Source organism: Danio aesculapii, chromosome 10 (assembly GCF_903798145.1).
Source record: "Danio aesculapii chromosome 10, fDanAes4.1, whole genome shotgun sequence".
Classification (NCBI taxonomy): domain Eukaryota; kingdom Metazoa; phylum Chordata; class Actinopteri; order Cypriniformes; family Danionidae; genus Danio; species Danio aesculapii.
Genome location: NC_079444.1, coordinates 25665980 through 25738068, shown reverse-complemented (window position 1 = coordinate 25738068; position 72089 = coordinate 25665980). Strand labels below are relative to the sequence as shown.

The 72089-nt window shown below is 35.4% G+C and overlaps 3 protein-coding genes across 4 annotated transcripts; 2 read left to right on the top strand and 1 right to left on the bottom strand.

Annotated features, from left to right (window-relative positions):
* Positions 1-10242: 10242 nt before the first annotated feature.
* ugt5d1 (UDP glucuronosyltransferase 5 family, polypeptide D1) lies at positions 10243-12687 on the bottom strand. Its single transcript, XM_056467611.1, has 2 exons — positions 12605-12687; positions 10243-12095 (listed from the first exon to the last, which is right to left on the bottom strand). Exon 2 carries the CDS (start codon positions 12088-12090, stop codon positions 10492-10494), a length of 1599 nt encoding a protein of 532 aa, XP_056323586.1. The 5' UTR covers positions 12091-12095; positions 12605-12687; the 3' UTR covers positions 10243-10491.
* A 13513-nt stretch (positions 12688-26200) lies between these two features.
* Positions 26201-42468, top strand: scaf4a (SR-related CTD-associated factor 4a). Of its 2 annotated transcripts, none has more exons than XM_056467582.1 (20): positions 26201-26346; positions 30201-30284; positions 30445-30489; positions 30568-30729; positions 30822-30951; positions 32298-32440; positions 32566-32733; positions 33628-33716; positions 33808-33901; positions 34017-34163; positions 34250-34326; positions 35431-35621; positions 37257-37357; positions 37450-37563; positions 38700-38856; positions 39324-39424; positions 39514-39667; positions 39746-39826; positions 39945-40031; positions 40941-42468. In XM_056467582.1, the coding sequence occupies exons 1-20, from the start codon at positions 26317-26319 to the stop codon at positions 41864-41866; spliced, it is 3081 nt and encodes a 1026-aa protein (XP_056323557.1). In that variant the 5' UTR covers positions 26201-26316; the 3' UTR covers positions 41867-42468. The 2 variants fall into 2 exon arrangements, with proteins under 2 accessions (XP_056323557.1, XP_056323556.1); XM_056467581.1 differs by having other exon boundaries at positions 32557-32733; positions 40941-42467.
* Positions 42469-44366: 1898 nt separating this feature from the next.
* sod1 (superoxide dismutase 1, soluble) lies at positions 44367-49816 on the top strand. The gene is made up of 5 exons (XM_056467584.1): positions 44367-44515; positions 46514-46607; positions 48522-48591; positions 49307-49424; positions 49506-49816. The coding sequence occupies exons 1-5, from the start codon at positions 44444-44446 to the stop codon at positions 49611-49613; spliced, it is 462 nt and encodes a 153-aa protein (XP_056323559.1). The 5' UTR covers positions 44367-44443; the 3' UTR covers positions 49614-49816.
* The last annotated feature ends 22273 nt before the right edge of the window (positions 49817-72089 follow it).

Genomic DNA, 72089 nt, shown 5'->3' with positions numbered 1-72089 from the left:
TTAGGGAAGGGCGTGGGTGGGTCAGTCAGTTCTTTTTAAAATACTATCGGTTGGGTTTTGAGAAGGAGAGGGTGGATCAGTAGATTGGTCAGTAAGTCAGTCATTCAGTCAGTAGACAGTCAGTAGACAGTCAGTCGACAGCGGCCTCTGGTAGATTTATGTGAGAAGAGCAGGCTTGAATGGCACTCGCGAGAGAAATTTGAGATCTAACAAAGTGTACACAGCGGCATCTGGTGGATTTGCAAAAACAAAAACTGCAAAAAAAAATGTAGCTCCTAGGATGTATTTTGCTTTCTCCAGAAATGTATATAGGTACGTAATTAGAATGAGCCTGGGTTGAAAACATGCTGGGTTGTCATAACCCAAAATGGGACAAATATGGACATATGTGTTTTTCCATATTTGACCCAACAGCTTTATTTTTTATGACACCTTTAAAAGTAGCATGTTTATAAACAAATAAAAAGTTAGAGCATACAAAAGAGACAAGCACAAAAACTAGTCAAAAACTAAAGCAGAAACAATAAAGACAAAGAAATATCATAAATCACATAAAAGCTACCCTAATAAAGGATGTTTTAAGGGGAAACTTGAAAAAGTTCATTATTATCATGCCCTGTGTTTATTAAAATATATAGAAAGATTAAATGATTGTACTAAATTATATTTTAATTTATTAAAAACTGAAAACCTTTTAAATACTAGTTGTGGTTGTTTTTTTGGTACCCATGTAATCATGCTGCAAGTATTTGAATGATCATTATCTTAAATTTTAGTATATATCAAGTCCCTATCTAGTGTCCAAATCCATGTTTGTGATATCCTGATTCACACCACAAGAGAAACAGTGAACTAAATAAGACATTATAATATCATCAGGAGCCCCCATGCACCTTGATGAGATTAAAACCTGGATTTATACAACCTTTACACAAAGAGGAAGCAAGACTCAATGTTCTTTCCAGCTAAATGTTCTGTATTGTGAGCTCTGGTAAGATGCATTATATCTGATCTCTAAAGATTCCCTTTGAGCACACAATAGGCTCGTGAGCACCTTCTTCCATTCAGTAATCCTCCGTTTTGAGTCATCTGTGTGTGTGTTCTCCGTCTGCCAAACCGGTAATGGCTCGATTTAAAGTTAGAATATGTATTTTGACAATTACATGCATTTTCTTATGCAGCTGTTGGAGTGAACAAAGCTGTGAGTAAGACTTACAGTAAGCTAATCTTCCTGTCACAGTTTGTTCCTATAGACCTCATTAAATAAATAGGATAAGGTAATGGTATGAATGTGAAATGCACTGAAACTGCATCCAATGACAAAAGTGTCTCTGGCCTGCAGAAATTTGGTCATGCTTGTTGGGGAAGAAAATTGAGGGATTCTGCACTACACCACGAATGGAAAAAGCCTAGAGGAGCTCGAGATTGAGGGAGAGAAGGAAACACAAGGTTTCATACAGATCAGAGATTCTTAGAAGCTTTGTTTTTCGGTGTCTGTGTAAGACGCTCATTGTCAGGAGGGATGAATGCGTTCGTTTAGCTGTCACATCCGTGAAAAATATACTTCCTGACTTGAACACTTTCTCATTCATTTATGATGTTAAAAATATCAATGGCAGAGTGGATGGAAAGCAGTTTTGGCAAGTGAAATTATTCAAATTCAGCTTGATGTATACATGTCTGTACCCTGGTCAAATTCCCTCCATTGGCCTATACCGATCATGGCCTCCCAATCATCCCCATCCACGGAATTGGCTGTATCACTGTCTCCACCAATAGCTAGTGTGTCCGCCATTGTCCTGTGGCTGCCGTCGCATCATCCAAGTGGATGCTGCACACTGGTGGTGGTGTGGAGAGACCCCCCTCATGATTGTTTTGCACTTTGGGTGAATGGCCATACACAATAAATGCACTATATAAATACACATTACATTGCATTACATATCCATCTAATTCAATTAATATGTTTTTATTAATTGATGTTAATATGGACAGATATAAAAAAATAAAGCATTTGTCATGGCAATTTAAAAGTCTGAATAAACCACTGAATAAGAGACAAATATGTCCAATTATATTTAAAGATGTCTCTTGCAAGAGATGGACAGACGGTCATACACAGGTCACTACAGTTTGACAAGGAATAGAGGGCTTTCTCCTACTTATATCTGCTTTCTCTAATCTTCAAGGTTACATGACAGGACTGCCATACTTTCCCACGCAAGACAAGGAAATTAACAAAATGTTCAAATACATCGCATCTCTCATGGTAAGTCCCCAAACTTTGGTAAGTCCCCTGTTTGCTTAAAATATAGGCTTTGCATGAAATCTTGTGATACAGACATCTTATTCTGTGGGCCTCAGACCTCATCTTAAGATGAAAAACCAACATAGGTTCATTATGAAAACGTAGTACTATATACATTTCTGGAGATCATGAATTATGTAGTCAGAAGTATGTATGGCTGCATTTCATCTTCAAAACAAAACTATTGGGCGGTATGACGCCGTTCCTTTTCATGCTAGCAGCTGACTACTTGTATGGACACCTTTCCCGCTGTGACCTGTTTGGTGGACTTGGGATGCAGAAAGGAGCTGACTGTGACAACAGGGTTCCAGTCTGCCGAAGAATGGATCCAGAAAGCAGGTGAGACAAAAACAAAAGCCAAAAAATAAAATAAGTTAATAACATGGTGAGAAAATCAAAAAAATCTGGTAAAAATCAGGAGGCTTTTGTTTTTATGGATTTCTTTTCAAAACACTGTCGGTTGGGCTTATGGAAGTGGGTAGGCGGGTCAGTTGGTGCTTTTGAAAACACTATCAGTTGGGTTTAGGGAAGGCAGTGGGTGGGGGGATCAATTGGTCAGTTGGTTAGTCAATCAGTCGACAGCGGCCTCTGGTGGATTTATGTGAAAACAGCAGGCACGAATGGAACTCATGAGAGAAATTTGACATCTCAAAAGCGTACACAGCGGCCTCTGGTTGATCCGCGAAAACAAAAGCTGCAAAAAAGTAGCTCTTGGAATGTATCTCCAGAAAAGTATAGGGGTACGTTTTCAGAATGAGCCTGGATTGGAAAAAACACAATATTCCATAAGCATTTAAAGGGATAGTTCAACCAAAATGGAAAATTATGTCAGCATTTACTCACACTTTATGAGATTCTTTCTCTTTGTTAAATGCAAACATTTTGGAAACCTGAAGCCACTGACTTTTCTTAGTCTATAGTTTTTCTTTTCTACTGTGGTAGACAATGGTTACAGGTTTTCAGTTTTCTTCAAAACATCTTCTTTTGTGTTCAACAGCAGAAAGAAAGTCATATAGTTTTGGAGCCACTTGACGGTGAGTAAAAAATGAGTACATTTTCAATTTTGGGTGAAATATCTTTATTATGTTTTACTATTAATGTCTGTGAAAATGAATTTTCCTCCACAAAATAATAAGAAAACTACATTATTAAAATAAAGAAATATTAAATATTAACATTTCCTTTTTATTGTCACATGAAAATGTGTGGCTTTTAGAGGTATACAACGTACAGAAAAAAATTTAACACAAAAAACACCTAATTTGTAACTTATTCAAAAAAAAGAGAGAAAAAGCAAAGAAACATTTACATTATCTTTCCCAGATTTCAACAAGTGTGTTTAAATTAAACTAGAAATGCTGAAAATCTAAATAATTCATTAATTCATTTTCTTTTCGCTTAGTCCCTTTATACATCAGGGGTTACCACAGCAGAATGAACTGTTAACTTATCCAGCATATGTTTTACACAGCGGATGCCCTTCCAGCTGCAACCCAGTACTGGGAAACATCCATATACTCTCATTCCCACACATACAATACGACCACTTTAGTTTATTGAATTTTCCTATACAGCATGTCTTTGGACTGTGGGGGAAACCGGAGCACCTGAAGAAAACCCACGCCAACACTGGGAGAACATGCAAACTCCACACAGAAATGCCAACTGACCCAGCCGGGACACAAACCAGTGACCTTCTTGCTGTGAGGTGACCAAAAATATATAAATACATATTTTTACGATCCCATCAAGACTTAATTAAAATGTACAAGCTGAGGGAAATATAAAGAAGGGGTTAAGAAAACAGATCCCGGTCTGTAAAAGGCATGAAAGCATGAGCTAATCAGCGAGCGTCTGGCCAGCAGTGATGTGGGCTGTGTGGATGGAGGAGGCTTCAGTCCAAGACTGGGCCTTCACAGTATTAAACAACATCTGTCACTCAAATTACTTCCATTGCAGAAATATCCATTGTTAGAGGCCCTCGGAGATCTGTTTTTCCTGCTCTACTTTCACTGAACCGCACAATTAATATACATCTGTGTGCTCACACCTGCTATGATAAAACCAAAATACAGTCTGTTAACACTGTACTATAGGACAGGTCTAATATGCTGTAATGATAATGATCTCAAATTTATTTGTATTTAGCACTAGACCAGTATCCAACTTACTGCTGTGTGAATGCAGACATTGTTTCACACTGAACATTCATTCCCTTTCTTTATCATGTGTGATTATATGCCTCAGGTATGCCATTTTATTTCAGCATGTCATGCTCCAGATGCTCCCCTCAAACCATTTAGAAAATATGCAACATAATCATGCGGGAGATCTGTATGTTTTTCAACCTGAAACTATTTTACCAGGTGCAGCGAAAATGTACTCTGCATATCGCTCACAGAGATATAATATATTGGCACACATGTAGGACATAAGTTAAACATTTTTTGTTTTGTTTTGTTAGGTTTGGGTTTATGAATGTATTATTCATTCATTCATTCGTTCATTTTTTTCAGCTTAGTCCCTTATTTATCAGGGGTTTCCACAGCAGAATGAACCGCCAACTGTTCCAGCATATGTTTTACGCAGCAGATGCCCTTCCAGCCGCAACCAAATAGTATAATACACCCATACACTCACGCATTTAGACACACACTCATTCACTTATATTGCATGTCTTTGGACTGTAGGGAAACCAGAGCGCACAAAAATCCCAACTGGCCCAGGGGGGACTCAAACTAATGACCTTCTTGCTATGAGGCCACCATGCCACCCGTGAATATATTAAATGACTAAAATATTATAGCAAATATCTTTTTAGTGAATTACTAACAGTAGTGTGACAAGTGTAGTTCAATTCCTTCACAAATGATTCTAATGATTCATATGTTTTGTGAATCTATACTCGGAAATAATAGTAATAATAACTCAAAAGTGCACTAAAAGGCAATTAAAGTTGACTTTACTTAAAAAAGTGAGCAAACTCATTGCTTTTAAAGCAATTATTTGACTTTACTTACAAAAAAAGTGAGTAAACCCATTGCCTTTTAATTATCAAGTAAATGAGCGACGTGCATAGTTAGAAAATTTAATTCAACTTAACAGTTACAAGTTACAACAAGTTTAGCTATTTTGAAAGGTGGGACACAGAGTTGCTCCACTATGGAGCTAATAATATGCCAAAACAATCTAAATTTGAATTTTGTTATTTTGAATTACTGACAATTGCAATTTAATAAATCTGAATTTTTATATGCCATTAAAAATGTTTTGAATTTTTTAAGTTGAATTTGAATTTCTTAAATTGAATGTGAATTTTTTCACTTGAATATTGAACATCTGAAATTTAAGACAACTTTTTAAAGTCCGATTTACTTCTTGCATTGAATTTCACGATTTGAATTTCTAGTTTTGAATTTTAGAATATTGAATTTAATGTTCTGAATTTCTTCATCTTGAAAACTTGAAACTGTATTTTGTACAAACTGGATATCTGTGGTCTATGAATTCAGAACAAAAGAAATTGAAAAAGTGACTTAAAAAATTCAGTTGTCTTAAATTTCAGATGTTTAATATTCAAATTAAGAAATTCAGATTAAGAAATTTAAATAAAAAACTATTTGAATGGCATATAAAAATTCACAATATTATATTACAACTGTTAACAACTAAAATTAACAAAATTATCATTAGCTTCATACTTGTTTCCTTTTTAAAAAAAACAGCCAATAGCATTTCATTTGATGCGTCAAGCGCATCAAATAAAAGCCAATGAGAAGGTCATGAAGGTAACGGGGCATGTCAGATAGTAGAGAGCATTTTATTGGTCAAGATTTGATGAGAAACTGAAGTACTGAAATTGTTGATCCATTTAGGTGGAAGTGACAAACTGCAATCTTTGGATGTTCATATCAGTTTTACTTTTTCTAAACACAAATTATGTGTTTTCAAAATTAACTGTTTTGAAGCTCACTAGCTAATACATATGCTTGAAACTAACATCTAAAACATCACTAACATCTTTTAATTTCATAGGACCTTTTAGAAAATTAACTAATTGCTTTTTTTACAATGTGTTGAGTTTGGTTTATACATTAAAACACTTTCACAGTGAGTTCAGTGAACTAACTGTGGTTGCAACAGAAGCTAAATATGAGAAATAGTAATCTTTTAGCGGCCAAAAAAAGTAGTTCACCATGTTTTTTTATTATATTGGTGTGAATGAAGTTATAAATCACCAAACATTTACATTTAAGAATTTAGCAGATACCTTTATCCAAATAAATGTACTCAAATGAGGACAATAGAAGCAACTCATTCTGTGCTGTAACAAGTTGCAGTTAATCTAGCACAGTAAATGGAGCAGTTTCTTTAAATGTAGAACTAAAACACTTGAAACTGACAAATGAAGAAATAACAGCCATTTAATAGCTGACAGGTATAATTTTAAGGCCTGTAAACCATTTAAAAGCACAGTTTCCTAATGGAAAATGATGCAATGATAGTCTCTAGAGGCTAATACAGTATCCAGACATGCCAGAATCGCTTTATTTTGTTTTTAAGAAAAACAGAAACCCCATATATATGACATCAATTCATAATTAATCTCAGCTAATTCTTATTTGTCTTCTTCTGCAGGATATTTCATAGAGACGTGTCAAATTTGTATGCATCAGTTCCAGTGTATAGGCAACATGCAGGTCTTCCTGCCGTTTGCACTCTCTCAAATCCAGTCACATCTTTCATCCATATCACAATACAGCTGTAAGCTTTTTGATTAAAGACAAATGTACATATTTATTTGTACTCGTCTTTTATAACAAATGATTTCCTCTCATCAGACGCGGAGCTCTGTGTGCAGTGAAACCTGAGTTCAAACAGTGCTGCGAACAAAGAAGATTGCTGCAAGACTCATTTAAATTCTTCCTGCTGCCTGGCCATTTTCTCACAACACAATTCTGAAGACGCTCCACAGCACACTTGTGAAGGTAAATAGACTGTTGCTATGAATTTCTCTCGGTGAGCTCATTAAAACTCCCTTTGTTGCCTTGTTCTTTTAAACCGTTGTTTGTTTGCATTACCTGAAACCAATTAGTGGATTTCTTTAGTATTTAAAAGTCTGAGTTTTGTCAAAATGAGCTTTGCATCACAGCAAACATGTTTCTGTTTGTGTCAATTTGTTACTCCTAAAAAAGGTTACACATGCTAAAATGCTGATGTGTGAGTAATCTTCACTCTAAATAACATTATAGTGCAATTACACTGAGGTCAAATCAAGCCACTACATCCTCAAATTCAATAGATAATCATTTATATCACATAGAGTGTTCTCTAAATAAGTATTGGTAAGTTTGTTTAAAGTGCCTGTGGCTTAGGCTGTACGGCAATGCACTTTTACAGCTGCACTTCTGTAATAGATTGTGGTTTGAGGATTTAGTAGCCTCTGCCCCAGATACAGTTATTCATGGTCAGTAAAACAGCTGCTCTTGTGTGCAAAAACCCAAATAGTTTGAATCAGTGATTGTGTTCACGGTCTGTCGGCATCTCGATTCAATGGTATGGATTTAAAACCCCTGTGAATTTTCACTAAACCACATCACAAAACCACCAAGTGATTTGTATACATTTTAAACAATGGTATGTGGATCACCGAATATATGAATATACATTTGCTCTGCTTTCCCCTCAGATCCAGTGACTTTTAACCTACATTTAATGCAGAGCATCTTTGGACTTGCTAGTGTTTTAAACGCTTTTTTAGATTTTTTTCTTCTTATGGCATGTCACATGTACAAAGGCTAACAGACGACATCTGGATGTAATCAGAGCCACATTTGCGGTTTGCTGTAAACGTGGGTAAAAGGGGTAATCTTCACACCGTTATGCCTATTAGCGACTGTCTCAGCATAAAGTGAGCATGTCAGCACATGTGGCATATTCACTGACCCTCTGCGATGACCTCTATGAGCTTGAGTTGCTGTACAGCATCTGAGAGAATGCTAACAATAACACCACACTCATCCTTCTGTCAAGATGACTTTAAAAAAAAGCACTCGAAACTGAGATTGTAGATGTTCTCAAACATGAACCATTAGCCCAAGGCTGTGCTTTTCAAGTATGCTGACTTTTTTAGGAATTCATTCATTTGACTGGTTTTATGTAATATGATGTACCTTATAATGAAGCATCTATTTACTGTTTGAGAATTAGGCTTCTTACAGAACTGGTTAACTTTTTGCTTGTTTCTTTTAAGTGAATCATAAGCTCAAAATTCAGACGCTCTTATGATTTAGGGTTAGTCTGATTCCTGAACAAATGACTTCTATCAGGAAGTTCGTTTTTGTAAATCAAAAATGCACATTGTGACCAGTTTTGATCAATTAAAGAACATTAACACACCATCACACACATGCATCCACGGCGCAATAAGGCACAAGACGTGTTTGGCACGATTTGTTGCTATTTTCAGACTATCGCAACCCTAATTTTCATGTTTTGAGCCACATTGTTTAAATAGCAAATCCATTTCCACCACTTTATGGACTTAAGGGTGTGCTGGTTTAAAAATGAGGTGTGTTAAGGTGCATTGTTGGCATGTTTCTGTTTTGAGGAACTGAAATAGACTGCACCATTGACCAACTAAAAGCTTGTCTAAATTAGTGCAGAGTGTGTTAGTTGTGCGCCTAAATGGGTCCAAATGCTTACACATTGCTTAATACACACAGGATGTACAGCAAAACATAAATATCTTTACATATGAAAAAATAAAGGATTAAAATGTTACAAAAAGGATTATTTTCTATAAATATATAAAAACACTACCTCCATGCCTTCTTTAACCTGTGGTGCTTTTTTCAGTTTATTCATAACAATTTGCATTCGTATAATGGTATTTTTATTAGCAATATCATTTATTATATGCATATTTATATTTGTTTAAAAAAATAAATAAATAACTTTTCTAATGCTTTGCTTCTTAGACTTTACACACCTGAAACTTGTCTATAGCACTTGTTCACTGCTGCTCTTATAGTTGTGTAAATTGCTTTCTTGTCCTCAGTTGTAAAAACAAGTTTAGCTTTCTCAACCTGTTGGGTTTTGGAGACGTATGCTTCACTTATATGAGGCATAGGAGGAATTAAGTGTTTAGGCATAACTCAGTTTTTTGACGACACTTCATTATTATTGTTCATTTATTCATTTGCTGGAAATTAGAACTGAATTTAGAAATAGGTTTGAAGAAATTCTTTGTGCTTAACGAACAAAATAAATATAAGCAGGCTAATAGAAGTCTTCAGTGGAGTGTGTACAACACCATTTCCTTATCTACGTAAGTAAATGAGTAAAGAGTAAAAGTAAAGTAAAGAGAAAGTAAACAGGCTGAATGGAGGAGCCTTGTTCTTTATTCTGACTCCATATGGTTTGTTTAACTGTGTAAGCGTTCAGTTTTTACACTTACAAAGCTCATTCATGTAAATAGCAAATGTGCCATGGCGCGACGCAACTGACTCCTAAAGAGAATGTCAGATGAGACTCTCATTTGTTTAATGCACATTATGCTCAAAACACACCCATAACTCATTAAAAGAATAAGCACAACCCTGTTGGACCATGCTAAGTCTGATTTTGTTTAAATGAAAGAAACTTATGAGCCAGTTCTTTTTACTGAATCAATTATAAGCAGTTTAGTCTCTGAGTCAATATTTAATGATATTTATAAGTTCTTTAATGTGACAAACATGCACGTTAATTTTTGAGCTGTTATTTTACTCAATTACTTTCATGCAGTTTATTTGTGAATTAATGGCTCTCATGAGAATTATTTTTAATTTAATTTAATTTGATTTTATCTGGTCAAACTGACCATACACATACATTTGTAACTAGGATTCCTGAACAAAGACTCTTAATTTTACTGTAAACAAAGACCAGTGTTCATATAACGTTTTGTATTGTATCACATTGAGTTATTTCATACATTTTTACATGAAACATGTTTCCACATTTTTATTTTGTGCTTTTAAAGCCATATATTGTATATCATGTCACATATTAAAAGACTGTAAACATCATTAAAAGTTCAATCAAACACACTTTTACAATACTAAGCATACTAACCATAATAATATCAGCAAATCTGATTTCCCATTGCTTTGTCTCTGCATGACAGCATTCACATAGTGTCATTCACTTTTACTTTTTCTCTTACAGCACATTTTATAGCACACATATCTGATTACTGCAATGGTAGAAAGCATACACACAGCAGCGACAGTGAATAGAACCAAAAACACATCCACAGAATGGTACGAGTACCATGGCATCTTGTAAAACTCTGATCTCAGGTGTGTTGCACCTTTATGTCTGATTACATGCTCAATCCAGAAAATGGCCGTGTCAAGTGGCCTCATGGGCTGATCCCTGTGCAGAGTGGACAGTGTCTGCATGTTCCTCTTGTAGGAGCCGTCATTGAGCAACTCCCGAAGGGCTTGTTCGAAAGCTTGGGCATTGAGTTCTGACAGCTTAAGTATCTTACCCGCTCCTTTCCCCTGAACACGTATTAAGTTGTCAAACTGGTCGAAGAACAAAGGGACACCCAGAACTGGTACCCCATGGAAAATGGCCTCCTGCACTCCATTGGTTCCTCCATGAGCCACAAACGCTTTGATCTTTGAATGTCCCAGGAGGTCATTCTGCGGCATCCAGTCCACAATAAGAGTGTTGTTCCCAACATTGGACGGTCGATCTCCAAGATGCCTCCAGATGACTTTCTGAGGTAATCTAGCAAATGCAGCTGCGATAGCATTCGCCATGTCGTCTGGAAGACTTTTGACAAGTGTTCCCAGGGACATAATAATAAAGCCGTGCTCTCCTGAACTCTGCGCAAATGCTTCCAGATCTGCCGGTAGAGGCTTAGAAGGTTTGCATTGAAATCCACCCATGTAAACAATATTTGGCATGGTTGGCCTGGGGAACTCAAAGACAAAATCAACCCTCATGAGCCAGATATCAGCAGCTTGAATGAGGCCAACAATATCTGTTTTGTAATCTAAAAACTTGTCTATAAGCATGTCGTAATGTGGACCCACCACAAATCTGTTCTGGAGGAAAGTAAAGGTTTTGAATAAAACATTTTTAACTCTTTGAGCAAATGACATTTTATCTGTATGACCAGAACCTGGTAAAGGAACATAAGACATTGGAGATGGTGCGATAGCAAAATGTCCTTCACCACTGGTGATCCATCGTACATTGAGAGCAAGAGGCAGCTTTAAATAATGTGCTAAAAACACTCCTCCTGCTATGGCGGGATCGGTGAGCACTAAATCATACTGTTCATCTTTAAGCTTTTTTACAAGCATCTTATCTTCTAAAATAGTGTACACCATTTTGCAAGCAATTTCATGTGCTGTTGACAGCATTGAGAACAGATCATACTGGAGTTTCAAGAACGCTAGTCCAGAACCTTCGCCTCGCTCTATCTCCATCACTTTCGATAAATAATCTTCAAAAAAGTTTTCAAAATCATTAACATTGTCCTGGATTGTGATGGAAGTGTATAGAGGAGACTTTTCTGTGATATACCAGCTGGATTTAGGCCGGATTACCGTGATGCTGTGACCCCTGGAGTGCATCTCTTCTATCAGGACTTTCATATTGACCCAATGGCTTCCATCCACAGGATACAGGAGAATTTTTCCTCCACTGCAGCTTAGGGTGAAAGCTGATAAGGCCAAAAATAATCCAGTGATAACATTTGACCGGTTGAAAAGTGCCTTCATTGTACCTGGCAAAAAAGGGAAATTAAATAAATATTAATATGGAGTTTTTAAGGTGTTTTCAGACTTGTTGTTTTGGTTCTTTTGTTTCTTTTGACTGAAGAGAAACCAAACCAAAAGAAACCACAGAACCAGAACCAAAGAGAAAAATATACAGTTGGTTTAGCGTTCACACAGTCAATTTTAGGACCAAGTCAAACAAAAGAGTTTTGCTATAATTTTTGCAACAAAACCTACCAAATACCCTCCAGAAATGTGTGTGTTGGGCATTTGTTACTGTTTTCAGCTGTGAAATGTGTACATATACAGGTATATGTTTGTTTGGAAGCATTGTTTCAGCAATCTCTGTCTTGTTTGGAGCATACCAACATTCAAATGCCAGCATTTAAACTGTCAATCAAATCACTGACAGACCAATAGAGTTTGTATGTAACTTCAACTAAACCTGCCGAGTGTGAACACATATTTAATTACTCCTCCTTTGCCCGACAAAATTGCTAAATGATGAGACTCTTACCTTAATTGTTCATGCATGAATAAAAAAACAGCACTTGCTCATTCATTCCAGAGCTCCATTCATCTGAAAAATTAAGTTCAGATTCTGCCCTTTGCTAAGAATTTACAAAGTCCACTTAAATTATTAACATTCACATCAATAATTAACAAATGCATGTGTGTGATCCTTACCCTGTTTATTGCTTAACTGGTGAACAATTCCAGTGTCAGTGTTGAACTGATTCCCCACTGAGATTATTCCATATTTCCCTGTCCTGTCAAGCGTTGTCATTCTTTTCTGGACCACCGGTCATTTTTGTGGACTTGAATGAGTTAGTGACATTGTAAAGATATGTTGGACATTTCACATATTTGGAAATATTAACTTCTCTTCATGTGAATAAAGGGTCCGTTTGGCTCCTTTTACACTAACTTAAAGACGCCCTTCTATTTTTGACATTTTTGATGTTCATCTTTTCTCTGTGTTTACTAAGAAAAACACTTGGATGGAACATTTATTTTTTGTATTATTTGTAATTTCACTTAGTGTCTGTCATGTTCATGGTCAACTCTGTTACTTTGTTATAGATTCTCTTATAAAATGCATAACAATCTAGCACTGACCGAAAAAGCGCGTGACTTGCTCCAATGTTGTCAGTTCCCTTGGTGAGAAACCCTGGAAGGCACAGACACATTTTTCTCTCCTAAATTTGTTTAGGATACACTAATAGTAAATTAATTATTGGTTTTGTTATTGTGATGTTTCATAGATTTATTTTAATTAATTTTCTTAAAAACAATATTATTATGAAAATACATATCATTAGGTTTAAAGTTAGCATCTTGAGCTAATGCACAAAATGGTGGAAAATGTCAACTCTGTTAATGGTTTAAAAGTTAACAATAATTGGTAACACTTTTGTTTAGGTCACAATTCACGGTATTAACAAACCATTATCTAACACTATTAGCTTAATAAACCACTAATTAGCTGTTAGTTTCAAGGGCATGTTCACACTAGGTGCAGTTGCCTTTAACCGTGCCGAATCGAGCTTTCTGTTATTTGTAGTCGTTTGGGATGCAGTGACACACAGTCAGATATTTTGCCGAACAGATCCACAACTTTTAACCCTCATAAATTATCATTAAAGTCCATGTGCTGCACTTATTAAAAGGTTTGTTGAAGGTGTCGCTGATGTGCAGCGTGATGTTTGCATCTTTGATAAACGATGACAGTACGTGTTCATTGAAAAAAGTGACACTGCTTCTTCGGTTTCAGGCTCAGGCGCACTTTGTACTCACACTACAAGCGTACCGCGCCAAAGCTCAACCGAACTGCGCTCTGGCACATCACTTCCAACCAAAACTGGGCCCTAATTCGGAGCACTCACACTTGTCAAACGAACCAGGAAACGTGCCTGGGCATGGTTCGGATAATAAGTGAGTGCACTCTAAGTTTTAGGTAGGATTAGGGATGCAAAATAAAAATATAAAATAAAAATAAATACTTTATAACTACTAATGAACAGTTAATATCTTAATAATAGGCAGGTAATAAGCTAGTAGTTAATATCATGGTTTTGTGACTAAGTGTTACCCAGTAATTTAAACAACATTTACTAACAGAATCAAGTGTTTCCTATCACATTATGCAATTTTGTATTTTTTCACATTAATAATGGATTCAGTTCATAACTTATATATTTGTTGTTTATTTCAATTTAAGGAAAATTTATAGAAAATGCTTGAAATTCTCCCGCAATTCTGGTAAAAGTGGATGCTTGGATGTTTTATTGGAAGACAACACACAATAAATAATAATTGTAATAATAATACATTTTTAATTCCACCTGATACGTTTCACAGCTGCTGGTTGTTTTCACTCGGTGTCACACACCATTGGAATTTTATGGCCTCTGATTGTCAGTGTATATCAGCACATTCCCAAATGCTCAACTATAGACTAACGTCAATCATTTCTAATGGAATTGCATGCTTTCATCCAGACACATATACATTTACACATGATCGCTCACATATTAACCGTACACTGCATGCTTGCTTTAGACAAAGCTGTACAAGTGGAGACAAAAACTGATTCTCCACTGATGGATAGAAATATCTGGCCCTCGGGACACACTGTTAATCAAAGTTGAAGAATGAAAGGATGAAGAGAGGGGTGACACAATGAATAATAGTATAAAATAACTATAGTTTTCAGAGATGTGAGCTTGCAGTTGCACGAGTGCAGACATGTTACGATGTGCCGTGATGAACGTTCAAGTATAACTCATGTCATTATAGGATCATCATCCATACACTGTCTCTGTCATCAAAAGTGTCAAAACGATATACATGTCAGGCTGGGGCATGTTGTCATATTTTGAACATTGTTTTAATTTCTGTGGTTTATTAACTATCATATCTAATAGCTAAACACAATAAATCACAATAAATTAATTCAACTTAAAAAAAGAATAATTAAATTTAAAAGCAGCAACTTTTATATCAAATGAACTTTTCTTTCATCTCAATTTGTCAATCTAAATAAAGATATTAAGTTAAATGAATAAAAAAAATATCAAAACCTGATTTAACTTATTAAAATAAGGTAAAGTAACAAAACTTTTGTTATGGCTTTTTTCTTTTTTTTTTTTTTTTTTACAATTTGTCATATATATTTTTTTTACAGCCAGCATACTATTCCAAAAAGAGATCTTTAGCTCTGCCCACTTTCATGAAACACATCAAATCATGTGAGTGAGTATTGTACTGTATAATATATTAATGAGTATAGTATGAGGCGCTGTGTAGGATTTAAATAAATTTGCTTATCAACACATACATAAAACACATGCATATACACCTATAAATTACTCTCATTTACACCTATACTATTAGATGTTCAAAACAATATATATGAAACTTGCGTATATACATATAAACTTGATGCATGCATACACCCACATACACACACATACATACAAACTCTATCCATCCCACAAACAAATAAATTCCAGCAAAGTTTGATTTGAATCCTACACAGCCCCTTATAGTATTGTATTTAATATCTTTAATATTTATGTGTGTATTTTGTGATGTTAAATATTGTTTTGTGCGCTTTAAAAAATATGAGAACTTTTATTATGTAAAATTTTTATATTAGTTAAAATATGTAATCGTATTTGAACTTATTTTTTATGTCATATGAGCTTCTTTAAAGTCTGTTCTAATTGATATAATTAAGTTAAAGGGTCTTTTAAAATTAATTGGGTTTTACTATAGTTTTTGTACAGTGTGGATACAACCAACACTCATAAAATAATTTTTGCTGCTTGTTCAAACTTATTTAAAATGAGCTCAAATCAACACAATTCTGTGTTTTTTGGAGGGACACTTTAATTATTTTATATACAATTCACTTGAAGTTGTATAAAACAATATATAAACAATAAAGTTAGCTTCGTTGATTTGTGTTGGGACAACATGAAGGAATTGTTTGGAACCTGACATTTTCTACAATGAACAGCTTTATAATCCTCCACTGATTTAAGCCCTGGTTGGATCACAAGATTTTGTCATAATTTTGACATGATTTCCTTGACATAGGTTGTCGTGGGGACTCGTAAACTACAACTGGGCATCGTGACACAAGATTCAATCATGTATTCTCGAACAAAAATACATTAAAATTAAGATACAAATTTTAAAATTACGAACAAAATTTGTTTAAAAAATATTTTTTTCCTAGAAAAATATACGAATTATATTTTTGTTTGTGCCCATCCATTACTCAGCTGTGCGGGTGGATGATTTGTTTTGCTCCATGGAAAATAAGAATTTATTGAATGCTTCACTGTAATTGTTATATCACAAACCTCATTGTTTTAAAGATTATGTCTTTCTGAGTATGATTTTTCCTTGCTGCTGATGTGCTTTCTAGGGATTTTTGATAGGCAACCCATGGCTGGAAAATATACATTTGGATTTAAAAGAAAATATCTTAATATTAAAAGTAAATATACATTTGATATTATCAATGTCATAATGAATGTCCTTAAATAATGTAGCCTAGTTGTCAGCAAGCGTGAGTATTTATTAAGATTGACATAAGATAAAAAAAAAAAACATTAAAATCAAGATAAGAAATATTGTTATAGCAACACTTATGACTGCTTTGGGAAATAACGTTTGTCGTAGACATCATAGGATGACTGATCGTGAAGGAACAAGTAGTCTGGCTTATTTGTTACCCTCGACAAGTCAAGATTTAATGAAGATAAAATCACATAATCTGACAGTGACTTTTGTAACTGACAATAAAAATTGTGTGATGTGAATGGGGCTTTAGATGTTTCCATCGCTTCATGGGATTGTAGTTCTTTCCCTCAGTAATGCTGTTAAGTACACAGCATTGCACATATTGTCCATTTTTTAATAATGCTCTTTAATATCAAACTTCTTTACTGCAAATTAAATCAAAGTTTTTAATGTTGTCATTCTCCTAAATGATTGTTTTAATGAATGACTTATACACTTTAATCTATCTATCTATCTATCTATCTATCTATCTATCTATCTATCTATCTATCTATCTATCTATCTATCTATCTATCTATCTATCTATCTATCTATCTATCTATCTATCTACATTTTATTTTATTTATTTATTTATTTATTTTTTGCTCTACAAAAAACAACTAAAGCTTTAGTAATAACAAAGCATTTAAATATACTTTTTGGCATATTGTTGGTAGATATAGAGTGACAAATGAAATTCATAGACATCTAATCTAAGTCAGTGTCTGCGATATTGATTTACAAGACTTGAATATGAAGATTGAGCCTGTTAATAAAACTGAGGTGTTTTTTCCTCCTCGATTGTGAGGTCCATATTTTTATATTATAAACCATAAAAGCCTTATGTATCAATTGTAAAACTCAACAACAAGAAGCCTGCATTTTAGAAAGGTTCAATAAACTGTTAATTTAATAAAAACATTTTTCTGACCATTATATGTCAGGCTTCAATGGGTTAAGCTGCAGTGAAGTAAACAGTCCTATTTTTTAATTTATGAAGGTCATGAACTCTATTTCTGAAGGATAGGTAAGCACACAACTCAAACCCCATGAAAATAATAATACAAAATTAAAGCTGCAAGCAGCGATGATAGGGACCTCGCACACGGGCTCACCGCCACCCGGTGGCCGTAGGACGACAGAGAACCGCGAACAATAATAATTAAAGCTGATATATATAAAAAACCTGAGAAAATCAAGGATTTATGCCATACTTGCTCCTGTCAGCAGGTGGCGCTATGACTGTGACTCAATATTTTCATGTAGATGTCTTCAGGAGTGGAATTTTATCAACCATGTGAATTTTCAGGCAGATCGGACTTTGTTTGGCTGAGTTATAGGCAATTTTACTGTTGCAAGCAGGTGGCGCTATAATTGTGACTCAATATTGGCATGTAGTTGTCTTGAGGAGTGGATTTTAATCAACCATGTGAATTTTCAGGCAGATCGGACATTGTGTGGTTGAATTATAGGAAATTTTGCCGTTGCCAGCAGGTGGCGCTATGACTGTGACTCAATATTGATATGTAGATGTCTTCAGGAGAGGATTTTAATCAACCATGTGAATTTTCAGGCAGATCGGACATTATGTGGCTGAGTTATAGGCAATTTTACTGTTCCCAGCAGGTGGCGCTATATTTGTAACTGGATATTGATATGTAAACATGTTCAGGTCAGGACGGTTATCAATTGTGTGAATTTTGAGGCAGATCGGATCATGCATGCCTGAGGTATAATGACTTCTTGTTTTGTGGCGAATCGTCAAAGTTTGCGAGGCCGCCACGGACACGCCCATCGAGTAAAACTCTAAAGCTTCGCAATTTAACATCGCCAAGGCCTTTAGATGACAAAACCCAATTTTGGTGTCGATCGGATGAAATCCCTAGGAGGAGTTCGTTAAAGTACAACGCCTGGAAATGGCAAAAACGCCACTTTTTCGCCGCAGGAAGCTAAAAATATACGACTTCCTGTTGGGTTTGAGATTTCGCTCCAAGAGACTTTTTCGTAGGTTTTGGCATGTTTGACGTATGTGCCAAGTTTCGTGCGTGTGCGAGATTCGTAACTCGGGGGCCTGTCCATTTAATTTTTATAGGTGGCGCCAGCAGGTGGCGCTATAACTGTATCGGGATATTGGCATGTAAGCGTGTTTAGGTCAGGTTGGTGATCAAATGTGTGAGTTTTGAGGCTGATCGGATCATGCATGCCTGAGTTATAACAACTTCCTGTTTCGTGGCGATCCATCAAAGTTTGCGAGGCCGCCACGGACACACCCATCGACGAAAACTCTGGACCTTCACAATATATCATCGCTAGAGTGTTCAGAGGACACCTCTTAAATTTGGTGCTGATATGACCAAATTTGTGGGAGGAGTTTGTTACAATGTAAAATCATGTCATTTCCTGTAGCCAGCAGGTGGCGCTATAACTGTATCGGGATATTGGCATGTAAACGTGTTCAGGTCAGGACGGTTATCAAACGTGTGAATTTTGAGGCTGATCGGATAATGCATGCCTGAGTTATAACAACTTGATGTTTCGTGGCGAGTCGTCAAAGTTTGCGAGGCCGCCACGGACACGCCCAGCGACGAAAACTCTAGACCTTCACAATATATCATCGATACTGCTTTCAGATGACACCACTCAAATTTGGTGCTGATATCATGAAATTTGTGGGAGGAGTTTGTTTCACTGTAAATCAGGTCATTTCCTGTAGCCAGCAGGTGGCGCTATAACTGTATCGGGATATTGGCATGTAAACGTGTTCAGGTCAGGACGGTTATCAAACGTGTGAGTTTTGAGGCTGATCGGATAATGCATGGCTGAGTTATAACGACTTGATGTTTTGTGGCGAGTCATCAAAATTTACGAGGCCGCCACGGACACGCCCATCGACGAAAACTCTAAAGCTTCGCAATTTAACATCGCCAAGGCCTTTAGATGACATAACCCAATTTTGGTGTCGATCGGATGAAATCCCTAGGAGGAGTTCGTTAAAGTACAACGCCTGGAAATGGCAAAATCGCCACTTTTTCGCCGCAGGAAGCCATAAATATCCGACTTCCTGTTGGGTTTCAGATATCGCTCCTTGAGACTTTTTTGTAGGTTTTCGTGCGTGTGCGTGATTCGTGGCTCGGGGGCTTGTCCGTATCAATTTTCTAGGTGGCGCTGTCGAGTCATTTTGCCACGCCCACTTCCGAAGCCTATAACAAACGTAAATTTTCGCCACTTCTGGGGTGTGTGCAAATTTTCGTGAGTTTTCGGGCATGTTTAGACCCTCAAAATCGCGATTCATTCGGGAGAAGAATAATAAGAATAATAATAATAATAATAATAATAATAATAATAATAATAATAATAAACGGAGCAATTCCAATAGGGCCTTGCACCGTTCGGTGCTCGGTCCCTAATAAATCCCTCACAAAGCAAAAGCTAAATAAATCTATGAGTAGGTCACTAAGGAGAATTTTTCACAAAGAAGGGATGCAGTAAAAGTGTATTTTATAGCAGCTTCCCGACTTAGTAATTGTGTTTGCACCGCTTCTCTAAGCTGTCAACACAATTAGACATTCGAGGAGCTATTATATAAACTGAATCAAGGTAGTTCAACAAGATAGCAAGCTTTCTCAAATATGCCATAGCAACATAGAGATTCATATTATGCAATGTTTTGTCCCTCAAGGGTCGTATCCGCTCACATTGAGCTCATTTTGCTTTCAAAACTCTTTTTTTCTTCTCCCCATCAGATTTAATGTCAGGTTTAAAAGTTTTAGAGCGATGCGCAGTGCCAAAAGTCTGATGCCAAGCACCATGGTCTAAATTACACAGTTTTACACAATATCTCTGTGTCCGCCGGTCACTTAGGCTTGCAAAAATAAGCCATGGTAAAGCTGGACACTTCTCTGGCTCGCACGGTTTCCTTCTTCCTGCGTTAAGACAATGACAGTGAACAGAGGCTTATGCGATCTGTCTTAAAACTATGATTTCACTCTTGGATTGAAGCCAGTTGTTTTTGAGGGCCATGGCATGTTCGTTGGACATTTATACAATGTTATTAAGGGTATTTGAGGGCATTTGAAGACTTTAATTGTAGCATTGAAATATAACAGGAGCATTGAAATATAAGCATAATTTACTAATTTCTTTATCAAACACTGACAGTTATGTTCCTTGGAAAAAGGTTGAAGGTTTGGTGATCGCTTACCGTTATAGGCCTACTCTGAATTGCTTTTAGACTGTTCCCGGAAAAGAATTGTATCAATTATGTGCAACATTTGGACAAAATGAATGAGTTGATTTTAACAAAATGATGCCCCCTGTTGGAGTTAAAGTTGTACTTTTTGAAATGTTTAAAGGTTTGAGAATCATTAAGGTGTGCTTTTTAATGAAGAAAATATTTTTGTTGAGAAATTACACTTTGAATTCAAGTTTATTTGTAAATATAATAATTATTCAAAGCAGCTTTACTAAAGCGTCACCTTGGAATTATAAGGTTCTATCTGCGTTCTGAATGATTTTGAGATATTGAGCTTCAAAGTTTTTGCAATCCATAGCAAACAGTATGTGTGTAACATCTGTTTTTTCAAATAAAAAGTCTTAAAATGTAAACAACTATAAAAAAAAACATCCCATAATGTAAATAAGTTGTCGTTTATTAAGAATATGTCAATAACTCAATTTTGCTCAAAATGTCAGATAGAACCTTATAATTCTAAGGTGACGAAAGGTGTGCATTATCACTACAATCAAATTAAAGTTATTTAAGCATGCAATTTTATGAAAAAACCTGCAGTTTTATATCATATAGGTGATGTGTATGTGCACGTTTAATGAAGAGTATATGTGTATTAAGTGTATGTGTTGTCCTCGAAATCCTTGATGGTTGGCATCATCTCTTCACAGGTCTTGAATCCCATCAATGCCACTGCACAATTTCTAGAGGCCTTAAAATGGGCATGCCCAGGTGGAAATAGAGAACAAAGAAAATAATTAGCGCAGCTGCTGTTTTTGAAGTATTTGAAGAAGAGAAATTGAATGTCAATGCGAACATGAAGTGCTTTGTATGATGATAGGAGTTATATAAACAAACATAGAAACAAACATATAAAACATAGAAGTATTTCTAACAAAATGTCTGGTGCATTAAGACAGGAAGATTGTGTACAGGTGGTTTGTCAAACCCACTGACCGGCATGGAGCACACTCACGCATCATATTGTTATATGATGCATTAAATGCTTTAAATGTACAGAACTGTTGAAAGATTTGTCAAAAATGACAGTAAAGATGTTTATAATCAGTTATAATTACTTTTTTTTTGCTCCCCAGCCAATTTGGCCACAAAAGTATTTTACTGGCCTTTCAGAACATCTAGCAATGTTAAAATAATTAAATAATATTAATATTCTATAGATGGACATTATTTATGAAGCATAATCTGCTAAACAAGCTGATACGGATAAATTTCATCTGTATTTTGCAGACTGAGAGGTGTACAATTCTAGCCATAAAATTCAAATAAAGGTGGTTCTTTAGAATTCTATATGAATCAATTCATGTTTATTTCTATAGCGCTTTTACAATGTAGCATAGAAGATGATAGTAATTTGAAGCTGCGTCAGTCCAGTCCAATAAATATTAATAATTAGAAATGTGTCTTAAGCACCAAATCAGCATATTATAATTATTTATGTAGAATCATGTGACACTGAACACTGAAAATGCAGTAATAAAATATACATTATTTACAATTTCTGTGATATGTTACAATTAGGGATGCTTCAATCGATCAGCCAGAGATCGGTATGGACCGATAATCACATTTCATGACTCGATTAGTACTCGATTATCTGGCCGATCTCTTGAACCGATCACAAGTGTTTGTTTACGTGTTTACAAGCAGAGGATATATAACAACTGAAATCATTTTACATATAGGAACTGAAACTTTTATGTTTACAACAATATTGCAAGTTCATTAAAACCTGGCTGGAAAGATTAGGGAAATAAAAAAATATATTCTTACTTGAATATTTAATAATAGAATTTATCGTAATACAATCATATCTGAAAATGTGCTTTATGCATTATAAATCTTAAAGCATCAGAATTGGAACTTGGTATTGGCTGATGACCATGACAAGGAGTTCGTACTATCAGCTGCAAAAATTCTGATCACAGCATCCCTAGTAACAATATTACCATATTACTGTATAGCTTGTTTACTGATAAATAAACAAATGCAGTCAAGTGAAGGTGAGCAAAAGACTTTTCTTTTTAAAAAATGAGTCAGAACTCTGATGATTTCTGGCATATCTGGGAGTTTTTGCAGTTTGTATATTCATAAAAGGGTAAAATAAAAGGGAAGAGTTACTAGCCAATGGACGATTGCATAATAGATGCCTGTATTATTGTATATGATGACCTGAGACACCTATATCACTGTTTTGTCATTGAAAATAAATAAATAAATGTAAAAAATAAATAAAAATAATAAAATAAAGTGGCACATTGGTTTATTGGTGAGCACTGTTGCCTCACAGCAAGAAGAGCGCTGGTTCGAGCCCCGATGGGGTCAGTTGGCATTTCTGTTGGGAGATTGCATGTTCTCCCTGTGTTTGCGGGGGTTTCCTCCGGGTGCTCCAGTTTCCCCACAGTCCAAACACATGTAGTATAAGTGAATTGAATAAACTAAATTGGCCCTAATGTGCATTTGTGAATGCAAGAGTGTATGGTTGTTTCACATTACTGGGTTGTGGCTGGAAGGGCATCCGCTGTGTAAAACATATGCTGGATAAGTTGGCGGTTCATTCCGCTGTGGCGACCCCTGATAAATAAAGGGACTAAGCTGAAGGAAAATAAATGAATAAATTAATTAAAACTATTTTTCAAACATTTCCCTTTATAAAACTTTCCGACCTTAAACATTTGACAGCATCATTTGTTTCTTTTCTCACTGTTATGAATGTTAATGCAAAGGACATTTGTGAAACATTTTTTTAAACACAAGGACCAAAGGTCAGGGAAGGCCTTTAACCAGAAGTAATGCTCTGTCATGGACATATTCGAAACCTCTAAATCTTTTATATTTTCTAATTAGAAAGGATTTTCATCTCAGAAACACACTGAATATCAGCTGTTTCTTATTACAGACCTACAGAGAGATTTAAATGAATGCAGTTGCTCACAAAAGAGGGACTGAATCATCAGTTTTATTCAAACTGTCGAGGGTGAACATCAGGCAGCCTCCAGCATTTGGAATAATAAGAAGGAGCATTTAAGCCCAGCGGGTTTGATAAACCATATGCAGTGTCAAAACCAACATTTCGTGATTTATAATCCAGGAATGCAGAATGTACATCGTTACAATGCTTGGAATACAAAGGCCTCCTTATAAGTATTCATGCCATATCATTTTTGAGAGAGAGAGAGAGAAAATCTATAAATATATTTTCAACAAATATATATTTTTGTATAGGCTATTTATATATTACGATCATTTAAAACATATTTCAATGAATATTTTTATAAAGCAGAGATGCACGAACTAGGGCCCGCAGGCCAAAGTTGGCCCATGGGAACTTTGATTTGATTTGATCCCATCTGAGAAGAGAAGGGAATGATGGGAATCCTTTCGAGATTGTCAATTCAAATTAAATGTAACCCTTTGTTTGTTTTATTGTTAAAAGCTAACTGAAATTAAATGTTTCAATTAAATGGTGTAAATTAATCAGATTTAGTTTCAAATGTACATATTGTCACCCGACAATGCAGAGACTTTGGTGAGCAAATCAAGGCAAAGGCAGATTCTGCTTGACTAGTGTATTCAGTGTTGAACTCCACTATGTTGTAAATGTTTTTATTGCAATAATTTATTATTTAAAAACGTATACTGCATTAGTTAATACGATTTAAAGCAGTTTTACTATTTATATTGAAATTTTATGTAAATATATTACGAAATGACTCATGGCACCTTTAATGTAATATAAATTGTTGTATTTACCTTCCGCCCACGGCTCTTAATGATATTTGGTTTTTGGTCCTTCATATGATAATGTTTGGGCACCCCTGATATAAAGAAAATACATTAACATACTTTTTTAAATACAATATGTTTCCCTCCATATTCTTTTGTGAGGTTAAAAAAACATTTTATTGACACCGCAATACATTTTAAATATAATTTGGTACATGAAGATTAAAATGATATATATTTTACAAATTTACAGGGAATCCCACACAAAATACACTAACGGTCAAAAGTTTGGGGTCAGTACGATTTTTAAATGTTTTAAATTAAGCTTCTCCTGCTCACCAATGCTGCATTTATTTAATCAAGAATACAGTACAAATTGTGAAACGTTATTGCATTATAAAATAACTGTTCAAAAGTAGTTTATAATTTTATTTAATAATTATTGTAGTGATTTTAAAGATGAATTTTCAGCTTCATTACTTCAGTTTTCAAAGTCACATGATCCTTCAGAAATCACTCTAATATTATTATTAATAATTATTATTATAATTACTATTATATAATAATATTATTATTAATGATAATAGTAATAAAAACAATAATGACTTCATTTGAAACTACATACAATATGAATGCAGTTACTTAAAGTTTGAATAAATATTTAACAATTTAACAATATTTTTACATTTAAAAAAATGAAATGAAAAAAAAACTGACCCCAAACTTTTTACCGGTAGTGTATATTTAGCATATATTTAAAATACATTTAACCAGAACATTTTACCGTATGGGATGGCATGTAAAATTGCAAATAGCCATTTGTATTATAGGCTTGTAGCCAGCCTCCTAAAAGGTTTTTTTCTCAAAAAGTAGACCTTTTTGCAGTTATTCACTAGGTTATTATAATTATGAGGTTCAAATACTGCATTTTACTGACATTTTAAGCTTGTCAGATGGTTATCATTACTACACTTTATGATGTAACAAATATTTCCTACATTTTTCTCAGTGCTTACCATACTATTTTATGTTTACAAAAAATATATGTTTATTTACAAATGTGCATTTAAACTGTAAGTTATAACAGTTTTATAAATAATTCAGTGTGAGTAGAATTTTAGAAATATGAAAAAATACTTTTTTAATGCTAGTTTATCATCCAATATAAAATAAAAAACAAACAATAAACAAGTAGGAATCTGTTCAAACTTGTTTTAAATTAAAAACTGTAGCCTATAGGCAAATAACACACTGGCCAGCACATTTCCTCAGTCAGAATTTGTCCATTTAAATAATAATAATAAAATTTGTCCTAAAGCCTTCTTTTATTGGCTATTTTCACAATTTATGATGACATACTGTCAAAAATAAGCTCATATAAGGGCCGAATTCTGAACTTTTTCAGCCAACCGAACCCCCCTTGGCAACGGGCCATGACTAAAATAAATTTGATTTCGTTCTCGGCTTTTCATGCGTGCTCTCAGCGCCATCTAGTGCTCGTACCTCGCCACAGCAGCGTTTCAATCCCATCCTGCACCGCGAGCACCGCGCCGACTCCGAGTCCGAGCTGTCTGTCTGCTGCCAGGGGCGGACATGTTGGGGCGGCCTGCTGGAGGACAGTACAACACATATTTCTGAATTTACCCGAGAAAGCGACCGCGGAGCAGAGACGGGACGCCATGGACGCCGTCAACGCGTTTAATCACGAGGTGTGTGCGTGTTCTGGAAGATAAAACGGCTGCAAAATGGCGGTTTGGTGAACACAATCGTTCAATGTGTTGCAAAGGGCCAGACCAGATGAAGGCCTCAGTGTTTAAATTGCGTAGCTGCATGCTGTGAGCTTGGATATAGCTGACCACAACACCCCGTCCTTTTATTAGTATTAGCCTAAATCAATGGATATGTGTATTACGATAGGTTGGACGCCATAATAGCAGGCCTGGCTATCATAATAGATAGCATGATCTGCTGCTGGACATTTTGCATGATAGTTTCTGCTTTCGTACGTCTGATCTAGCATGTATGAATCACTTCTGTACTGAAGTTGTGTGATGAGACACGGACTAGTTCTCATGTTGTTTACAGTTACCGAATGCTATCTGTGCAGCCACGAGTTTGCAGTATTTTAGTTCATTTAAGGAAACAGTCGTAATCTGTCACAGTTCATTCCGTCTGTAACGTAACTTCGTATTGTTCGTTTATGGTCGAGATAACTAAAACAATAATGAGCGCTAATAACGGCTAACTTTAATTGTACAAAAATGTGTCCTGCCGACGATAGAAAAATGAAAAAGGTTGCTTATTTAGAGTTGTTTTTCAGGTCCCATGGGGGTTTGCATAGAAATGCCGTCAAATTTACTTTTGAGCGACTCTTTTTGAGGATGTTTTTGTTACTGTATCTTTAAGAAATGTAAATGAGCTCTATTCTAACCTCCGCCTACTGGAGTTCAACGTTATCAGAGAAAGTAAATATTGAGTTTATATTGATATGAACTGTTATTTGGTAATGTTTTTACTTGTTAATAAAGGCATAATTCATTCTGAAATTAAAATGCACTCACCCTCAGAAGGTTTTAAACCCTTATAAGTTTGTTCGTTTTTTCTGTTGAACAAAAACGATATTTAGGAAAGACAAATACTTGTAAATTAAAAAAAGATATTTAGGAAATACAAATACAAAAAATTTGTAGTTTTCAGCTTTCTTCAGTATATACACACACACACACACACACACACATATATATATATATATATATATATATATACAAATACATATGTTGAACAGAAGAAAGAAACTCAATCAGGTTTGGTACAAGTGAAGGGAGCATAAATGATGACATTCAGTTTTGGGTGAACTGTCCCTTTAAGCATATTTTTCCAGATTCCTCCTATTGGTCAGCTAAACCGGTGTTGCCCAACCCTGTTCCTGAAGGCACACCAACAGTACACATTTTCAACCTCTTCCTTATCAAACACACCTGAATCAACTGATCAGAACATTAGTAGAGACTCCAAAACCTGAAATCAATAGATCGGAAAAAGGAGACATCCAAAATATGTACTGTTGGTGTGCCTCCGGGAACTGGGTTGGGAAAGACTGAGCTAAACCAACAGTCATGGCCTCAACACAAACTCAATCACTGTGCTGTTATGTTAGGGACTGCTCTGAAATGCATAAATTGATCACAGCAGCTCCTGACCCTAAGCTATAGACTACTACTTAGTTGACGTATGCTCAGTCTATAGTGTTAGCATTAAGACTGAACATGTAAAAAAGAGACGAAAAAAAATTCGCCTTTGTCTGTTGGGTTTTTTTAATAAGTAAACAAATTTTTGAGGTAAACATAACTTGATTTTTTTTAAGAGTTTGTTTACCCAAATATAAACATTCTATCATCATTTACTCTTCCTCCACTTGTCACAAACCTGTTTGTGTTTTTCTGTTGAACACAAAAGAATAATTTTGGAAACTGTTTGCCGTTGACTTCCATAGTATATGTTTTTTCTTCTATTGATGTCAATGGGAATCGCTTTCCTATATATATATATATATATATATATATATATATATATATATATATATATATATATATATATATATATATATATATATACTTTAAAGTTTTGCTCTATAATGTAAACAGACACATCCTTATCAAAAAACATGACCTTTGAAGCGCTTGCGTGTATTATACAAAATGTGCATTGATAATAAGTTGCAAAAAAAGAACGTTTGAGGTGGTGTATGTTACAGAACAACATGTTAAAATGAATTCATTAAATGAAAACTCCCATTATAAATTCCTATTGGAAGCTTGGAGGGAACACCGCAAATTATTCTTCTAGGGTTTGACAGCATACTTGCAACCCCTTTTTGTGTATGCGGTGGTCTTTTCCACAAAAATATGTTTTTGAAGCTTATGCAGTGATGAAATTGTCATAGTTCTCAAAAACATGCATTTTGAAGTAAATTTTCAAAAATCAGCATTTTCAGATCCCCAAAAACACTGTTATATAATTTCTTACATTTATATAGTGCTTTTCTGGACACTCAAAGCGCTTTACACGTTTTTGGGGGGAATCTCCTCATCCCCCACCAGTGTGCAGCATCCACCTGGATGACACAACGGCAGCCATATTGCACCAGACCACACACCAGCTGATTGGTGGAGAGGAGACAAAGTGATGAAGCCAATTATGATATGGGGATGCTTAAGAGGCCATGATGGGCAGAGGCCAGTGGGCAAATTAGGCCAGGGTTAAACCCCTTCTCTTTTTGAAGCACATCCTGGGATTTTTTAATGACCACAGAGAGTCAGGACCTTGGTTTAACATCTCATCCGAAAGATTGCGCTCACTGAACAGTATAGACTCCCCATCAATATACTGGGGCGTTAGGACTCACACAGACTGCAGGTTGAGCGCCCCCTGCTGGTCTCACTAACACCACTTTCGGCAACTAGCTTTCCCATGTGGCCTCCCATTCAGGTACTGACCGAGCACAGCCCTGCTTGGCTTCAGTTGGCGACCATGTGAGAGTTGCAGAGGGCTAGCTGCCAGCGTAATAAATTAAATGCCAAAACATTGTGTTTATGTTAAGTTAATGTTAAAGATATATGAAATGTGAGGAAAGTCACAACATCTTTGTTTTGAGAAGAAAGGAAGGAGTTTTTTTGACAGGTTTGTTCAGTTTGCTTCTCTGATTTGCTGAGATTTTCTTTCCTGGCGAAACCATGAATATTTTTCTAATTAGGAATTTTGCATTTCAGCAGTTATTTAAAAACTAAGATGAAGTAATGCAGATTGGTAACTTGACCAAAAAGCAAATACCACTGATTAACCACCCCATAGCTCACAGTAGATCTGTCTTTAATGCTGATATCATTATACAATTTGTTTTGTTTTTTTGTGAAGAAAATGATTGGGATTTGTCCTTGAGGAAACCAGACTGTTGCATTTCATAAACAAAACAAATCACAATGTTTATGTTTCCAGGAAAATCATCAGCGTATGAGAAACGGTTATTATAGTGTTATAGTGGTCTCTGCATATTGAAGTAAAATACGAGGAAGCATTTTACCTTTCAAATACAAGCTTTAGAATTCCTCCTTTCAATTAAACATCCAATAAAATCAAGTCTGAATGTGGCAGTCAATTACAATCCAGCATGCTATGGTACATCTGTATTTGTAAACAGTGTCATAAATTATGAAAGGCCTTCTGTTATTTCATACTAAAGTGTGTCTGTAAGCTAGAATATGCCTTACAAAATCATAAATCCGTTGGAAATACAATGCTGCTCTGATGTATACTGCTATGTCTTTAATATATACAGTATGTAGGACAGACTTTTCTTGGTGCTTTATTATGATGTCAAAAAGCTTCAGTATAATTTTCAGTATCTATAAAAATGTAACACACATCATCCTTTTGATATAAAATATTTTAAAGGCAGTGTTAAGTGTGATTGTTCAGTAATGATGTTTATAGTCTTCCTGTAGGATCTCAAACCTCATTAGCATCACATGCATTAACACCACTGTACATCTTGTTTATATTGCAGTTGTTCTCCTTAATGGACACCAAGCCCCCCATCTCGAGGGCCAAGATGATCTCTATCACCAAATCTGCCATAAAAGCCATTAAAGTAAGTCTGTCTTGTTGTTGATCGCACCCATCTTCATAATGGATACTTAATATTGTTTAATTAGAATATGATTAAAATCTGTGTTTACCTGCTACCTGTGAGGTTTATAGTCAAAGATACTTGAATGCAGTGACACATTTGAAAACATTTTGTCTTTCAGTTATACAAGCATGTTGTCCAGATAGTGGAAAAGTTCATAAAGAAGGTAGGTGCCTGTCGGAACTTGATTAAAGTTGAATGATTGTTGGATGTATTTAGTTACTGAATGCTGTTTCGCACACAGTGCAAACCGGAGTACAAAGTTCCAGGTCTCTATGTGGTGGATTCCATCGTGAGACAGTCACGGCATCAGTTTGGAGCAGATAAAGATGTGTTTGGACCCAGGTTCACTAAAAACATCACAGGGACATTTGAGAATCTATGCTTGTGTCCCACAGAAGATCGGGTGAGAGTATTTAAATACAGAGAGTATAAGAGATTTATTCAGACGTGTCATTGTATAACTAATGATTTGAATATTCATGTGATATTTTTCAGAGTAAGATAGTACGTGTGTTGAACCTGTGGCAGAAGAATGGAGTGTTTAAGATCGAGGTCATTCAGCCTCTGTTGGACATGGCTGCTGGATCCAGCAGCTCCTCAGGCTTAGACAATGGCCCAGATGCAGGTAAGACACATTGTGAAATTTATGGTCATTTTAATGCACTTTTTTATTGAGGGGAGGTGTATTCTGATATTCTGATACCACCTTTTGACAGTTTGAGATTGGTAATATATTCTGCTATTTTTTTTTTTGTGCAAGAAATGTGAAAATATGTCTTAAATTTATGAAATTGGGTTTTTTTGCTAATAATTTATTAAGGAAACTTTACATTGACTAAACGTAGCTATAGAAACATTAAAGTAGAAAAATATAATACAAATATAGTATTGTATATTGTAATAGTATTCCAGTATGTTGTTCAAATTAATGCTGCCCTGTTTTAAAAAACATTAACAAACTTATTGACCTAAAGTATAGCTGTTTTTAAAGCATTAATTCACTGCAGTATGATTTTACCTCAAAATTAATCATCATGTCTTTGTAAATTCTCCAGAATTTCATTCATTATCCAAAGTTCTGAACACAAATGAAGATATGTTTAATCAAGTTTGAGAGATTCCATCTCTCCATTGAAGGTATATTTATGATAATAAATCATGATGATGAATAAATCTAGTTTTTCATGTATCTGGAAAGACTAGACCACTTTGTGATAAACAAATATAATTTTGGTTGACTTTCATTCAAAAATATAACACACTAATACATTCAGTCTGTTTTAGCATGTTTTATTTTTTGATAAAAGCCAACCAAAATTGTGACTTCAAGTTTCTCGTTGATCAACCAAACATCCTTAAGCTTCAGTGGCCGAATTTTATTAGTGAGTCAATATTTAGATGTGAATAAGCACATTAAAAAGAGTCTCTATGTTGTGGATTCCATCGTGAGACAGTTACGGCAACAACTTGGAGCAGATAAAGATGTGTTTGGACCCAGGTTCACTAAAAATATTACAGGGATGTTTGAGAATCTATGCTTGTGTCCCGTAGAACATCGGGTGAGAATATTTAAAAATAGAGATTATGAAAGATTCTCATTGATCAACCAAACATCCTTGAGCTTTAGTAGCCAAATTTTATTAGTGAATCGATGTTTAGATGTGAATAAGAGCATTAAAATGATAAAAGAATTCAGATGAAAGAATTCTCTTTTTTTAAGTGAACTCAGTTTTGTGGTTATTCTGATTGAAGCCCTAATTATTAAAATGTATTTCTGTAAATTAGCTTAAACTGTTAATTTTTACTGAATCAAATCAGATTTGTGATTCTGTGATTTGTGCATCAATAATCAAAACTGTTTCCAGACTTATCATGCAGGCCGTTTTCATATATTAAAATGTTTTAGCTTGTTACATTTAATAAAACAAATCTACTAAAATATACAAGCTTATTGTCAATGTGCTTCTGCAGCTTCTCCACAGTCTCCCGTGAGGGAACAGGAGGCTCATCCTGTGGTGGCAACAAACTCCATCGTAGCAGCTGTGCCTCAGCTTCAGAACTCAGATGCCTTTGCTGCAGTTGCTCAGCTGATTCAGTCTTCTCAAGGACAGCAGGTTAGTTCAAGTAATGGCATTGCACTGCATTTTCTGCAGAACTCACTGCAAACATGTACCATATACCAAAAAATTAAATCTGTTGAGACAGTCATGGTTACTGATGCTTTCTGAAGCTTCAACAGATGCTGCAGAACTTTCAGCCACCAGGGAAACCTCAGTCTCCAGCGGTGGACAATAACAGGAGTCATCTCCATCTACAAGCCCAGGCTATAGCACCCCCATCCACCGTCCCACATCAGCACATCCATCACGCACCACAGACTGTGGAAAAGAAAGCCACCTTCGACAAGGTGAAATATCAGATCCAATGTTTTTCAACTTACTCTTTGGTACTTAAAAGCACACAGAACTGCTCATCTGAAAACTATTGCAGGAATTGGTCAGTAGTCGAATACCATTCTAAAGTGGGTTTTTATTGAAATTTAATTGTATATGACCCATTTCATATTGATCTAATCTAATTTATGTATTTGGTTGTTTGTGGTTTTTAACTGTGTATTTATTAATGAGATGTTTTTGCCATAGCTGTTATTGACGATATGGCATTAAATAAAAATAGGTGTCGATGATAATGATCAACAGAGACATTAAATGGATTTAAAGTTACATACATGTTCATTAAATACATGATTAAAATGATGCGGTCCAAACCTCTATCACTCTTTCCACAAAAATATTAGCAGACTGTTGGTTTTTGAAATTTAAAATAACTAGATATCAGCAGATATGCATTATTTCTGATGGATTAAGTAAAATTGAAGACTGGATTAATGATTTGTTGTCATATGAATGAATGTAATGTAATATTTATATTGATGTTTATAAAATGGCACAATAGTACTACTAATAATACTAATGTATTATTTAGTACATTTTTAAATTTCCATGCTCTTTCAAAAGTATAAAAAAAAATCTGAAGAGCTTTATCTTTTAAAGAATATGTTCAGTTGTTTGTATTAAACATGATTTACATTTAAATAATTTATTTGTGTATTTTTAATATTTAACAGATTTTAAGTGCTTTAATTGCCTGAGAAATGCTTTTATTTTTAAACAAATTAGCCTATATTTGCCAGACAAAAAAGGGTTATTCAAATCTTTATTAAAGATAATGCTAGTATGTTGTTTTGAGCATCTAAAGAGAGTCAAAAGATATTGACTGTGCCTTTAAAAAAAATTTTCAGACACTTCTGGACCGCTTTGACTATGACGATGAGCCAGATGCTGGAGAGGATGCCAAGAAGGAGGAAGCGCAGTCTGTCCAACCTGCTATGTATACAGCATCTCCTTTACTATATGATGAAGTCCACAACATGCTTACATTTGAGCAAGTTTTACAATTTGGTTAATTTATGTTTTCGCAGGGGCTTTCCTGAGCAAACTGTCCCAGGATTTCCTTCAGCCAATCAGATGCAGCACTTTCAACAGCATATGATGGCTGTATCACAACGCCAACAGGTAGATTATTACAACCTTTTTTTGGCATTAGGCATTTTTTGCCTAAGATTTAATCCGATGACATTTATCTGTGATTTATTATTCCCTACTCATGTTTTGATTTTCATGTGCTCAGGTTGTTCTACCTTCAAATGGACAGGTTCAAGGCTTTGGTCTAATGACTTCTCAGCCGTATCCAGGCATGATGCCTCCAATGGGGCAGCCAAACGCAGCTTTCCCTCCTCAAAATGACACCTTCAATCAACTCATGTCTGCACATGCGGTAAAAGGATTTTGAACATTGACTCATGTTTAACAGAAAAAACTGCCATTGAATCCTAAATTAATCATTATTTGATTCTGTAACAGGAAAGTCTGATGAATTCAGATGCATCCGCAAGGTCTGCCCATGAAGACAAGAGGTCTAGATCACGCTCGGGGTCAAGGTGTGTACACACAAATCCCTATGAACAACACCAACCATCCATGTAAAACTCACAGTTTGTATTTTGAATCCTTGTGGCAAGGTTAGGTGGTGATGAAACGTTACATTTGCTTACATTTACATTTAGACAGTTTTATTTTACTTTAACTGACTTAAAGAGGGGCATCACGGTGGCGCAGTGGGTAGCACGATCGCCTCACAGCTAGAAGGTCGCTGGTTCAAGCCTCGGCTGGGTCAGATGGCATTTCTGTGTGGAGTTTGCATGTTCTCCCCGTGTTCACATGGGTTTCCTCCGGGTTACATTTGCATGGGTGCTCAGGTTTCCCCCACAAGTCCAAAGAGATCGGGTACAGGTGAATTGGGTAAGCTAAATTATCCATAGTGTGTGTGTGTGTGTGTTTGTGTGTGTGTGAATTAGTGTGTATGGATGTTTCCCAGGGATGGGTTGCAGCTGGAAGGGCATCCGCTGCATAAAACAAATGCTGAATAAGTTGGCGGTTCATTCCGCTGTGGCGACCCTTGATTAATAAAGGGAATAAGCCGAAAAGAAAATGAATGAATGACTTAAAGAGATAATTCACCGCAAAAGGTAAATTCTGTCATCATTTAATCACTCTTTACCTGTTCAAATATAGTATTTTTATCTACTATGGAAGTCGATGGGTCCCAGCAATATCTTCTTTTGTGTTCAACAGAAGAAAGAAACTCATAAAGGTTTAAAACCACATGAGAGAGAGTAAATGATAAGGTAATTTTAGGGTGAACTCTCTCTTTAAAAGCATCTTGGCTTCCTACAAATATATGCTGCAATTTACCATTACACACAACAAAAAAAGTACTTATATTTGACATGCTTTTGCCCCTTGTCTGCTATGTTTAAATAACAAATAAATGCACAGTCATTTGTATTTTAACTCTGCATCAAAACAAAGCTTATTTTTCTAGGATGACCCAGAATAACCCATCAAAATATATTAATTTCTTCTACAATTTAATTAAGTTGTAAATCATTGTAATTGTATATCATCGTATTCTGTGATCTGCAACAAAAACATGAAATCTCAGAAAAATATAGTAAATTGTAAGTGGTGGTGTTGTTTTTCAGGTCTCCTAAAAGAAGAAGATCTCGATCCAATTCTCGGTCCAGACGAATGAGGCATCGACGATCTCGCTCTCGGTCTCGAGAACGGCGGCGTCAGTCGCCTCGCTCGCGCTCTCAGGAAAGGAGAGACAGAGAAAAGGAAAGAGAACGAAGACAGAAAGGCCTCCCTCCTGTTAAGAATAACACTCTCAGTGGTAAGAAGGCCACTTTCACTTCTAAGTATGCAAAACACAGTACATAACCTTAGATTTGGGCGATTCAGCGAAATGAAATTGCAAACACATTTATGCAAATCTGCGATTGTCATGCTCATCTTGTCGGGGAAGCATGGTTCTGTGAAATCTCTGAGGATGGATAGAGGGCGCTCTTGTGTGGAGGCTAGGGCAAGGATGATTGATGCTGCTCTTCATTGCTGCTCCAATCACTTCAAAGTGTCAATTCTCTATAGTCCATTAATGCTTCATGACTGCTTCAAAGGAACGAAGGGTGTAGTGGTGAAAAAAATTTTTTTTTGGAATGCACTTCTGAGTCATCTCAACAAGACAATCAAGGAGGTGTGTTTTTGACACACTTTTATCTGCTGGTTGACACCCACAAAACACTAATATATGAAATCTGAAAATATAAGTAGATTGTGCAGGCTGCGCCTTGTGTATTTTATATTTGATTATTTATGCATGCATGTTTTAACGTATTTATTGTTTTAATAGAATTTATAATTATTTTATTTATAACTTTATTTATAAATATTACAGTAGTTTCCAATAGAAAAAAACCATACATACATTTCTAGGAAAAGTCAAACAGTTGTCTTTCTGTGTCACATCAAACAGTGGATCATGGGTGCCCGAAGTGTCCATCAATTGTACCCTTCAAATCCTTCATTCCGAAGGGCCCTTCAAACTAGCCAGTTTTGCACACTTTGGTTTGGAACAACACTTCAATATGGAGGTCATGTTTGTTTTCTCACAGAATTGCCATTTGGAGGGCGATATACGTATTGTTGTTCATGGATCGATGCTTAGATTTTTGGAGTGCATAATGATTCTGTCTTGAGTCAAACAACAAATAGGGCTCTAGGCTAGTTTTTAATCATACACTTTTAGTGAGCACGATGAAGTGCTTTCGGTCATTTACTGTAAGTGGTCAAATGAACTTGCATCACAGCTTGTATTCCATGCAATTAATATAAACATGTCTCACTCTGAACACTTCATGATTCAATTAAACATTTTCATTAAATCATTCACTTTATTAATGATTGGTTTACGTTCAAGTGGAATGTGTAAGGATTGGCAGAATGGCTGTTTATAAAGCATACAGCGCCTCCAGGGTTAAAAAACTGAACTCCGAATCGATTCAAGAGAGAATCATGATGCATTCAGAAAATCATTTCTCGATTTGCAATCAATTAATGTATTGTCTCTGGCCTAGAAAACCCAGGAAATCACCATAGTAATTTCTTAATAAACTGAAGATTTCACTGCTTTCACTGATTCAATTGAGCGAGCTTAGAGTAAAAACGTGTTGATGTGGTATTTTCACACGCTTTCAGATGGAGCAGCATTTACTACACAGAGCCGTAGTTCACAAACATTTGTCATTATCCCAGAATGATCTTAATTTTATTAACAACCAGTTAAATTGACTTTGAATGTGCGTAGCTTGTCCGTGTACTACAAACCTGGGTAGTAAATGCTGCTCCATCTGAAAGCACACACTGGAGATTTACCAGACAACATGCGCGTAAAAATCACCATTGATTAATCGCCCAACCCTATTGAACCTTCTTCCTGTTTTCAGTGTATCATTGTATTCCTCTCTTTCAGTGTGCAGCACAACACTATGGGTGGGTCAGCTGGATAAGAGGACACAGCAGCAGGACGTGGCCTCTATACTAGAGGAGTTTGGCCAGATAGATTCAATTAATGTATGTTCTGGATTATTATTGTACGTTCTGTTGTATGTGTAGCTCATGGATTTCTAAGCTAATGTCATGTGTTGTTTATCTGATTTTGAAAGATGATTCCTCCACGAGGTTGTGCCTACATTGTCATGATTCATCGTCAGGATGCCTATCGAGCCCTGCAGAAACTAAGCAGAGGTCCATACAAAGTCAACCAGAAAGCCATTAAGGTACAAGATGATATTAGAAAACAGATCAATTAAAATGAATGAAGTTCATTATTGTCAAATGCTCGGTTCTATACAATCAATTTTTTCTTTGCTTTACACTTTAAATTCCATTATTAAATAAATTAATCTAAATAGAAAATCTAGAAAATCTAAATAGAACAAACATGTAAGATACAAACAGTGCCAGAAATGCATTAGTGCAATTCACACACTGATCAAATAAAATACTAACATGCATAAATAATAATAAAAGTATTTTATAAGGAAACTTTTTAATTTTTGTTTTAGCAAGCATGCAATACATTTTTACAGGGTAGCTGCAGGGTCTTAAAATGTCTTAAAGCTAAATTGTAGACCTTCAAAAGTCTTAAATCTACTGAAATGTTGTGTTGTAGGTAAATCTTTTTTAAAGGGTCTTCATTTTTCTTAAACTTTCCTTACAGTAATATTTGCTTAAAAGTTCTCCATTTATTTACTGCTGAGGATACTGTCCTGATCTACATTTTTTATTATTAAATTATTGTTAATGTAGACTAAAGTAATTGACAGCTAGGTTTTGTTCTATTCTTGGTAAGGGTTATATGGTTTGTAAATAGATATATTTGAAAACGAATTAATTAATTAACGAATGAAAAATATTCATACAAAATTATTATTATTATTTTACATTTTTTGATAGGGGAAGTAAAAATCTTTTCTAACTGCGATATTCGAAAAAAAACTCCTTAGCCTTTAGCCCTTTATGAGTCTAAAATTTGATTCATAATGGTTTTAAAAAGTCTTCAAGCCTTAAATTTAAATTTAAACATGCAGAAACCCTGTTATAGCATAGATAGTTTTCAATTTATCAATTTATCAAAGAATTTATTTAACAATTTATCATTCAAGCTTACAACTGTTTGTATAAAATATTGAGTGTCATAAAATCAGCAAATTCTAACAATTTCTAAAGGATCATAGACTGGAGTAATGATACTGAAAATTCACTGTTGCATCACAGTATTAAATTATATTTTAGAACATTGAAATAATACAAAAAAGTATATACAAGTTGTAATTATATTTCATATTACTGTTTATTTGTAATAAATTTGATATTATATTCACATTCATATATTCATCACTGTGTTTTTCAGATTGCCTGGGCTCTAAATAAGGGCATTAAGGCTGAATTCAAGCAGTATTGGGATGTGGAATTGGGTGTTAGCTATGTTCCATGGTCCAAGGTAAAGATGGAGGACCTGGACGTATTCAGAGAAGGAGGGATGCTGGACTCTGACACTCTTGCGCCAGGTATTCAACTATTTGTCCAACCTGGACTATAGTTCCTGGCAGAAACAAATACATTTGTCTGGTTTTACAAAAATTGTTAAACACCAAAGCTTGCCGGGTAGCCCAATACCATTGTTTACTGCTATTTGTGTAGGTTTGATTTTAAAGAAGTGCTTTAAAGCAGGGGTGTCCAAATTCTGTCCTGGAGAGCCGGTGTCCTGCTTAGTTTAGCTCCAACTTGCTTCAGCACACCTGCCAGAAAGTTTTTAGTATATCTAGTAAGAGCTTGATTAGCTTGTTCGGGTGTGTTTGATAAGGGTTGGAGCTAAACTCTTCATGACACCAGCCCTACAGGACTGAGTTTGAACACCCCTGCTTTAAAGCATTGTTTTTAATTTGATACTCTTCTTCTGAAGACATAGAATATTAGTCAGCTTGATCTGTCAGCTTTGAAGACACACAATGACGTAAGATTGATCCTTATACAGAATGGCGAAACTCTCAGATTGAACAGAAGGGTGATGAGTCTCAGAACGGCCGGCCAGAGGTGGGAAAAGTGGAAGAGACCCAAACTGTCATACCTATGCAGGTAAAGCAAAATTCCCTGATTCCTCTGTATTCAAATTTGGGTTTGTACTATTTATTTATTCTTTTTTTTTAATTATTATTCATCATCAGGTACCTCCTGTCCAGCCAATAGGAGCAGTCGGTGTCCCACCTCCAGGATTCCCAGCACACATGAACATCCCACCACCCTCATTTCCACCTGGTGTTCCTCCACCCCCGAGTCCCTTCATGCGGCCAGCCTTTAACCCTATGCAGATGCCACCAGGTATAGAAATAATACTCACACAGTGTTAAGTATAGATGTTTGTGTCCATTTCCCAACACATTTTGTTATTTCTTTCAGGATTTCTCCCACCGGGTGCCATGCCTCATATGGGTGCTGCTGGCCCTCCTCCACCTACAGCTGGGATCGGGATGCCCCCAGGTGGGCAGTCTTCATTTTATAAACTCTAGATAATTTAATGTATTGACTTCAGCAGTAATTCCTCCATTGTAATATTTTGAGTAACACTAATCACATTTTGCCTTTTTAATTGCTGTAGTTGGCAGCTCGGTTGAAAACCTGTCGAATGATTCAGCAGGTCTGGGCCCAAAAATCAGCACTGATGGAACAGATGTGTTCAACTCAGGTGGGTCAATGTATAGTTTTCTTTAACACTAGATGTCTTAAACTCTAAATGGTTTTTTCCCAAATATTTTATTTTGTTTAATACAAAATTATCTAGAATTGAAATGTCTGGCCTTTTTTGGCTTTAATGGTTCAAGACACCATGCAGTACTTTTTTTTTGTTGTTGTTGCAGTTTCAACAGATTTAGATGTGTGTTGAGCATCAGTTAAGACAATGTTAGCACCTGTCAGCTTTAATTGTGAGGAAAATTTGATCATTTTGAGCTTTTGTCTGCTAATTTTGTCTTCCGGGTTTAAAATCATTTTTGGGGTGGGATCAATATCGATGAAATAGCGCGAATCTGCTAGTGAAGTGATGACGCAACGGTTTTTCATTATTATTCATAGCTGAGTTTACTTATCCTATGAAAAGACCCTGCTGCTTAATTATTTTTGAGAGCACGTGCTTTCCGAAGGCAAGGTAGACCTGCCAAGCTGTGAGACGCAATGACTGGGTGAGACCGCGTCCACGCACAGCAAGCAGCATTTAGCCATTCATGAATGGTTGTACGTGTTAGTTTGTTGCAAACAAATGTCCTGCTTATTTTAAACACGCCTACATTTAAAATGGCAACCACCTAAATATGAACTATAATAAAAACTGCAGAGGAGGACTTTACAACTTTATTCAACAGTTTCTTCTCTTCAGTATTAGTTAGATGTGCATTCATGAATAAACAGAAACTCTTTTATGTCTGAATTCCACAATTTCATTAAAATCTCTCTCAGAAATCTCTCTTCGAATGTCCATCATATAGAAAGATCTTTGGCTTAATATGGACAGGCAGAATTCATATTTTCTGAATATACTGTACAAATGATTTTCACTTGATTAATTTGTCTTAAATTTGAAACTTCATTAATGCTGCAGGAAACCAGGTGCCTCCTGGAGCTCCACCAGGGATGGGCATGCAGTCTCCTCCTGGTCTTCTAGGCACAAGGCCAGGTATGATGCCTCTTCAGCGACCCCCAGGGATGCCACCCCCGCACATGCAGCGATTCCCCATTCCCCCACCCCGGGCTGGCATGCCACCCATGCCACCACAGTTGATGCCACCCAGGGGTCCACCTCAGATGATGCACCGCGAACCTCCACCGGGTGGTTTCAGCATGCCTCCTCCACCTCATGGCATCCGGGGCCCTTTCCCACCTCCCGGACCTCACTTTATGAGGCCGAGCATACCTAGGCCTGAAGGGCCAAATGATCATGAGGCACGACCTTTTAGAGGAGAACGTCCCGGATTAGGAAGAGGCAGAGAACAGGACTGGTTTGGAGGACGACGGCCTTTCGGTGAGGGACGTGGTGGGGAAAGACCAGATGGACGTGAGCGGTTTGGAGGCTGGCACGAGGAGCCGGAAAAACAAGGTGGGTGGGAAAGAGAACGCAGGGAGGAACGCTGGAGGAGAAGTCCAGACGGAGAACGGGAACGAGGACGCGATGGTGGAGAGCGGGAACGAGGGCGCGATGGGGGAGAGCGGGAACGAGGACGCGATGGTGGAGAGCGGGAACGAGGACGCGATGGTGAAGAACGGACCAGACGCTCCGCAGGGAGCAGAGAGAGGAGCACACGCTGGGACCGGGACGATAGACTCGATCGATTGGGTCTGGCCAGCGAGGAACCCAACGAGAGACTCGCAGCGAATACCAACGAGCCCAGTGCAAACCCTACTAAAGAACTTGCTGAAGCCAAGCCAGATGTTCCAGCACCTTCTGCTGCAGCTACAGCAGACTCAAAAGCTTCAGAACCCATAGCAGAGAACAAATCTGAAGAACAAACACAAAAAGAGAAGTCGTAGAGGCTTCTTTATTCACCAAGACCACATGAGCTTCTCCTGTGTCAGTGCTAATCTTGAATACTGCTGGCTAAAAGCAAAGTCCAACTGTTGTGGGACGCTTTATGCATATGAGAATTGCTTCGTCATCACAAACCAAGTTTTTCAGACTTGTCTTTTGGCAAACGTGGAGCGTTGCCTTGTGAATTTATTGTTCCACCTCAATGAAGCTTGAATGTTGTATTAAAACTGAAGATAAGGAAAAGAAACGATTAATTGTTTGCTGTACATATGCTAACATTACTCCAATAATGTTTGTAGATTTTGACTGGCTTTTTTTTTTTCAATGATATCCCTGTTGAGTTTCAATATTTGGAAACGCTGACTAAAATAAGATATTAAGACCCTTTTGCTGTAATGTTTTTAACTTAATGTTTACAACATTCAAAAAAAAAAAAAAAACGACACAAGATGTTTTTATCATTTTTAAGTTTTTGGAGATAGGAACTCCAAATATTTCAGCGATAGGAGGTGGTTTTAATAAAATATTTTCATACCAAATGAATGAACTGGTTTATGCAAGTTGTTTTTGACATTTATTCTAGTGTAGTATTTGTGCCAACTAGTTGTGCATTTAAAACTAATCATGAATAAAAAGAAAACTGAGCCTTTGCTGAGCTTTTAACCATTTAGAACCATTTTTATTATGATTTGTGCTATTTATCATGTGACACTGTGCAAAACCATTTGTAATGGTTTGAATAGGATGTCTACAGTATATGAATAGGGCATAACTGTAGAATTGGAGGATGGCATGTGACCATATGTTAAGGTCAAAGTGACAAACATGGTTTTGAAAAATCTTTTTTTATTTAAGAATAATACCACAAGACTGGTTAATTCAATCCAAAACAATAATATTTACTCACTATTCACTCAACATCAAGTGGTGTAAACTCTGTGTGAGCTATTTGTCTTATGTAAAGCACCTAAGTATAGACAGTTTAAAGAATAATGGAAACGGGTAGCCTTAGATATCCATAGTAGGGAAAAATTTACATGAAATTCAATGCCTACTGGTTTCTAACATTCTTCAGAAAATATTGGTCAACAGAAAAATTCAAACAGGGTTGCAACAGGTGAAAGGTAAGTAAATAATGACAGAATCTTTATATTTGAGTGAACTGTACCTTTAAATGTATCAGATAGGTAGCCAAAATAATAAATGAAGTACATTCTTTTTGAAACACCTTTAATGATCAGAAATATTTATAGTGTAACGATGAGAAAGATGTTGTTATAATTTCTTTAATTGTCTGAATATTCCTGTTTAACTGGCCTATTTTACTCTTTTATACAAAGTGACTTACCTTGAGCAAGAAAAAGTGGTGGTTCCACATCTGTGATTTATAGAATATTGCATCATTACAATGTCACTTACTTAAAGTCTCCCAAAAAGGCTGGTCATACACACACACACACACACACTGATTAACTGATAAACATTTATTGGAAGATCCTTTTGATACAAACAGCCAGCAATTTTAATGCAGGACAATGAGCTCTGTCACAAAGCAAAAATGAGTAAAGTAGTTCCAAGTTGAAGCTGAAAATAAAATAAAATGAAATGGCAGCCCAGAGTACTGACCTAAACCTGAATGGTAATCTTAGGGAACTCCTCAAAATCAGTTGAGCCTTTACTCTATTTTTTCCCTTGACTATTGCGATCTTCAGAAATTATGCTAGAATTGCTAGTCATTGCTGTTCTCTTTTTGATCAGTTTAGATCGTTCTTTCACAAAATAATTTTATGTTTTTGTTGAATTGCTATAGATATTGTGTTGGAAATGCTGTGAGACGCGCATGGTTTATACTAAAAGCAAAACTTGCTTAAATTTATGAAAATTATATGATTTTTGGGGAAAAATTTCTTAAAAATTGGGATGTTATTCAGAAAATTCATTCATTTTCCTCCGGCTTAGTCCCTTTATTCATCAGGGGTCGCCACAGTGGAATGAGACAGCAACTTATTCAGCATATTTTGTTACACAGCGGATGCCCTTCCAGCTGCAGCCCAGTACTGAGACACATCCATACACACTCATTCACACACATGCACTACGGCCAATTTAGTTTATACAATTCACCTATAGTGCATGTCTTTGGCCTGTAGGGGAAACCGGAGCAACCGGAGGAAATCCACGCCAACACAGGAAGTGCATGCAAACTCCACACAGAAACGCCAACTGACCCAGCTGGGACTCGAACCAGCGAACTTCTTGCTGTGAGGCGACAGTGCTATCCATTAAGCCACCGTGTCGTTAAATGTAATGGCAAGAAATATTTTTAACAAAATTACAAGATTTTACTTTCAAAGAGTTAGTTTACATAGCTAATATAACAACTAAAGTGACCGGTTCCACAGGTTCATTCAGTCGAAACATTATGACACCGTGACACGCCAGACTTTGACCCAATCAGCGTTCGCCACTCTCTTTTGCCTCCTCATTGGTCGATTCCGCTCACGTGCCTCCTCTTATCAAACACAGTCGGTTTCTTTCACTCTCTCACAACTTCTCAGTTTGCATAATCTAAAGTCAGCATGGTGAACAAGGCCGTTTGTGTGCTCAAAGGCACCGGTGAAGTGACCGGCACCGTCTATTTCAACCAAGAGGTAAAAAATGTCTTTTTAGCCATATTTGTGACGTTCATGTAGCAAGAGAGCAGCGCGCGCATCGAGCTAGCATGAAACCTCTACGCACTCCATGATCGAAATTTAAGACGTCTATTGTCATATCTTTACGTATGCATTTTATTATAGAGTAGCATGCAATTGCATTGAGATTTACTGTGCTAATGCAATGCAAATATAAATGACCAAACATGTTAAAAAAACACAATGTTGAGTTGTACGTAATTTTACTGCATTTGCATTTTTTTGGATTTTTTGCTATGTCACATCTCATAAAAAACCGCTGAAAGCAGCTCAGAAATGACCTTTGATAAGATGGCACGCCCCCGTGCACGCGCATACTAATCAACCTATTTAATTTCTCAATAGCAAACATTACATGCAAACCTTGAAACGTCATGCGTTTGTGCTTGATATTGAGACTTGGCAGCTTATAGGTTGCAGGTTCTTGAGTCATTCACCTTTTGGAAAGTCTTAAGAATTTACTACAAAGGAAAAAAGTTTGCTGACTCATGCTCCTCTATCTCTGTTTGCAGTCTTATTTAGCCAAATAGGACAGAGTTTACAGCACGCTTTAAATGCTGATAGAGCTTTTTGCTGTATTGGTGTGGCATCTGAAAACACATTTACTTGCTGTTAAACATCATTTACTGAGTTCGATATAGTCACAAATATAATCAAAGTTTTAATTGTGAAGTTCTACAGTATTTTATTCAGCAGTGGTTCAAGTAAAGTTATTCGAGAGTATGTTGTCGAGGTTTTGTTTATACTTTTTTCCCCCACTTAGGTCGATAAGAAACTAATTTTGACAGATATACATTGAAATATGGAAAAAAAGACTAAGTTAAATGGCTCCTGTAACGAGGACAAAGGTTGAAGAGTTTATTTTTTCAAGAATTGGTTTGAAGTCCCCAAGAAATCAAAACTAACCATATGATTTTGCTAGCTCACATTTCTTGTTTTGTGGTCAACAATTCATCTGTGCATGTCATTTAAACAAACAAAAAAATGGTTTGTCCTTGTAATCTTAAATTGAAATCTGAAAATGCACTTTTTCAGTTAAATTGTCAGATTGTGTATATATTATCAAATGGGCATGGCTAACATATTTAACCACACAGCTCCAACTGTCGGTTATGACAACAAACAGAAATAGTGAGGAGGAGGTGTCTGTTAGGTTGTAGTAACTCTCCCCAAACCCTTTTCTTTCCGAATGAAACGCCTACTTTACTACATTCTTTTAGCCTGTGGTAGAAAAAACAAGCCACGCCCACTGTTGTGTCATTTTTAAAACTTCCGTTTCTCTAGGAACTGCGTCACAATATGGAACAAAAACAATGACCACAGCTTCCGGTTCATGGGGACTTTAATGGTTGTGGTATTCTATTGGTCGATCTTGCACTTAACGATTTTCTGTAGAATCTACAGTAACCTACTGGCAGCAGTTCGCCAGTAACTCACTGTAAATCAATTACAGCAAAAATACTGTATTTACATGTGCACAATTTATCTTGCTTTATGTGTATTTACAAAATTGTATGTTTATCTTTACTGTAAAATATACAATAAATGTTACAATGTTGCTTTAGAATACAGCACCATACTGCATAGCTGTTCTACAGTAAAATACAGTTTATATATTACGGTTAAATACGGTTTAATTTACAAAAATCTTTAATGGTGTCGGCGATTTATGGATTGTATTATTGAACCTAATATAAGAAATATTGCAAGAAAGCACAATAAGACCATTGTCAGTTTTGGTTTCATTTTGAGATGCACATGCAGTGCATTCCAGGTCTACATTTGAGTTTTTTTTTGTTTTTTTTTTCTGCGCATAGAAACAAACTGTCTTGCGTTTTGCAGCCAAGCATAACTTGGTTAACTGTGCTTTTGTTTTCTGAAATGATAATGAGACCTTGTTTTCTGAAGTGATATGAAGCCCTTATTATAACCACATGTGGGATCTGTATGTTTTAGGGTGGAAAGCCAGTGAAGGTGTCTGGTGAAATTACTGGCCTTACTCCAGGAAAGCATGGTTTCCACGTCCATGCTTTTGGTGACAACACAAACGGTAAGGAGTGGTCAAACTGAAAATTTAGTGAATTAAACTAATGAAAATTCCAGGAAAAACATCAACACAAGTGCACAAGGCAGGCTATGCGATGTACTGTTATTACAGCTTAAATAAAATCACAATTTTTTTTTGCCATATAGATATGTAAAAGACATTGTTCAAACTGTAAAGGGTTTACATTAATTTCTGTATAACCTAGAGCTGTGCAATTAATCAATTTAATTTAGATTTTTAGCTTCTAACGATTATGAAAACACATTAATCGAGATAAACGATTATTGCATCATATACCGCCCCCTTTCCAGTTGTACACATTTGTTGCTCTGCAATGTTCAGTTTCAAGTGAAAATGACTAAAAGCGTGTACTATAATGTATATTTTGCAGCATTGGATGCGCATCATTCATTGATGTACATTCCAATCATTCATGTTTTTAAAAGCACAAAAGAGTGGTGCTGTTGGGTGTGTGTGTGTGTGTGCTCAGCCTCAGAGCACACACATCTAAAGTCATCATAATGTGAGCGCTTTAATGGTCAAATACATGTTTAGTGATTATTCATATTAACCCTCATTTATGTAATAAACGGAGTTGAGAATCAAAAGACATGTGAAAGTGAAACCATATATCAGAGCCGCACTGCTTTTAAAGTGACAGCGCGGAATATTCCTGCTGCCGACTGTTTTTATCGTTAATCAAACAACAAAAGGACAAAATCACTCACTGCTCTTGACTGAAGGACTTTTGTCGCTATAATTAATATATAATTTTCTTACAGTGAAGAACAATGCTTAAAGCACAGTATGTTTCATATTTTTATTCTGTTGTATTTATTTCCCTTTCCTTATCTACAGGGGGAAAATAACTGTTTATGTGTATATATATATGTATATATATGTATGTATGTATATATATATATATATATATATATATATATATATATATATATATATATATATATATATATATATATATATATATATATATATATATATATATATATATATATATATATATATATATATATATATATATATATATACTTAAAGTCAGAATTAATAGCAGCCCTTTAAATTTTTCCCCCATTTTCTGTTTAACAGAAAGATTTTTTTCAACTCCTTTCTAAACTTAATAGTTTTAATAACTTATTTCTTATACCTGATTTCTTTTATACTTGCCATGATGACAGTATATAAATATTAACTAGATATTTTTCAAGATACAAGCATTCAACTAAAAGTGCAATTTAAAGGCTTAATTAGGCAAGTCATTGTATAATAGTAGTTTCTTCTGTAGACAATCAAAAAATATATTGCTTAAGAGACTAATAATATTGATCGTAAAATAGGTTTGAAAATATTTAAACCTGCTTTTACTTTAGCCGACATAAAACAAATAAGACTTTCTCCAGAAGAAAAAATATTATACGAAATACTGTGAACATGTCCTTGCTCTGTTAAACATCATTTGGGAAATAAAAATTCACAGGTGGTCGAATAGTTTTGACTTATATTTTTGTATATCGTTTAAATAATCATGACCAAAATAATTGTGATTTATGATTTCTCCCATAATCGAGCAGCCCTAGTATAACCTACTCTCCCAAAAGCAAAACAATGTGCCTAAATGAACAAAAATGATTTAGACCCGTTACGTTTTGTCTGGAATGTGCCCCAGCATTCAGATTTAGGGTCATTTACACAAGTACAAGTTCATCCCATGGGGGCCAAAAACCTTGCTCTGAAACTATTAAACTCAGTTTTTACCTGGTTCTGAATCCAAAGTGAATGGATTAAACGGCTCTTAAAAATGTTTAGATTCTCTTTCATAGTGTGAACACTCAATGCATTTAAAGTGCCGCAAATCACGCTTGTGCTGTTTGTTTTTTGTTTTTTTTGCTCTGTTGATCACAGGCTGCATCAGCGCAGGTCCACACTTCAACCCTCATGACAAAACTCATGGTGGGCCAACCGATAGTGTGAGGTGAGTTTATCAGTGTGCTCTTATCTGTTTTTCATGATTCATAGTATCTACATATAGTGAAATGCTGATATTTATTGTCTGTGCGCATTTACTCAAAGCAGAATCTCTACTTGCCCACAGAGTTGTCACATTTGCCTAAATCCTGTTTGTTTAAAAGTTGATTTGCGTTTGTCAAATGGGTGTGTATCCAAATGTAGGCATGTGTGTTGTTAGAAAACCGAACTTCAGATAGCATTTGATAGGAAAATTTTAATTTTAGCAAATAACAATGTTTATTATTGGTCAAAAGAGGAACTTTAAATAAAAGAAGCCAAGATTACCAAACAGAAATTATCCTATTTTATCCTATCCCATGTCATGCGTAGCAGTTAGCTCGAGAAGGCAGTCATGCTGGGAATGGTCAGTGGAAGTAGGAGGAAAGGTCACCCAAGAACTCGTTGGCTTGGTACTGTCAAATCTGATACCAACATGAGCATGCACAAACTCAAAGATGCGGTGATTAATAGAAGGGGAAGGGGAATGAAGGGGAATGACCCATAGAATGACCGAACATCGACCTCGATTGAAAGGATAATTGATTGATTTAAATAATAAAGTAAAGAAAGATTTAATGTTTGTTTTTCATTGCATACACGTTATGAATACTGTACACTTTCAGTGTGAGGTCTTGGTTTAGATGGGGTTTTTTTTAACTGTAATATACTGTCTCTCTCAGACACGTCGGAGACCTGGGTAATGTGACTGCTGATGCCAGTGGTGTTGCAAAAATTGAAATCGAGGATGCGATGCTGACTCTGTCAGGCCAACACTCTATTATTGGGAGGACCATGGTGGTAAGAAAACATCATTTATAAAGAGTGGCACATTAAATGGCAATAACTGCAATAACAGCTGACTTGTCTTTTCTGCTGTAGATCCATGAGAAGGAGGATGACTTGGGTAAGGGTGGCAATGAGGAAAGTCTTAAAACTGGCAACGCTGGCGGTCGTCTGGCCTGTGGAGTGATCGGCATCACTCAGTGAATCAGCTCAAATGGAAATATTGGTGACCAATGTGGATGCCTCTGTAAGCACTTAGCCCGCTGACAATTACATCTCTATTTTTGCTAGTTAACATTGAAAGAATTGTACTTTAGCCTTGTTAAGCTGTTTTTCTGTGCATTTCTATGTGGGCAACCTTTTATTTGTTATCTGCTTAATTAATTAAACATTGAGCAGACTAGAAATGTGTATGTATGTGTGTGTGTCTTTAACTACATTTAATATCGTATAAGTAAGTTATGAAAATGGATGCTATTCAATGTTGTTTTTGTAATCTAAAATTCAGGGTGACCTTAAAGTCTTAAAGCTCAAAAAGTAAATTTTAGACCTTAAGTCTTAAATCTACTGAAATATTGTGTTGTAGGTCCTAAATCTTTTTCTTAACAGGTCTTAATTATCCTTTGTTCATGTATAGCTACCCAATCTGGCCATTAACACTCATACAATCACCAATTATTCCATCTTAATAAAACTTCATTTAAAAAGTGCATTTTTAACTTCATTTACTATAATGGTTAAATTACATTCCTTACAGTAACATTTGTTTAAGAGTTCTCAGTGTTGAGGATTCTGACCTGATCTATATTTTTTATTAAATAATTCTTGAAATTATAATTTCGAAACCAGGCATGATCAGACGGTCTATACCAGATGTCGAATTGGACATTCTAGGTTGACACATTCATATTTATTAAATAACGAAGAATCACCTAAATGTAATAACTGCCAGACTGCTTTTACCATCAAACATATTTTGTTGGAATGTAGAAGTTTAAATTCCATTAGAGAATTTTTATAAGGAGAGTACTTTAATGGACATTTTTAAAAAGGTACCACCAGGAAGAGTTTTACATATTTTTTTTATCAAAAATAAAACTGAAAAACCATATTTAACTTTGAAAATTTTTTTTTGTAAATTTTATCTATTTATATTTTATATATTTGTCTAAGTAATTTATTTAGTTATTTTTTTTATATAATACGAATTTGTTTTTATCATGTAATAGTTTATTGTATATCCATTTGGCCACGAAATAGCCATAAGTTGCTGGTGTGGCAATAAATATGTAATAAATTAAATAATTATTGTATTATTCAATTTATAATTATTATTAATAATAATCATTTTTGATGGGGCAAGTGAAAATCTTCTATCTGTAATATTTGAAAAATCCTTAGCATTTAGCCCTGTAAAGGTCTAAAGTTTCACTTAATCTCTTAAATTTAACTTTGTGAAAGTTGCAGAAACCCTGAAAATAGCAAAATCAATGTATTGTATGTATTCAAATTGCTTAAAGCAAGCAATATTACTCACCCTAAAAAAATAACAGCATATAAATAATATTAAAATAGCTGCTTATTCTGGGATACTTGATTAAATTGCAATCTGCCCACTTTATTAAGCAAACCTTACTAGTTCCAGATTACCTTGAATGACCGTTGCCATTTGAAACTACTGCCTTAAAGTGATCCTTCCCCCAAAACTGAAAATTGTCATCATCTACCCACTAACTGGTTCAAAACCTGTCTCTGTTTTTCTTCTGTTGAACACAAAAGAAGATATTTTGAAGAAAGTTGGAAACACTGACTTCCATAATGTTCAGGTTTTCAGCTTTCTTCAAAATATCCTCGTATGTTCAGCAGAGGAAAGAAACTCATAAAGATCTGTAACCACTCAAGTGGGAGTAAATGTAAATGATTGTGTGAACTATCCCTTAATTCTTTGTAGAAGAGATTCAACAAGGTAGATCATTCATTCGGTGTTTTGGTCCATGTTCACATGATCGCATCATGTAAGTTGCCACAGATTTGTCAGCTGCACTTCTATGATACAGTCACGCTCTCCACCGCGTCCCAAAGGTGCTCTATTGAATTGAGATTGGTTGACTGTGGAGGCTAATTTGACTATAGTGAATTCACAGACCAGAAACTAGATAGAGATGATTTAAGCTTTGTGACATGCCCCGTTCTTCTCCTAGAAGTAGCATCACTAGGTACGCTGTGCCAGGACAGCCAGGAAAAACGTCACCAAAAACTATTCATCATACCTTTTTACACCACCATTATGCAGCTCCCCAATCTACAAATACAAAGCAGGATTGATCTTTATGTGCATATTACTTACACTAATTTCCATTCAAGTCCTGCAGCAGAAATGGAGACCCATCAGGCCAGTCAACATTTTCCCCATCTTCAACTGCCCAAATTTAGTGAAGGCATGTGAACTGTAACCTCAGTTTACTATTTTTAATAACAAGGTGTAAAGTTATTGTTCCAAACTTAACAGATGTTGTTTGAGATCTAATATTTGGGTCAATGGTTCTGACCTATCTGGCACCAAAAATCATGCTACACTTTCTATCATCTTGACCACATGGTCATGCTGAAAGGTTTAATTCACCAAAAAATAATTTACTCACCATTTACTCATTCTCAAGTACTTTTCCTCAAGTCTTTTTCCTTGAGTTTATTTTTTGATGTTTCTTTTATTTTGAAGAATGCTGGAAACTGGTAGCCATTAACTTCTACAGTAGGAAAAACAAATACTATGAAAGTAATAGTTACCAGTTTCCAAGATTTTTCAAATAATTTATTTTGTGTTCTACGGGAAAAAAGGAACTCAAACAGCTTTGTGACTAGTGAAGGGTGAGTAAATGATGGCAGAGTTACATTTTTGGGTGAGCTATACCGTTGATTGTATTTGAGCTGCACTCATGTGATTGGCTGACAAGCATGCAACAGCGAGCATTCAAATAAAGCAGCCACTTCCTGTATTTTTGTGTTCTAAATCCTAAAATGAACATCATGAAAACGATGAAAAAATGTATGAAATAATCTCTAATTTTGTCGTTAGTACTGTAGTTACTGATATTTTGGTATTTTAAGCTTGGTTTAAAAAATTGTTTTTTAAGCTTAAACGTTTAACTTGTTTAACAGGTCTGAAGCCAAGAGTGAGGTCGTTGCTTTAAACACACCACTAGATGGCAAACTTCTCTTGCACATTCATCAGACCAAAATGTGCCTTTGAATTCACGTGTTTTTAAATTCTTAATGAGTCTGTATTTAATTATGAAGTTGCTTGAGCTGAATTGGGCATTGGAATTCTGATACCAGTTCAGCTGGAGATAATCATTAACCATCTAAGACCAGGTTTTTTCTTCTTTCATTTTGCTGAAATAAATCAGTATAATCCCTTAGAGTTGTGAGGCACTTGAGATTGAAGTCATTGTTATTCTATGAATATGATTTTAAAATGGGTGGTCGCTGTGCCATTGACATCTGACTCTATATTTGACACTGCTATTAAACAGCTGCGCCCGGTGCAGGCCAGCTTTCGCAGATGGCCAGCGGATTGCTGCTGAAATTACATGCTCTAAAACCTCTTTCTCTTTTAATGGGGCAGCCTCCCATGTGAAGAAACTTGGCATTTCCACTTTCCTCTCCAGGGGCAATGAGATTCCCAAAAATCCCCAGAGACCCGAGACCTGCAAACCGCAGATCAGTTTCACAGCTCAAATACCAAATTTACACTTAAAATACATCAAGGGTTACTTACACCAGAAATGTAGCATTTTGACCTTTTTTTCTTTCTTTATTGTGGTTATTTTGTTGTATGCACTATAAAGGGTTTCAAAGTGATTTTCAAGCATTCTGTGCACTAAAAAGTCTTTTTAGAAATTTTTCTTTTGCTATGGTTTATGCGTTTACCGGCCACTTTATTAGGTACATCTGTTCAACTGCTTGTTAACGCAATTTTCTTTTTAGTCAGTCACATGGCAGCAACTCAATGCATTTAGACATATAGACATGGCCAAGATGATCTGCTGCAGTTCAAACAGAGCTTCAGAATGGGGAAGAAAGGGGATTTAAGTGACTTTGAATGTGACGTTGTTGATCCCAAACAGGCTGGTCTGAGTATTTCAGAAACTGCTGATCTACTGAGATTTTCACACACAACCATCTCTAGGGTTTACAGAGAATGGTCCGAAAAAGAGAAAATATCAAGTGAGCGGCAGTTCTGTGTGCACAAATGTCTTGTTGATGCCAGAGGTCAGAGGAGAATGGTCAGACTGGTTCGAGCTGATAGAAAGGCAACAGTAAATCAAATAACCACTCGTTACGATCAAGGTATACAGAGGAGCATCTCTGAATGCAAAACATGTCCAACCTTGAGGCGGATGAGCTACAGCAGAAAAATACCACACCGGGTGCCACTCCTGTCAGCTCAGAACAGGAATTTGAGGATACAATTCTCACAGGCTCAACAAAATTGGACAATAGAAGATCGGAAAAACGTTGCCTGGTCTGATGAGTCTCGATTTCTGCTGCCACATTCGGACGGTAACATGAAAGCATGGATCCATCCTGCCTTGTATCAACGGTTCCGGTTGGTGGTGGTGTAATGGTGTGGGGGATATTTTCTTGGCAAACTTTGGGCCCATTAGTACCAACTGAGCATCGTGTCAACACCACAGCCTACCTGAGTATTGTTGCTGACCATGTGTATCCCTGGTTTCTTGAACATGACAATGAGTTCACTACTCAAATGGCCTCCACAGTCACCAGATCTCAATCCAGTAGAGCACCTTTGGGATGTGGTAGAATGGGAGATTTGCCGACAAATCTGCAACAACCGTGTGATGCTATCATGTCAATATGGACCAGAATCTCTGAGGAATATTCCATTAGATTTTAAGTTGTTTAAAATATTAAAGTAGATGATTACATTTAATATTAATATAATAATAATTTATATAAAATATTAATTTGATGGTGTCTTTGACCTATGCACAAAAAATATTTTCATGGCGATGCATTCTTCCTGGAGGAATTGCTGTGATAAATAATTTCTTCTATATTTTTTTTCTGGTAATGGGTTTCTTCTGCCTTCTATTATTACACCTCTAGCAGCACAAAGGCCTTAAAATGTATTTAGGAAGTACAATCATGGTCCTCACATGGACAAATTTCCAGAAGCAGACAGAATCACTGAAGCATGAGTCAAAACGCTGGTATAAATAGCATCAGCAAGGCGGATCATGAATAATGAAGGAACCCCTCGTCCCACCGGAGCAAAAAAGGCACAAGTCATGGGCTTCACATAATGTCAACACACACTAACAAGGTCTTGTGTCTTATACAAAGCATTCACACTCCAATGGATGCTTTAAAAGCTTTCTTCATCTGAATAGTAAAGTTGGCCAGACTTTACAGATTGACTTTGAATGTAAGGTTGCACTCATGAATGGGTTGCTGCTTTTAGAGTATTGTGTATTTAACACTGACTACAAACATGTGTAAAAAACATATATATGCATCGAGCTGTTTGTGTTGGTCAATCATGTGCATGAGAATAATTTTTGTTTTGGCTGAAGAAACCTTGAGGTGTAAGAGAAGTAAAAGAAAAAAAGAAAGGTTTTTTTTTCTGTAAATCTTCAAATGCGCATGCTTCAAGAAGAATGTGTAATATACAGTTAAAGTCAGAATTATTAGCCCCCTTTGATTTTTTAAAAAATTTTTTTTATTTTATTTTTTTATATTTCCTAAATGATGTTTAACAGAGCAAAGAAATTTTCACAGTATGTCTGATAATATTTTTTTCTTCTGGAGAGTCTTATTTGTTGTATTTATTTTTTTTATGAACCATTTTAAGGTCAAAATTATTAGCCCCTTTAAGCAAATTTTAAGGGGGCTAATAATTCTGACTTCAACTGTATATGGGTCAATGGCAAAAAGAGGCTTTCAAAAATCGCATATTAAATTGTAATACAGCATTAACTTTCTCGGACATTAGAATATGTTTACTAAAAGTTTTACTAAGCGAAAAAATAATGACTATTACACATTTTTGCTGTGATTTATAGAACGTCCTCTATAGACCATTTCAATGTTGTCATGTCATTGGCCCATGAACATTTCTTGCTTGTTATCAAACTATGTCTAACTATGCATAACTGTAACAAGGGGCAATTTAATCATAGCTTAATGTTAAAACAGCTTATCAACATGTGGCTCTTTTTGGATTCTCGGAAGCTATAGAAATAAAAAAAAATGTAAAACAGGAAATACGTTGGGACCACTGTTTTTGTTTACACCCCTCAAAATCGTTTATAATCATTAACAGTTTATATAGGCGACCAAAAAATGTCAGACATATTAAGAGGACATTTGACTGAAGTAGCCTACAACGTTAAAATTAGTTTAGTTTCAACAATAAAGAATTTGTTTATTAATGCTGTGATATCTTTGTGTTTAGTCGTCTGATCTTTAAATAGTTTTAAACTGATTATGCTCACCTGAGAGGGTGTTCGGACCCCTGTTTCCTAGCAACGCATCCAGATGTCCTGCATCACCGCGGAGGCGAGTGTGAATCTGAGGGGAAGTTTCGGATTCAGTTTTATCTACATAAGACCTCCGATTGCTTTAAATAGCGTTGGGTTATTTTACACACTTTTAAAATCTTGTTTTGGCTTTACTTTTGTTACGGATTATTTTTAACTAACAGTTTCTTCTCAGTTTGCAGGAGCAGAAAAGGAACACAGTCGTTTCATTGTAAGTTACCTGATTGCTTCTAATCCTGTTATCTTGTCCATTAGCAAAAGCTTTTTAGATTCAATCTTATGTTCACGAAAGTAAACATTTTTAGGCGCATAACTCACGAGACGTTTCTTCGGTTAAATGTAGCAGCTAACTACAAGAAATGAAACGGTAAAATTATAGCTACATGTGTTCTCGCGATGACGACAACATTTTAAACGATAGACGATGACAATTAGCAGAGTAGGCTACGACAACACTGGTTTTATTTTCAGGTTTATTAAAAGATAAAAGGCTAATGACACCGGAAGTTATGTGGCTCCAAAAATAGTCGTGTAGTCGCGCGCCGCAATTGCAGTAAACATAGGCTGAACTTGATGTATTAAATATTGCTATTTTCCTCTCAAAACGAAGGTTACAAGATTTAAATTCGTGCAGGAAGTCTGAGTAAAGTCAACAGTTACTCTACAAAAGAGTTAGCGGTAGCCTACTTAAGTTCATTTAGCACACAAAATGCTGGCATAAAGTTTTCTAGTTTTACCAAATGTATCTTGTCCTTTTTACAGTATGCCTCAGTCTGAAGATATTTTTAGACCAATGCTAGAAGTCTATAGGTCAGATGCCATACATGGTCCCCATGCTACAGGCCAAGGGTCTTTTGACTGCAGATCCTCCTGACCAGACCTTTGCCCTCCAGGTATGTGTGTTATTCAGGCAGAATCTTGAAATAATCTGTGCCTGTGATGTTGGAGGATGAAGGACTGCTGTGTGGTCTGCTTTCACTGGCTTTCGGTCACTTTTTACTGCCTGGGAAAGTTTCTCCTCTGCTCAGCTATCAGGTTATGGCAGTAAAGTGGAGGACACATAAAACAGACTTCACCTCTGGGCTTTTATTGCACCGCTTTGGAGTTCAATTAATCTTTCAGGTCGCATTAATTTCATTCCACAAATCCACATGATCTTCTTTACTTTGACTCGTGAGTGTTTCTGAGCATCTGTGCCAGAGAGACTGTTTGAATGAACATGCTTTAAACCGTATAATAGTGTGTTTGACCTATTTGCTTCACAAATCAAGTGGAATTACGAACATCTGCTCTTAAGTTTATGACCTTGTTAGATTGATGTGCTTGAGTAATGGGAAATCTGAAATGTGATACTAAAATGAGTTTAAATGATGGACAATCATAAGGACAAATGAAAATGTAAGAAAATATGGATGGGGAAAAACTGTATGCATGTAAATATATATATATATATATATATATATATATATATATATATATATATATATATATATATATATATATGTATGTATATATATATATATATATATATATATATATATATATATATATATATGTATATATATATATATATATATATATATATATATATATATATATATATATATATATGTATATATATATATATATGAAAAAACTTAAATGTACACTGAGTTTATATATTTTTTACTTATGTTGAATTCTTATACACGGTCAAGACGATCTGCTGCAGTTCAAACTGAGCATCAGATTGGGGAAGAAAGGCGATTTAAGTGACTGAATGTGGCATGGTTGTTGGAGTATTTCAGAAACTGCTGATCTACTGGGATTTTCACGCACAACCATCTTTAAGGGTTTACAGAGAATGCTCTGAAAAAGAGAAAATATCCAGTGAGTGCCAGTTCTGTGGGCACAAATGCCTTGTTGATGCCAGAAGTCAGAGTAGAATGGCCAGACTGGTTCGAACTGATAGAAAGACGACAGTAACTCAAATAACCACTCGTTACATGCAGGTATGCAGAAGAGCATCTCTAAACGCACAACACGTCCAAACTTGAGGCGGATGGGCTGCAGCAGCAGAAGACCACAGCAGGTGCCACTCCTGTCAGCTAAGAACAGGGAACTGAGACTACAATTGACACAGGCTCACCAAAATTGAACAATAGAAGATTGGAAAAACATTGCATGGTCTGATGAGTCTCGATTTCTGCTGCCACATTCGGATGGTAGGGTCAGAATTTGGCATCAACGACATGAAAGCATGGATCCATCCTGCCTTGTATCAGCGGTTCAGGTTGTTGTTGGTGGTTTAATGGTGTGGGGTATATTTTCTTGGCACACTTTGGGCCCATTAGTACCAATTGAACATTGTGTCAATGCTACAGCCTACCTGAGTATTGTTGCTGGCCATGTCCATCTCTTTATGACCACATCTTAAGATGGCTACTTCCAGCAGGATAACGCGGCATGTCATAAAGCGCAATCTTTCTCAGACTGGTTTCTTGAACATGACAATGAGTTCACTGTACTCAAATGGCCTCCACAGTCACCATATCACATATCTTACATGTCAGTCACATATCTCAATCCAATACAGCACATTTGGGATATGGTGGAATGGGAGATTTGCATCATGGATGTGCAGCCGACAAATCTGCAGCAACTGTCATGTCAATATGGACCAAAATCTTGAAAGAATATTTCCAGTTCCTTCTGTCTATGCCATGAAGGATTACGGCAGTTCTGAAGGTAAAAGGGGGTTCAACCTGGTACCAGTAAGCTGTACCTAATAAAGTGGCCATAAGAATTCAATATAAGTAAAAAAAAAAATCTCAATCTACATTTAATTTAAAGTATTTTCATGTTTCAAAGCTAATGTGAAAGGGTTTTAATTAAGCTTTTTGTGTTTTCTTTTTTGTCTTATCAACTATTCATGACCATCAAAACTTTTTGTTTAATTTGGCACGCACTCAAAGCAGAACACTTATTTATAGCTCTGCTTATTATCTTATCAAGTTTTGCTTTAGGCCAGTTCATACAGCGGCAACAACAAAACCTGACCTTTGACCCTGTAGTCACGGGACAAATATGCAGACAGGAACTGATCCCTGATGTAAACTGACCTTAAACAATCCATCAATCAATACAATAGTCAAGACCATCAATAGTCAAGTAAAGATCCTCAGGGTCTCAAACAACAGACTAAATAACTACAAAATTCATTTTCCCCCTCTGTGGAAAAAAAAACAGACCGATCTGCACAGTCATGAACCACAGCCACAGTCCAAATGCCAAATTAGTATAACTGGAAGACTTTGGCTTTGTGGGACATTCCCAACATTTCATAAACAGGAAGAGGAATATAAAAAAAGACCACTCTGAGTTTTAACTCAAGATTATAATAATAAGTTCAGACTGCACATGACCAAGCTTACGTACAAGTCACTTTCACTCCATTCTTTGCTTTATTAGTGTCCTGTGGGCTTGTAGCATTAGCTCATTTAAATAGCAGTTATTAAAATGTCCAATTCAAAGGCTAACGTATATGCAAATGATCCTTACAGGTGTGTTTGCAGGAAGACAGAAGCATGTTTACACCAGGATGTGTCGAGGTGAGTTCAGCTCTTATTCTTTTTGTTTGACACTATTTAACAGCATCAGGGGAAATGATGTAGATAAAGATGTAGGTCTGATTTGCTGTTTTATTTTGAAGTAAGCTGTGGTATCCTGTGATGGGGTACATTTGTTTGTTTTTCCTGCTGTGCTGATGTGTGCGAGACCTAAATGTGAGATCTAAATTATTCAAATATGGAAATTAAATTTTTAAATGTAAGTAATAAAATTTTAATAAATAAAATGTAGTACAACAGCACGTTTAGAAGCAAGAGCATCGCTTGGGATATCTGGTTTCAGCTGTTCAAATGTTAAATATACAATTTAATTTATCGTACAATTTATATCATACATAATAAAATATTTATTATACATAATAATGCTTTTAATATCTTGTATGTAAATATTTAAAACAGTTAATTTAATCCAGTTTTACTATTTTTTTAATATAACTTTTTATACCAACATATTTTTACACACACACACACACACACACACACACACACACATTAAAATGTTTGTACATTTATTTAGATTGTCAGCACCAATTAAATTATATATCACAATATATTTATATCCCAAAGAGTTATGATAGCATGTCATTGTGTTGTACTACATTTAATTTATATTAAAATGAATTTTGTAAAAATTGTAAAAATACATCAACACCCACATAATCTTTTTTTTACATCTATCTATCTATCTATCTATCTATCTATCTATCTATCTATCTATCTATCTATCTATCTATCTATCTATCTATCTATCTATCTATCTATCTATCTATCTATCTATTTATTTAAATATTTATTTATTTATTTATTTATTTATTTATTTATTTATTTATTTATTTATTTATTTATTTATTTATTTATTCAACTACTTATTTATTTATTTATTTATTTAATCAACTACTTATCTATTTATTTATATATCTATTTATCTATCTCTCTGTCTGTCTGTCTGTCTGTCTGTCTATTTATTTATTCATTTATTTATTTATTCATTTATCTATTTATCTGTTTATTTATTTAAATATTTATTTACTTATTTATCTATCTATCTGTTTATTTATTTATTTAATTATTTATTTATTCAACTACTTATTTATTTATTTATCTGTTTATTTATTTATCTACTTATTTATTTATCTATTTATTTATTTATTATTCATCTATTTATTTATTCATATACTTATTTATCTATCTAATTATGTATTTATTTATTTATTCATCTATTTATTTATTCATCCACTTATTTATTTATTATTTATTTATCTCTATTTATTCATCTATTTATTTATTCATCTACTTATTTATTTTTTTATTAATTAATTACTTAATTTATTTATTTTTTTTTATTATTATTATTATTTTTATTTATTTATTTATTTATTTATTTATCTACCTATTTATTTATTTATCTATTTATTTATTTATTTATTTTACTTTTATGTTTTCACTATAATATGTGTAAACCACCAAGAACTGAAATGAATTCTCATTTTTTCAATCTAATTCTGATGAAAAAGTATTTATTTTTGTGGGAGGGGGAAAATAATAGTGTTGCAGCACATACATATTTTTTTGTTTGTTTGTTTTTTAGAACGTAATTGTTGACATGTTCTTGATAACCTGAGTTAGCTACAATAATATTCTTGTCAGTATTGCTTAACCCAATCCATCACTGTCTTGTATCTTACCTCATGCAGTTGCTTTAGGCTTGCATGCTTTGTATGATCAGGTTGGTGTTGTGGAGCGTCATGGTGGATGCTAGAGGCAATATTCACTCCTGACCCCTGCTTCTGGGTTAAGGTTATTTCAGATTCAGTAAAAAACACTAAAAACACTCCCTTTCTCTAAGCTCGTTAGACAATGGGTGCAATTAGATTCATTAATTGGAATGGAGAGCGAACTGAGAAAGAAATGAACACCTGGAGGCAAATGCGATGGTGGGCGGGATTTATTTTGGAGAGTGTGTGTGTGTCTGCATCTGATAACTCTCAGAATCCTAATGAAGCCTGTAAATGCCGGTCTCTTTATGATGAGACACAAACCAAAAAGCCCAAAATCAGTTTTGTCTGCTGTGTTTCAGTATTTCATTTTTTTTCAGTCTAATGTAAAGAAAACATACAAAATACACTTTTAAATGTTTATTCTATTGCAGTTTATCAATTAGTGTATGTACTGGATTCCAATTCCAACGTTTTTTAAAATAACTACATTAAGACCATATTTTTAATACTTCTGCTCCTGCACTGAGCCACACGTCTCCACTTCAGTAGGTCTTCAAACACCAAAATTCACAGTTTTATTCATATATTCTGAAGGTTTTTACAGGGGGTATGCTCATACATAATCTTCCTGAATATATTTAACATTTTATTCTACAAACATATTTTTTTTCTGGCTGTTCACAGTATTTCAGGAATTGTGGAATGATGAAAAGAGACTCTAATATGTAAAAAAAAATAATAATAATAATAATATTTTTTAACTTTACATAAGTGTTCAGTGTTTTGTGCTAGAAATGCATCTAAATCACAGACTGTAAAAGATACGGAAGTAGTATCCGTGACTTCACCCATAGGTTTCTGAAGAGCTCAAAGGAAGCTACAAGTAGGCATGGCCAACTGTCGCTATTTTGTTCGTGCGTCATCGCACCAACCGGGGGATACCAAACAAGGGCAAAGGGGCGGAGATACAGACGCCTGCTAGCATTTTGCTTAGACGCGCTTTTCTTTGGGAGAAACGCCTAATACTTTATTACCTGCGACTCGTTTGTGTTCTGACCACATGTGATTGGTTGTACACTATATCAATAAAGTGTTTAATCTTTAAAAAAACACTGTTGTAATACATTGAGCCATTAACCATTGTTCTTATGACATTTTTCTACAGGAGGAAAACGTTAATTACTTTCAAATACTTCAAATATAGTCTGTGTTAGTAAATGCAAGGCTACTTATGAAATCCAGACATAACACTGTATGATAACATTTCAGATGACGTTTTTATAGCCTCCAGCTAATCAATCTGTCAGATTTAGGAGTGCATTACAGGTCTAAAGAAAATTATGAATGATAAATGATCTTAAATAAAACAAATACATGTATAGATATGGTATATAAGTATAAAATTTCACTCACCTGGGAAATTGAGGCGACATGAATGGTTTGTGAGCACAATTAAGTGCACACAGCATGCCATATTATCTGATAATTGTAGGAAATAATTCCAAAAGGCAGTTGACTGTGTAAAGCCACATAAAAGAAAACAAAAATACGATGTATATGCCGAGTTCAGCGGCTAATCAGCCAGAATGATATGACAGCGAAAATTCATTCCCTCACAGTTGTCATGAAGGGTAATATTAGCTATATGCACCAAAACCATCATTTGTACCAGGCTGTAAACATGTTTTTATCAGCTGTAAAATTGGCCAATTTAGCATTGCAGTCAGTGAATATCTAGAGTTTCTGGAGCCAGCCCCCAAAGGTGAGTTGATGAATTGCAGTTTTTAGTTACTTCCGTATTAGCTTCACAAGTGAGAGCGGGAGGTTGCAGCTTGATCTAAATGAACATGTATTTAATTAATTAATGCCTCATTTGCATATTTAAACTCAATTTTGGAAAACTTGTAGTACAAAAAAGTTTGCCGTTCTTATTTTATCAGCAGGGGAAGTACACTGTGAACTAGTTCAATTTTCCCCTCTTGTAACCTGCAGTGTGTTGCTTTAACTGCCTTTTTTCTTGCCTTTTTTTTTTTGGGATTTGTCCTCATGTGCCCTTGCGCACTGTCTGTTTGTGGATTTTGCACATGATTCGTGATCTTCTGCCGATTGTGAATTACTCAGGTCAGATCTCTGGAGGCACAGGTTGTTCTCCAGCATTTGTTTGCTGTATCACAAGGCCGTTTTTCGAAGCTATTCATGTCTCTGAAGTGCTCTCAGCTGACCTTTCAGCAATGTCTGATGTCTGAGGAAGGGAATTACTTTTTTTATAGCTCTGTGTGTGGGTGGGTGGGGGTGGAGGTGGTAGGGTGTTTTGATTGTCAGGCTTTGCTGTTTTTGAAGGACCAAATGTCCTCAAAAGGATAGGAAATGAAATGATCAGGTATACTGTATGGAGATGATAGTTGAGTCAGGGCCCTCTAACAAAAAAAAGGCAAGATAACAAAACAAAATGAGTCAAAATAACATAAATGCTAATTAAAATATCATACATTTAAGTCAGTTAATATACAATAAAAAAAAATATATGAATAATGCTGGCAGCTACAGTAGCTCTGTAGCTCAGTAGTTCTCTGGAACTCTCATGGTCGCCCACTGAAGCTAAGCAGGGCTGCGCTCGGTCAGTACCTGGATGGGAGACCATATTGAAAAGCTAGCAGGGGGTGCTCAACCTGTGGTCTGTTTGGGTCCTAATGCCCCAGTATATTGATGTGGACTCTTTAGTGCTCAGTGAGTGATGTCTTTTGGATGAGACGTTTAACCGAGGCCTTGACTCTTTGTGTATGTTAAAAACCCCAGGATGTCCTTCGAAAAAGAGCAGGAATTAAACCTGGCATCCTGGCCTAATTTGCCCATTGGCCTCTGCCCATCATGACCTCATATCATAATTGGCTTTATCACTCCTACCCACCAATCAGCTGGTGTGTGGTGTGTGATATAGCGCAATATGGCTGCCGTCGTGTCATCCAGGTGGATGCTGCACACTGGTGGTTGATGAGGAGATTCCCGCCAAAAATGTGTAAAGCACTTTGAGTGCCCAGAAAACGCTATATAAGGAATTCATTCATTTTCTTTTCAGCTTAATCCCTTTATTAATCTGGGGTCGCCTCAGCGAAATGAACCACAAACTTATCTAGCATATGTTTTACGCAGCGGATGTCCTTCCAGCTGCAACCCATCACTGGGAAACATCCATGCATGAAAATGAAACAAACAAGATATCATAAGATAAAATGATAACATAAAATAAGATCCATACACAATGCTAAATAAACAACAAAAATAAAAACAAAAACAGTAAGATAAAAAGCTATAAAAATAAACCTAAGTGTTGGTAAATTCCGATCTCAGAATAATGCGGTGCATGGTCTACCAAAAACTGTCATTCTGGCTGTATTTATTGAAGGCTGAGCCTGGATCAGCACCTTTGGGTTTCTTTTGGACAAACAAACTGGTAAGAGCATATGCATTTGCTTACTCAGCGACTTTGTGTGTGTGTATATGTGTGTGTGTCTTTCTCTGTGGGTGGTAAAAGTGCAGGCTGTCCATTTAAGGAAAGGATTATTCTCTTTTTTTCCTCTTTGAGACAGGACATCAGTCTAGGAGGAATTTTTACCTTCTGATGTTTTAATCCCGTTTCTCTCCATCTCTGCCTCCTCGTGCCTCTCTTTTCTGCTGTCCTCATCAAAATGATGCTCAAGCATCTCTTCGGCTCTAAGAACTTTTGATGGGATTTCAGCCGTCTTCTATTATGTGGGTTTGGTGCCTCCAAGACTGTTTGTTTTTCATAGATAAAGCATCCCAAAATTAATTTACAGCTCTATATTTAATGAGAATAGGTTATGCTTTTATACTGTATTCCTTTAATTTGCTGAATTAGAATAATTAACTGAGTCATTTAATTTTCTTTATAGATTTTTTTAATGTAATATTTGTAATTATGATATTCTTAATAAGGAACTAAGCCGAAGGAAAATGAATGAATGAATTAATTAATGAATGAATGAATATTCAATGAATTTTTTTTTTTCAAGCAGTACTTTGTCCAATTAAAAAGTCTTTCATTTTAGTTTAGTATTATTTATTATTTTCTTCAAGTAATATATTTTAAGTTCAAAACAGTTAAATATAAATGTTTTTGATTAAGAGCTCCACTAAGAAATATTTGTTTTGACCCATGTAAAATTTTAGGGTTACTCACACAGTAATGATTAGGGTCACAGCAGCATAGCCAGGTGCATCATAAGAAATGGTGTAGAGTTATTGTTACTGTTATAGCAGTTAAAATATATGAGTTGTTTTGTTATAAACTTTATGTGCGTTTATGTTTGAGGTGGCTTTTGTGATTTAAACCAAAGTCCCTTTAAGGCAAGTCATTTCACTCGGTGGCCATCTTTGAAACGCCTCTTGGGCAGTATGCTCAGGCATTCTGTTTGAATGGGGAAACATCAAATTCTCCAAAACTACTTGCCAAGCTTTTGATTACATTTCATATTACGAATAACCATTAAAATTAAACAACAACTGTCTCTTTAGTTTCATTTCTAAATGTTCGTGTCACATAAAATCTTCAGAAACTCCCGTCCAGTCTGAGCCCCTCCCCTGGAGAATTGTCATTCTATAGCGATCACTGATTAGCTCCTGTATTAGAAGGTAGGCTTTATTCGCCATAGAGCGATCGCTGATTGGCTCCTGTACTAGAAGGCGTGTCTTCATTTGTGTATTCTAGTCTTTGTTTAACCCCAATATTTCATTTATTTATAAAATATTGGCTATCACCATCGATGAGGGTAGTGTGTAAAGGAAGCACGCCAGTGGTGTGGTCTATTTAAGGTCTGTTCATTTTCTGAGCTCAGAATAAAAAGGTTAACTGACAGTGCTGCCTCCTACCTGTTTACCAGATTGCTGACAACAGAGACACTCAGAGTTATGTGGTGTATGGGACACGAGTGTTCTCAAAGCTCCAGTTACCCATGTATAGCAATCATTACAAAATGCTTAGTATTTTCAAAATATTGTTTAAGGCAAATTATTTATTTTCATTGGCTCAAGTGAACAAATTTAGATGTAAAACCATTACCATATTTTTTTTTTTAATTGGATGAACGAACATTTTATGGGAATTGTTGTTTTGATTAAAGTTATCTTCTTGATAAAAAAACATCTTCTTGTTTAGAACAAAAACAGAATTTAAATTAATTGACTTTCTTCAACGAGACAAATATGCTTTGTACCAGATTATATAAAATTGTTCCAGTGTAGGTAGAAAATATTGTTTAAGGCAAATTATTTATTTTTTTATTGGGTCAAGTAATAAAATTTAGATGTAAACCATTACCCTCATTTTTTAAAAATTGTTTTTATTCTAGCCGAGATAAAACATATAAGACTTTCTCCAGAAGAAAAAGTATTATTATACTGTGAAAATGTCCTTGCTCTGTTAAACATGATTTGGGAAATATTTACAAAAGAGGGAGGCTAATAATTCTGACTTTAACTGTATATATATATAATTAAAAATGTATTTATCACACAAGAAGTATGCAATGCAATTCTGCTTTCCTTAAACTTAAATGACAAAAATAAAATACTAAAATTGAAATAAAAAATAAAATGAAAAAAAAAAAAACATAAAAAATAGATAATTTAAATAAAATGTAATACAGTATAAATATTAATAAAATAAAAAATACAAATATAGTAATACAGTATAACTATAATACAAAATAACACACATTAAGTAAAAAAAATATACAATTATTTTATTTATTTATTTTATTAGTTTTATTTATATTCTGGTTTTTTAAAGACGTAAAATGAAATAGTTTTTTTAATGATCTTTTAAACTTGTATTAGTAACGTTGTTTCCAATGCAAATGTTTTCATTAATAATGCTATTATTAATAATGCTATTTTCATTATTATATACAGTATACCACAAAAATTCCACAAATAAAATCCACTAAAATTCAGAATATGACCTGATCACTCCCTAATTCAAATTTATATTTACCTTATATTGTTCATTTAAAGCCATTCATAATTTAATTCTGAATTAATAGTCCTGCACAGCCCTCAGAAGTATGTGTGTGTGTTAATATGTGCTTGAGTGAGAATTTAACGCACATTTCAGATTCAGTTAGCTAATACACACAGACAAGCAGAAATATATGAGAGGAGTTAGAGACAGATCACATCCTTTCTGCCTGACCTGGAAATAAGAGATTCAACATTATGGAGAGAAAGGGACAGTGGAGAAAGGAAAGTGAGAGAGAAGCCGGCGGCGAACTGATCCAGTGCTGCTGCATCACTTTTGATTTGCATGCTCTATATCTCTGAGCGCTTGTGTTTGTGTTTTGAGTCGAACAGGCATGAAACTAGAGCAGAGCTATTGTGCTCTTTTCCTGTAACTATGATGAAAGACCAGGAGAAAGATGCTTGGATAAACGTACAAGCTTTTGTAGGCTCTTAGGATTTTAGTTCAGCTCAAAATGTGGTGTTAATTTACTCACCCTCAGGTCACCCATGATGTTGGTGGCTTTTTGTCTTTAGCAGAGGATTAAAGAAGATTTTAGCGGAAATCGTCAAATTGGGCTCATTGGAAATTACTTAAATATATACATTTGACTGCAATTTCTAGGTAAAATGAACACTACGGGTCAGTGTGACTTTTGTTTCTTTTCACATTAAGGATTTTTACTGGAACGTATTATAGATGATTAAAGGATTTTGTTTGAGCAGTTATTTGAACAATACTAAATTAATACCACAAAAAAAACACAGTGTGTATGATTGGGAATCATATACATTTGCCTCACATTTCTCCATACAGACAACCTTTCTGACATGGTCAGTTTGCTCAGTAGCTTACTTTGTATGGTGTTGTTTGCACCCTGCACTTTGCACTTTGCGCATGGATTGTCAAAATAGAGTGCTATGACTGAATTTGTAGGATATGTGGTCTTCGTGTAAGAATGTGGATGTGAGATTGGGTTTAAAGAGCATTGTGAATTTTATATTACGCTTGGGTTTTAATTATTATTTTATATTACTGTTCACATGTTTTAAAAGCCTAATGTGTTTATGCTAAGCAAGGCTGCAGTCATTTGATTAAAAAACAGTTTTATTGTAAAATATTAATATGAATTAAAATAACTGTTCTGTTTTAATGTTTTAAAATATAATTTATTCATGTGATGGCAAATCTGATTTGTTTCAGTAATCTTCAGTGTGACAATTCTTCAGAAAACAGTCAATAAAAGATATTGTTATTATTATTATTATGTGAAAACATTTTACGTAGCATTATAAGTCATCACTTTTCATCATTTCTGAATAAAACAAATCTCGTACGACCGCAAAATTTTTTTGTGTGTTCTGTATTTTCCATGACAGTAACATCTTTGTACATTTTCATACATACAGTATACACAACCTTAGCATATATAAATATGTCATATCTCATCACATAAGACAAAATCATAAAGCAGTTAAATTATAATGAACATCAGCTCAACACCTTCGCATATGTGACATTGACCACACAATAAACACAAAAGAAAAATAAACAACTTTTAAACATGCTGAAGATGGTATAACTGCTGATTGAAGGAATATGCAATGCAGTGACTTTAGCAAGTCTTTTTGCTGCACTCTTAGTTCTGGAACTCAGTCACTAGTTCTTCCAGAATGTGCCGACATTCTGCATTATACCACTAATTCCATTTTTATGACTGGATTCCAAAATACTGTCCATGTTTTTCTTTTGTTTTGTTTGTTTGTTTTTTTGCACTGTGCAAAGATCCCAGCTTGTGCTAGAAAATGTTGATATGCTGATCTTTTTAAAAATAAAATAATAATAATGTTAATAATACTGATTATAAACATAAAAAATCCAGGTTGGTTTAAATAAAAGATTATTGTATTTCTATTCATTTAGAATTTGTTTTAAAATTGCTATTTGTTTTAGTTATTTAACACAATATATTTGTATTTTACAAAGAGATGTGAAATATTTGGGAGATAATAAAAGGGGACTATCTACGATGATCAAGAAAAATATGTGAAGAAAAATAGTATTGAATCATGAGTTGTGTAAATTGTTACATCCCTACTGTGGAAATCATAGGGCGGTACATAAATATTTGCATACCCCCTGCCCAAAAGAAACATTAACAGTGACCAATGGTGATGACTTATTAAAAAAAAATCATTAAAATGACAAAATATGGAGACAGTGTTTCTGCTTGACAGCAACCATATAAAATTCCATAATCCATCCGTCAGGCCATAAGCTATCAGTTTTGAAATGACAAGACTTGTACATCAAGCAGATAGTAAACACACACACATATATACACACACACACACACAAAATCCCACAGATTAACACACGTCACATCGAAGACCTCAATCAAAGTCAACCCAGCCTCGGCTCTTTTCCTAATATTAGTTTTTATTAGATTTGCATATTTCAATCTTAGAACAGAAATTGCTCTGTAATGTTGTTTGGTCAAGTCCCACAAGCCCATATTGGCATGTATGTGTGTGTGTGTTCTCCTAAATTATTTTTTTCTCAACCCCAGTTGGCCAGACCTTTCTTTTTCTGCATCACTTGAACGTTTGACTCGATCCGGTGCCTGGTCTTGAGTCCCAGGGGCTTTCATGTAAATTGGAAGGAATCTCAGCACTTGGACAGTCCGTCTGGGCATCCAGCCTAATGAGTGTGTCGCGGGTCACCTCCGCACCTCACTATCCTTTTTTTGTCCGTCTGCCCTTTCTGCCCTTCTTCACTATTATCCTCCTCTCTGTCCCTTCTCTCCCTGAATTTCATTTATCATCCTCCACACTCTTTCTGTTTTGCCTTCTTTACATCTAAACACACACTCCATCCATCCTTTTGTTGGTTGTCATGCTCATCCCATTCATAATGCATCTCTCCGAGTAGAAAAACCAGTGGTTTCCTGCCCTCGATAGACTTGGCCCACATTTTAAGCTTACTGTCAGATGTAATAATGTAGCAGTGTTCTTGCATTAGCATGTCTGGTTAGAAGATGCCCATCAGCCTTACTGAGCTTAACTGGGGCTTGTGTAATTCATGAGCAACCAATCTGTGTAGAAAGCTGCATCTAATGTGCTGTGATGGGAGGGAATGAGCAGTTTGTAAATATGCACAACGCATAATACTATTATATTTCTGAATTTTCTTTTCCTCTGGACAATACAGTTTTGGTCCACTGTTGGAAAATATTGATGGAATTAACCTGAATTTGTGTTGATTATGATCTGTCGTGTATATACGCACAAATAGTGTAATTCATTCATTTTCCTATGGCTTAGTTTCCGATTTATCAAGGATTGCTACAGCAGAGTGAACCACCAACTACTCTGGCATATGTTTTAAAAAGCGTATGCCCTTTCAGCCATAACCCAACACCGATACATTACAAAAAGTGTAATATGAAATGTAAAATATTACTGCTTTTATTTACATTATTATTATTATTATTATTATTTACATTTTTATTGATGGATGGATGGATGGATAGATGGATGGATGGATAGATAAATATATGTTTTATAGACAGACAGACGGACGGACGGACGGATGGACGGATGGATATTTTATAGACAGACAGACAGACAGACAGACAGATAGACAGACAGATAGACAGATAGATAGATAGATAGATAGATAGATAGATAGATAGATAGATAGATAGATAGATAGATAGATAGATAGATAGATAGATAGATAGATAGATAGATAGATAGATAGATAGATAGATAGATAGATAGATAGATAGATGTTTTTTTTAGATAGATGAATAGATGTTTGTTGCAATGGTCTGAGTACTGAACCTTGCGTTACCCCATAATGAAATTCAGTATTAATCTTTAAAATTCTGCTTCATTTACTGTTATAAATTGATAAGGTTCACATTGGTTTAATTTGAACCATGCCAAAGCAATTCGTGTAACCATTGACTTCAATAGTATTTGTTTTTTTCTATACTATGGTTGTCAGTGGTTAAAGGTTTTCAACATTCTTCAAAATATCTTCTTTTGTATTTAACTGAACCAAACTAAATAGTTTGGAACAAGTCATGGGTGCGTAAATGAAAGCAGGATTTTCATTTTTGGGTGAACTGTCCCTTTAAATCTTTCTTTTATTAGATTTTAACCTAGCAAAATATCCATGTGTATATGTCACTGAGTATCTACGTCATTTATAGGCCTGATAACTAGTCTTTATTCTTCCCTTTCTGCTCCTATATCAAAGATTATTTTTCTAAATGTTCTGAGGGCTTCATAACACAAACATCTGCTAGATTAAATTTTATCTGTTGATAAGTCACATCCTGTGACGTTACACACTGTCTTTTATCAGGGGAGGAAACATCCAGTTGCGTTTGTATATTTTCTCATCCTTACTATCTAGCAGGCAACGAAATTTGATTTACATTTTCTTTTTCACTGGTCACTGAAAATAAAACCAGCACAGTCCCGTGTTATGTAACACAAGAGCATCATACCAAAAAATGGCACATCTTCCTGTCAAGTTTCATATTGTCTGTGATGATAAACTCATTTTAATATGTTGTTTCTGTTTTTAGCAGTCATGCTGTGATTCAGACTCCCTGTAGCCTCTCTATGGCTGTGGTCACAGGTGTTCTTGAGGTGATTTATTCACTTGTTTATCCAGGTGGCCTGTGTAGCCTCAAGCTGACCGTGCCAACCTTGCTGCGGGCAGAGCAGGGGATGGAGTTTATCGCACAAATGACAGCGTGATCT

Excerpts from the sequence above, each read along its gene's own strand:
- ugt5d1 (XM_056467611.1), bottom strand. The coding sequence starts at position 12,090 with ATGAAGGCACTTTTCAACCGGTCAAATGTTATCACTGGATTATTTTTG.
- scaf4a (XM_056467581.1), top strand. The coding sequence starts at position 26,317 with ATGGACGCCGTCAACGCGTTTAATCACGAG. Across the intron at positions 32,734-33,627 it reads AGAAAGCCACCTTCGACAAG|ACACTTCTGGACCGCTTTGA; the intron begins GTGAAATATCAG and ends AAAAATTTTCAG. Across the intron at positions 39,827-39,944 it reads TGGGATCGGGATGCCCCCAG|TTGGCAGCTCGGTTGAAAAC; the intron begins GTGGGCAGTCTT and ends TAATTGCTGTAG.
- sod1 (XM_056467584.1), top strand. The coding sequence starts at position 44,444 with ATGGTGAACAAGGCCGTTTGTGTGCTCAAAGGCACCGGTGAAGTGACC. Across the intron at positions 44,516-46,513 it reads CCGTCTATTTCAACCAAGAG|GGTGGAAAGCCAGTGAAGGT; the intron begins GTAAAAAATGTC and ends TGTATGTTTTAG. Across the intron at positions 48,592-49,306 it reads GGGCCAACCGATAGTGTGAG|ACACGTCGGAGACCTGGGTA; the intron begins GTGAGTTTATCA and ends TGTCTCTCTCAG.